Source organism: Trichechus manatus, unplaced genomic scaffold (genome assembly GCF_000243295.1).
Source record: "Trichechus manatus latirostris isolate Lorelei unplaced genomic scaffold, TriManLat1.0 scaffold00146, whole genome shotgun sequence".
Classification (NCBI taxonomy): Eukaryota; Metazoa; Chordata; class Mammalia; order Sirenia; family Trichechidae; genus Trichechus; species Trichechus manatus.
The window spans coordinates 4,857,172-4,919,126 of NW_004444082.1; the positions used below are offsets into that span (position 1 = coordinate 4,857,172).

A 61,955-nucleotide genomic window follows, 5' to 3' on the forward strand; every position below is an offset into this window, starting at 1 on the left:
TTCCAATTTTTTGTCTGTATTTTCCATGAATTTGTCTATTTTTTCCTCATGTTTGTCAGCTTTTTGCCTCAGTTCTTGGAAAATTCCGAGTATTAGAGATTTGAATTCCCTATCAGGTACTTCTAGTGCATTTTCTTCCTCAGGAGAGTCATCTGGTGTTCTAATTTGGACACCTTCTGGAACCATCCTGTCCTGTTTTTGTAAATGTTTTGATATTGTTTGCTGTTTTGGGGGCATTCAGTAGTTATTTTTCTCGTTTATTGATTGTAGATTTGTTAGTTTCATCCCTTTTTAAAAAAAAATTTTTTTTTTTTACTATGTCTGAGCAGGCGGACTGTGTGTTCTTTGTTGTTTGTTCATCTGTGCACTCAATACTTTTTGCCTCCTTCTCCAACTGGCAGGGTCCATCACTCAGATATGGTACAGTAAGGCAGGTCTAGCTGAAGATGAGTTACTCGGGCGGGTTGTTTGTGGCACTTACTACAGCCACCAGGGCGGTTCAGTAATCAGTGCAGGGCAGGTTCCAGTAGGCCGTGCCTGTACTGCTTGGTGGTGTGATGTCAAGTGCACGGTGCAGGTAGGCAGGATGCAGCGGGGAGATTGTTATGTGTGGAGTGGTTGTTTTGTCTCCCACTGGACGCTCCGTGAGGCTGCTTTCTCGTACCTCCATTTGCTGGTCTCCGATAGGAGTCCAACACGGTGGATCCGCACTGCGTTAGCTGGTAGGGGACCTCTGCATGAATCTCTCCTCACTCTCCATTCTCTGTCAGTTTTCTCACTCCATTTGGTGCTTGCCTGAGTTCTTTATCTCTTCATTTGATGTTTTAGGGTTTCAGGATTGTTGTATTCTCTGTTCGGCTTAGTTTTTCGGATTTTTGCTGTGGAGGGACGGCGTGGTGCTTCTGCCTAGAGCGCCATTTTGCCAGAACTCCCAAAAAACTATATTTTGATTCAACCTCAAATGTTTGGTTCTATATAAAGTACACACCTTTTTTCCAAAGATAAATGGCACTCTAATCCTCCGTCTAAAACAATGGTCGGGAGTGCCCATGCTGGGCAAAGTTAACTGTAAGTGCACCTCTGTGCAACAAAGCCAGTGATTGCCTAAGAAACAGAAAAGGAAGCCTGTGCTCAGAGGTAAGAAAAAGAATCTTCTGGCTGGGAAAAGCACATACAAATGGTCCAGGAACAAGGGTGGAGGTGTGAGCATAAAAGGACAGTCTCAGCAGAGGCCACGTTCACAGTAAGGGCTTCTAAAGACAACCTAACTGTGATGGTTAAGGTTGAGTGACACCTTGCTGGGCCATGATTTTCAGTGGTTTGGCATTTATGTAATGATGTAATCAACTCCATGATGACATCTGCTATGAGCAGCCAATTATTTGAAAGAGTTTCATTGGGGGTGTGGTCTCCTCCAGTATATAAATGGATATTCCAGCAAGCCTCTTGCTCTGGATCTTGCATCTGGCTTGTCATCATGTGCCTCCGATTCTTGGCACTTAAGCTAGCAGTTTACCTGCTGATCTTGGGATTCATCAGCCTCTGCAGCCTGTGAGCCAGTGACCTGCCATCTTACCTGCCAATCTTGGGATTCATCAGACTCCACAGGCTGTGAGCCAATGGCCTGCCATCTGGTCTGCCGATCTTGGGTTTGTCAGCCCCCGCAGCTACATGAGTCAGCAGAAGCCTCCAGGCTGATGCCTGACCCACGGACTTGGGACATGCCAGCCTCTACAACTGCGTGAGCCATTTCCTTGATATAAACTCTCTCTCTACATATATATACACATATATATGTGTATGAATACATATATATGTATTAGTATGTGTGTCTGTGCGTGTGTGTGTGTGTGTATATATATATATATATATATGTATACATGTATGGAGCCCTGGTGGCACAGTGGTTAAGAGCTATGGCTGCTAACCAGAAGCCTGGCAGTTTGAATCCACCAGCCGCTCCTTGGAAATGGTATGGGACAACAGGTTATTATTATATACATATATGTGTGTGTGTGTATGTACATATATACATGAACAAATCAAACCCGATGCTGTTGAGTCGATTCCAACTCATACCAACTCTATAGGATAGAGCAGAACTGCCCCACTGGGTTTCCAAGGAGCGGCTGGTGGATTCGAACTGTCGACCTTTTGGTTAGCAGCCACAACTCTTAACCACTGCATCACCAGCGCTCTCTCTCTCTCTCTCTGTATATATATATATATATATATATATATATATATATATATATATATATATATACATACATGCTTCACTGGCTTTCCTTCTCTAGAGAACCCAGCCTAAGACACTAACCAACAAGCTGCTGTCCAGTTGACTCTGACTCATGGTGCCCTCACGTTGTAGAGTAGAACTGTGCTCCACAGGGTTTTCAGCGGCTGGTTTTTCGGAAGTAGATAGCCAGAACTTTCTTTCCAGGTGCCTGTGGGCCAACTCAAACCTCCAACCTTTCAGTTAACAATCTAATGTGTTAACCATTTGCACCACTCAGAGGCTCTAAGAGTCTGGATAAATTGATAAAGGGAAAAGTTAAAGTTGCTAAATTCTGCCATTTTGAGAAATTGGTATTTTTAATAAATAAGATGTAGAAGATTATAATTTGGTAAGAGGGTTGAGTTGAAAGTCTATTTTGAGTATCAAAGTCACACTCTGTGTTTTAAACTGGATGTCACCTGCTGGCGGCAGCATGTTTAAATTATAGGTCCAGTCTTGGACTTAAAAGTCAAAACCATAAAATTGAAGTTCCAAAGTATGACTCTACAGTGAAAGGTTTAGGAGCAATGAGGGGAGATGTATATGTTCAGGCAGATGGCTGTGGTCTCTTCACATGATATCATAGGAATTGGAGCTCTCTGTTCATCTGTAGGATCAACAATGACCCATGGAAATGGATGAAGTTAAATTGTTTTTACTGTAGAAATTTCCTGAAATCGTCCACAAACACAACATTGCTCACCGCAGCCCCGTGTGTCTGTGCAGGCTCCTGATCTGATACATGTAGCCACTAGATTGGAATTTCCATTCACTTGTCTTCTGGCCCAAGAACGATCCTGTGTGGCTGAGCCAACCAAGGGCAGCAGGACACTGCCCAGAGGAGGCCAGCAGGGAGAGCAGGCATGAGCCAGGCTACTGTCTGTGAGGAGAAGGTCCCAGGCCTGTGCACCAACAAAGGAGGCCCAGCCGCCGGTGGAGACACTGCAGGTATGTGCTGTGAATCTGGAAGAGGGACTGAGAGCGTGAGCTGAGTGAGACAGGAGAAACCGGAAACATGGAAAGCAAGTGCAGATGAGGAGCAGCAGGGTTGAGGCTTGGTTTCTAAGTGGGAATGAAGGAGGTGGCCTGGCTCCTTGGGAGTCCCATGAACAAGCTGTCTCCTTAGGGAGGGAGCAGAGGCATCTGGAAGTGTTGGGCCATAACTGAAGTGCCTGGTCACAGCTTTGCAGGGACACTGTAGGTCTTGACCAGTCTCTTCCTCCTCCTTACTTTGTGCTTTTCGGTGTCCTTCTTTGTCCAAACAGTTGCAAAGACTGAGCTGGGAAAGCACATAACCTAGCGTTAGGTGTCCTCGTCCTGGTACCTTTCACTGATCTCGAGATTCCCACATTAGGATCCACAGGTGAGTCGTGAGGAAACGGAGGAAGTCCTTAACCAGAGGACACTCACCTCACATCCAACGGCCTCAGCCCCTGCGTGGCCTGCCTGGCCTCCGTGGGTACTGGCCCAGAGACTCTGGGAGCCGGGCCTCTATTTTCCTATGAGCCCAGGTGCTGCAGGAGTGCGATTCACCACGTCGACCTGAGCTTTGTCGCTTTGACTAATGCTCGCTTGGTTTGGTCCCCAGGTCTCTTCCTCAGCCCCCTACTCCTCCGTGCCTGTGGCTCACCACCACGTCCTCCAGCCTATCTGGGCACACTCTCAAGAACAAGGCCTTTCTAGAACATCCAGGCTGCATGAGGTTGTCCCAGCCCTTTGTGTAGCCCCCATCTTTGATGCATTCAAAATTGATCGATTTGAATTGTGGGGTTAGTGAAGACTATTGAATTCAAGTGGACTGCCAGAAGAATGAACAAATCAGTCTTAGAAGGAATACAACCGGAAGCGAGAATGGCGAGACTTCGGCTCCCTGACCCAGCACACATCATCAGGAAAGACTAATCACTAGAAAAGGAAGTCATGTTCGGTAAAGTAGACAGCGAAAATGAGATGGATTGACACAACAGCCATAACAACGGACTTGAGCATATCACAAGGATCATGAAGATGGTGCAGGACCGGGCAACGTTTCCTTTTGTTACACGTAAGATCTCCACGAGTCACAGCTGACTCAACAGCAACAACAACAACAGTAAATTTTTGCTTATTTTCACAGGTCCTTAACCAGGAACAACTTTTCTACCCCCACCCCATTCATCTCAGTACAAATTCACACACATAAAGCAACTGTACTGACAGACAGCATTCTTCCACTGCCATGAAGATACACGCGCGGAAGGTCCCTGGGTGAGACAACTTTGGGCCCCTGAGTCCAGCAGCTCAAAAATCTCTGAACGTGCTTCCTCTGTGATAACGACCTCCCCCAGAAAATGCTTTAAGGAAATATGTGCAAAACAGCAGTAACCTTCAATATTAGTCTCTTTCCTCCTTTTCAATGCAATTGGCTCTTTCATTTAACCATTTTCCTAATAACTGATACCTATCCTCTGTAGGTACGCCAACCTTGGGTGGAAAATCTAAGATCAGGTTCAAATTTCTGTACCCCTAGCTGGAAAGTAAGGAGCCCTGATGGCACAATGGTTAATCACTTGGCTGCTAACCGAAAGGTTGGTGGTTCAAACCCACCAGCTGCTTCATGGGAGAAAAGACCTGGTGATCTGCTCCCCTAAAAATTACAGCCTAGGAAACCCTATAGAGGCAGTTCTACTCTGTCCTATAGGGTCTCTATGAGTTGGAATCAACTCGACGGCACATAACAATAGATACAAAGTTTTAAAAAGTGTCATTTCACACCTTGAGTTAAAACATCAGTTATGCTCCCAACGTTCAGTCCCACTGTTGCCCTAAGGGGCTAGCCCCTCCGTGGTGGTATTTGCTGCTGCAGGAAACAGGAGACTGCTGTGCCAAATAGTTCTCAGAAAGATTTTCTTTTTTTCTTTCTCCTGCCTGGTCTCTAACCACTGCATGTCCGCCATTGCAACACACTTTACCCCTGCTTGCAAAGCAAGTGTTTATGTAAAATATTTATGGAGTGCCTCTGTGTACCAAACTCTGGCACGAGGGGTGGGGAGTAGTGAGACCCAGCTCTGCCCAGTGTTAAGGTGCTCCAGTGCCAGCTGGGAAGTGTACGTGGTCCCAGCCCGTGACAGGGAGGTAAGTGCGCTTGGTGGTCAGGCTTCCCAGAGGAAGGACTGTCCCAGCTCCGACCTGCAGCCCAGGGCACAGCCAACCACAGAGGGCCAGGGGCAGGCCAGAGCAGCCTCTGGGCACAGATGTGGCCGGAGGTGAGGCTGGAGAAGCCAGCAGGGGGTAGTCTAAAGAGGCTGGAGCTGGTGCCTTTTCTTTAGTCAGTAGGGAACAACTGAAGCCGTTCAAACAGGGAGTGGTGTAAGCAGACAGTGACATTTATGCCTCACAAAGTTGTCTGCAGAGTGGAGGGAGACCAAGTGGTGTGGGAGGACTAATGGATCCAGATGAGAGGAGGTGCCAGTGGCCATGAGTGGAGCAGCTGTGTCTGTGCAGATGCAAGGACCACAACACCCACTGTTTCTTGGGATTCTGTTCCTGACGTTAAGGATGTAATATTTCCTAATATTGCCAGGGTCTTGATGGTCCCAGGAGGTCTACTGTCATCATTGGAAGTGTCCCCTAAATACCTGTGATCAAAAGATCTGGTCACTAGGGGGCAATCGGTGCAGAGGACCCCTGAGGATGGCAGGTGCTTAGGCCGCGCTCAGGCAGTCTGGGGCTCTCTGGTCCTCACTGGGGCCTGGGCAGCAACAGCTGGAGTTCAAGGAGACCTCTGAGGCCACCATGCCTGCTTCAGCCCGATTGTGCTCAGTTGCCTTCTGAGCGTAGGTAGTCAGGTGTAGGTTTACGGGAAGAAAAGAGCCCAGCCTGGACATGCCTGCACGCCTGCGATGTCCTGGAATGCAGGGACGGCACGTCTTGCTCTCATTCCAATCGAGTGCCAGGGTTTAATGGCCATGCTGGAGATGGCTGGGCTTAGGGGCTCTCCTTGCACCTGACTTGCTTCGACTGGCAAGAATTTGGATCCCAAAGCCCATGGACTCAAACGCGAGTCAGCTGTGAGGGATTTCAGCGTCATCTGTGAGCCCTGAGAGGACTCTCTGCCCATGTTTCTAGTGAAGTTCCTTTGGAAAGATGAGAAAAGCAACAACTATTCACTGACAGGTCACTCAGTGTCAGATACAGGATAGGTGCCTTGAAGGCATTATTTGTAAAATTGGCAATACCACCGCAAGATAGGCATTTGGCATAGTTACTTATTCCTGCAAACAAACCACCCCAGAGCTCAGTGGTTTACAACAACAACTTGTTAATACTGTATCTGTGATGGTTAAGGTTGTGTGTCAACTTGGCTAAGCCATGATTCTCAGCAGATATTACGTAATCATCCTCCATTTTGTGAGCAGCCGATCAGTTGAAAGCCAGTCAGTTGGAAGCCAATTAGTTTCCTTGTGAGTGTGGTCTGCATCCGATAAATGGATGTTTTGGGAAAGCTTTCTCTGGCTCCTGCACACCACTCGACATTCTCTGACCTCCAGTTCTTGGAACATGAGCCAGCAGCCTGTCACCTGATCTATAGATCTTGGGATTCACCAGCTCTCACAAACCCGTGAGCCAACAGCCTTCAACCTGCCGATTTTGGGTTCATTGACCCTGCAAAGGTATGAGTCAGGAGAAGCCTCCAGCCTGATGCCTGACCCACTGATTTGGGACTTGCCAGCCTCGACAACTGCGTGAGCCATTTCCTTGAGATGAATACATATATATATATGTGTGTGTATGTATTTATATGCTTCACTGGTTTTGCTCCTCCAAAGAACCCAGCCTAAGACAGTATCTCATGATCTGTGGATCAGGAATCTGGATATGGCACAGTCATCTTTGGTACATGCAGGGATCTCTGCACCTCAGCTGGGATGGCTCCAGTGGCTGGAGCTGGAAGAGCTGGGGCTGGCTGGGCATCTTCTCCCCACACAGACTCTACCTAGTTAGCTTAGGCTTCCTCACATCATGGCGGCCTCAGGGTAGTTGAACTGTTCAGAGCTCCAAGAGTGCATGTTTCAAGTGACAGGAAGTGAGAACTGCCTGCACACTGAGGCTGGGTCCTGAAACTAGCGAGCGTCCGTGTTCTGTTGGTCAGAGCAATCACAAAACTCACAGATTCAAGAGGGGAGGACATAGAGTCCACCTCTCAATGGAAGGAGTGTCAGAGATATGTTGCCATCTTTAACTCATCATGTTATTATTCTTTCTATTTTATAGAAGAGGAAACTGAGGCTCAAAGAGGCCAAATAACCTACATCTCAGAAGAAACACAGCTGAGGTTTGAAAGCACACCTAACTCAAAGCCTTTTCTCTCTCTCCCTGTTCTCCCACCATATAGACACTTGGCATAAAAAGGTGGTGGAGGGCGAACCACTTTTCTGATAGGGTTTAAAATGAAGCATAGCAAATCATTTTGCCTTCTTTTTCTATACTTTGTATCACTAAACTGAAGAGACTCAGTCCAACATACAGCTGGAGAACCTAAAACTTCTTTTCAGACTGCGAGTTTGTTCAAGGCAAAAGAAGAGGAAAAAATATGTGATAAAATTACCAGTTTAAATGACAACTACCTGGCTTAGTGCAGGTTGCTTTCTCCAGAGGCCAGAAACGTATTTATAGTATGAAATTAGCTGGAATCCAATGGGAACCCCTTGTTATTACTAGATTTCTGCTTGAGATGGTTTTATAAATGAAAGCAATTTGCTATTTTAGTATTTTGCTTTTCAGGGAAGAAAAACCCTTTGCAAAACAAATTTAGAAGGAAAAGCTTATACATTTCCAGCATTTGTTTATTTTCTTATTTTCCAGGCTAAAACTGTCTTTTTTCATCTCTGAGTTTGCTGGGGGCTGGAGAGAAGAGGGTTTTTTTCCCTCCAAATCTGGAAGGTCCCTTTTAATATATAATCAAAACCAAACCAAACCCGTTGCCGTTTGAGTCGATGATTCCGACTCCTAGTGACCCTGTAGGACAGAGTAGCACTGCCCCATAGGATTTACGGAGGCTGTAATCTTTAAGAAAGCAGGCTGCCACATCTTTCTCCCCGCGGAGCCCAGCCGCCGGTGAGTTCAACCTGCCAATCTTTCGGTTAGCAGCCAAGCACTTAACCACTGCCCCACCAGGGCTCCCTTTTCATATATAGACAGTGCTCGGTCTTCATTATCTTAGCCGGCATTTTGGAACCCACTCCCCTTCCCCCGGGGCAGAGAGCTCCATGCTGTGGTGGGAGAGGAAAAGGCAGCGGATGGGGACTCCTGGCCTGGGCCGCGGTTTCATCCTATGGTTCAAGCGGACACTAAACAATTAATAATGATTCCTTTATGTAGTTACCAGCCATGTCTCAATGCTTCCGTTCTCATTTTGTATCTTTTTTAGTATGTGTCAGCGTGTTCTGTCCCTCACCTCACTGCACCGTGATCTTCGGGAAGGGTCCTGCAGCTCCCCTTGCGAATTAGTGTGCTTGTGGGCTTGGAAAACTCAGTGTTTGCACGAACTTTACATCAGACTTTATAATGGACTATGGGTGCGTTTTTAGCTTCCTTATTAATATTTATTAATTTCTAATTATACAAGTAGAAGGAAGTTGTATTTAAGCAAGCAAATTTAAGCCTCACTTGCTAATCCCTGGAATATGCCAGGTACACTCTGCCTCACAAACTTGCTGTTATTTTCTATCACGAAAATTCTGTCCTGGTACCGTCTTGGCTCAGTCCATCTCTTCCCTCCAGTCTTGGCTCAGCTGTCATTGCTCAATGAAGTAACTCACCCACCTTCACCCTCTTGCTGTCTCCACCTACTTTGCTGCTTTACCTTTGAATAAAGCAGAACACCCGGCCCAGCTAGCATTCCGGCTCTGCTTACTGCGCCCCGCTGTCCACCACCCTTTGCCACTAGAAGGTAAACTCCATAGGGCGGCAGGAATTTTTGTCTGTTGTGCACAGCTCTATCCCCAGAGCTTAGAACAGTGCCTGCCATGGAGAAGCAGCTCCACAAATAGTCACTGAGTGCCCGCCTAGAGAACAAATTACAGAAACACAGTTTACAACTCTTCAGTCCTGACAGTTCGAAATTGTGCAATTCTTGAGGGGTTTTTTACTTGGAGAATACATGCTATTTCCAAATTTTCGTTAATGAAATTAGGCTTTATTCATATTTTTTGCTGTATTACTTCAAATTTGCAGAATTCACATTTGCACAAAATTTCTTCACATGAATATATTATCCTTGTAAGAAAATTAAATTATTACAATTAAGGCTAAAGTCCTCTTCATAGGAATAACTATGGAATACGTTTTTAAAAAAGAGAACATTTACAGGATGGAACTAGGTTATCTCCAGTTCGTCCAGTAAAATAGTATACGACTCCACTAAGCCAATTCAGTAAATTGGTTTTCTTTTATTAAAAGATAACTAGCAAAGAAAGTTCTATATCTTTCTCTCTCTTCTTAAAATAATGTTCATCAAAATAATTGTGTTGGTTAAAATGGATGTCAAAGAAATGCTTTAGATCTTTCCAGCTTTATTGTACTCTGAATCCTTGAGCAACAATGCTTAAATAAGCGTACAACAACAACAAAAAGAAACTTTTATGTGGAAAGTTTAATTATAAATGCAAAACGTTTCAGAATCTGACTATAATCCAAAGTAGTAAAAAGACTTGTTTAGAAGCCTTGTGGCTTGTAAAAGCACGTGCAAATGTCGCCACCGTGTGTTTGTTAAGAGAACCGCAGGACTGCCGCCAAAGACAAAACCAGAGCAGGAAATGGGCGTTACATCAGGAAGTCTGTCTTCTCAGCATAGTATGCCTATCACATATTCAAGGGATGTCTCTTTTTTTCGGCCCTCTGTAGGTTCACTTCAGTCATACGCAACTGTTTTGGACTGAATTGTGTCTCCCCAAAATACGTGTTGCAAATCTCAATCTCTATGCCTGTGGTTATAATCCTGTTTGGAATGGGTTTATCTTTGTTATGTTAACGAGGTAGGATTAGTGCAGGGTGTATCATGAGTCAACCTCTTTTGAGATATAAAAGGGATTCAACAAGCGAGCCAAAAAGCAGCAACAGGGGAAGTTAGAGCCAAGCCGCATGGAGATCTCCAAGGAACCAGGAAAGAGAAGCTGAAGAGACAAGACCTTCCTCCAGAGCTGACAGAGAGAGAAAGCCTTCCTTAAGCCAGCACCCTGAATCCAGACTTCTAGCCTTCTAAACTGTGAGAAAATAAATTTCTGTTTGCTAAGGCCACCCACTAGCGGTATTTCTGTTATAGCAGCACTGGATAACTAAGACACCAACAAACTCCCAGCTCTAATGTCTCAATAATTAGTAAAATTTCAAGCTAGTGTAAGTACCTAGTAAAGTGTACCGTGATTTCTTTCTTTAAAAACATTTGAAAATCAATGATTGACCCATGCAACCAAGTAGGGGTGTTGTGTGAGTTGTTATCAAATACCATAAAACAGAGCCTACTTTTTATTCTATCATAGTGAGTCAAGTATAGATTTGGAATTCAGATAGTTCTGGGGTCAAGTCCCCACTTTCCCATTTACTGGCTGCATGAGCTTAGGCAAGTTACTTAACCTCAGCCTCCTCATATGTAAAATAGGGATAAGAATAGTACTTATAAGTTCATTGTTGTTAGTTGCTGTCATGAATTGAATTGTGTCCCCCCAAAATATGTGTCAACTTGGCTAGGCCATGATTCCCATTATTGTGTAATTGTCCTCCATTTTGTGGTATTGTATAATTATGTATTGTAAATCCTAAACCTCTGTATGTTAATGAGGCAGGATTAGTATGGTGTATATCTTGAGTCACACCCTTACTCAAGCCACACCCTTACATGAGTCATATCTTTTATCTTACAAGAGATAAAAGGAGAGAGAATCCAGCAGTGAGGAGAGGGACTTCAATACCACCAGGAAAAAAGAGGCAGTAGTGGAGCGTGTCCTGTGGGCTCAGGGTCTCTGCACTGAGAACCTCCTAGACCCAGGGGAAGATTGATACCAAGACACATCGAGATCTCTAAGGAACACTGAGCCCACAGATGTTGAAAGGAGGCCTTCCCCCAGAGCCAACAGAGAAAGTCTTCCCCTAGAGCCAGTGCCCTGAATTCAGACTTCTAACCTCCTAAACCGTGAGAGAATAAATTTCTGTTTGTTAAAGTCATCTACTTGTGGTATTTCTGTTATAGCAGCACTAGATAACTAAGACAGTTGTCATCTAGTCAATTCTGACTCATGGCGACCCCATGCATGTTAGAGCAGAACTGTGCTCCATGCGGTTTTTAAAGCTATGACTTTTTGGAAAAATATCATCAGGACTGTCTTCCAAAGCACCTGTGCATGGGTTCTAACCACCAACCTTTCAGCTAGTAGTCAAACACCTAACCAATTGTGCCACCCGGGGACTCCTACTTGTAAAGTCCAAATAAACCAAACCCATTGCCATCGCGTTGATTCCAGTTCATAGTAAACTGCTCCATAGGGTTTCCATAGCTGTCACCTTTACAGAAGCAGACTGCTAGGTTCAAACTGCTGATCTTTTGGTTAGCAGCTGAGCACTTAACGACTGCACCAGTAGGGCTCCTACTTGTAAGGTAGTACACCTAAAATACTTAGCAGAGTGTCTGCAATTGGTAATTGCTCAGTAACTGTTTGTCTTATGCCTACTAGGGACTCCAAGTCTTAGTTGAGGTCTTGCTGTTGGCCTCCATCAGGAGCTCTGCTATGCTGTTTCTGCTACCTACACTATTACCACCTACTTCTTCTCCAGTTCAAGCAAGAGAAATACCGTGGATTGGTAGTGTTTAAAGTTAAGCTACTGGTTTAAGATTATGCTTGTCAGTGGTGTCCTATGTCCAGATCAAAGGACTAGAACATGTGAGTGTGGTCATCTCTGGCCTTTCTCTGTTTTCACTCACTCTCTCTTGCCATGTTTTTGAAAGTCATTTGGAAGCAAGAAGACATTAAAAATGAAGATTCCGTGAAGGGCAAAGCAGGAGAGACCAGGAGAATTGTAGAGAAAGCTCAGAAAATAGAAGTAGATGACAAGCCAAATAAATCACTTTGAAAAAGAGGCTTCTGAAGAAACATTGTTCCAAATGTCCTAACTCTTCCTTTTCTTGGAGATCTTCCATAATAACATGAGAATCACAGGTAACCACTTATTGAATTCTGTTACCTTCTCGATGCTGTACGAGGTCTGAAGGCAGAAAGGTGGCAAAGACATTGCACCTGCCCTCCAAAGCTCACAGCTTAGTGTGGGGAAGCAGCTGCTGAGGCATTTATGACACGAATCCAGAACTAAACACATCAGCAAGGTGTGAAAAGGCACCACAGGAACATGTACAGGGAGCAAAATATTAATTTATTCAGCACATATACATTGTGTGCTTGTGACGTGAGGCATTGTCCCATACGTTCAGGAGACCCCAGAGGAAAAAACACACAGAGACCGGGCCTGTGGAGCTTAAATTCTAGTGGACAAAAAAGCAACAAACTTAGTTTAAAAAAGTAAATTCTATCATGCTGGGAGATGACAAGCACTATGGAAAAAAGTGGGGTGAGACTGGGGGATTGAAGGCGTCGAAGACAGAGGGGAGCAGGTTGCAGCATTATTAAGTAGGATGGGCGTTATTGAGAACATAAGGTTTGAGCAAAGGCTGGAAGAAGATCAAGCTATGTGGGGAAAGTGTTCCAAGCAGAGGAAACACTGGAGCAAAGACCCTAAGGTGGGAGTGTACCTGCTGTGTCTGGGAAATTGTAGGGGGCTGGAAGGGCAGTGTCCCTGGAGTGGGCATGGAAACAGCAAAGAGGATTGTAGGCCCTAGAGGCCTTTGTCGGGCTTTTGGCTTTTACTCCGCGGGACAATGCAGTCACTGGAGGGGGCGACATGATGTGACTTATGTGTGAAAGGCTCCTGGCTGCTGTGTTGAGAATGACCCGTGAGAGCCAGCAGAGGGGCAGGGTCGTCGGCCAGAAGGCCACTGCAGTAACAAACAATGTGGACTCAGACTGTACTGGGGGCCGTGAGGGAGTGAGAGGTGTCCGTGTGCCGGATTCCTCTGAAGGAGGAGTCAGCAGAATTTCCTGACGGATTGTGTGTGGTGCATGAGAGGAAGAGAGGCGGCAAGGATGACCCCATGGTTGGGGCAATGAGAAGGCTGCAGCTGCGGGGGAGCAGGCTGGGAAAGATCAGAGCTCATATCTGGACAGATCACACTTCAGATTCCAGACTTCCAAGCGGAGCTGGTGAGCAGGCATTGCAATATGAACCTGGGGAAATAATTCTCCGTATTAATCTAGCAGGGATTTAAGGGTGATTTTCACCAATGGATTTTACCAATCACAGCAGTTTCTATCAGTTTTGTTCCAACTAAAACCCAGAACAATTTTCTAAAACCCCAACGCCAAGGAGAAGAAGCCACTAAGTTATGAGGGTTTCTTGTAAAAGTTTCCTCTAAGTTTGTTGTTTGTAATTCAGAACATATTTTCCCCTTGAATGATTTCATGAACTGTGGTAACACTCCTGGGCCAGGTCTCAGAAGCGTATCTAATCTCTAAGGTAGCAGTATATTTGAAGAAGGGAAAAGAAAGGAGAAAATAACACTGCTGCGGTACTAGTAATTAAACAAACAAACACAATAAAAATGACATAAGAGCGCCTATGCCTCCCACATTATGGTTAGTGGTTGGAAATAGTCAGACTTCATCCAGCCATCCAAACCCTTTCCCCAAGCAATGACAAACACCTTTACTTCACTGAATATCCAGCTGAGGGAGGTGGTCCCAGAAATTTACTTCCCAGTAGCAGGCTAAGCAAGAGAAGGGGGACTGTTTTGTGTCTACAAAGAACATGGAGGGACTGTCCAGACTTAGGCCATAACTAGAGAAAGATTTGGGTTAATAAGCTGTTTAAAGCCTCATTCACATTTTGATGGGAATCACTTTAGTTAGATCCAAAACAGGTAAAGTACTTGGCAATGTAAATTTTTATTGAGGTAGGATAAAGAAAAGAAACTTCTAGAACCAGAGTCCTTTCCATTGGCTCAGAAGGAGTCACTTGGGTGAGCAGCAAGCCCAAGGGGCATTGTTGTCATAGTAGACTCCTGCTCAGAGTACAGCTGCCCCATAGGGTTGTCAAGGCTGTGACCTTTTGGAAGCAGATTGCCAGGCTTGTCTTCCGAGGCACCTCTGGGTGAGTTAGCATTGCCAACCTTTCAACCAGTACGTGGGCACTTAACTGTTTATGTCCCCCGGGGACTCCGAAAAGGCCTAGAAGAGGAGGCAGGAGAAGGCTTGTGAAAGGAAGCTAGGAGATGGATCAAAGGCACAAAGACCACCTTTGATCAGGTTCTGGCAGCAGCTGCTGTGATGGCAGAAAGTATTTTCATGGGCCGCTAATGCTGAGTTATGCTATCAGATGACAATGTTGCATTTTACCTGAGCCCAGTCAGCATGAAAAACAGCAAAGGCTAGAAATTCCCCACTCTTTTGTGTTCTGGGAATAAACTTTCTACAAAGAACCACTCTTCTTCACATGACTTAGATAGGACTCAAGGACGCCTCAGACCCTCCAAATTCCCATTCTTTGCCTCATAAATGACTAGTTGAATTGCTTGTCCCCACTGAAAGATTGGAACAAAATGCTTGTTAACCAAACTTTGGCTAAGCTCCTCTCCTGCCCTGAACGTTGGCAGACCCTCGGCCTGAGTCAGCATACAGCCCCTCCTTAAGAGCCCCTCCCGGAGAACAGGCTGGCCTCAGGGAAGAACATTCTCTGATCTGCTGGCTAATCACTTCACCCTTTCATCTCACTCCCCCACACCTGATTCTTTCTAGCCTTGTCTACTCCTTTGTACAAAAGAAAACCTTTTTATTATTAACTCTGGGGAGGCTTGCGGATCTTATGCTCACAGCGTTCTCCCTATTGCGATAGGACTTCCCCTTTTGCAATAATCCTTTTGAATAGTTTTTCCTCTAATGAAGTCCACTTAAGTCTTGATTTTTTTTCTTTTAATTTGACACAAGTTTAGTCTGAACGCTACATAGCTCAGTCTTTTCTCATTCAGTCCAATCTTTCTAATCTCAGCTCATCCAACCCAGCTTGTCAGTTTAAATTTCCTTTACTCAGTCCCTACTTCCATCTTATTATAGGAAGGAAAGAGGAAAAGGAAAAAAATGAGGGTGTTTGTGTCACCCCTTTATTGTCCCCCATCCTCCTTCCTCTCATCCCCTTTATTATGAATGCAAGTTAGAACACACACGGCTTACCTGGTCGAAGTTGCTTTGGGGACACAGAACCCTCAAATGCCAAGGGGCCATTATGCTTATTTTCTCTTTTTCGTTCTTTCTTTGCAGATGCTTAAGTAAAATTAAGTTTCGCATTCATCTTCCCTCCTAGATCACAAATTCCAAGTGGGCAGGCATTATGTCTCTGGCTCAACAATGGTGCCCTTGGGGCCTAGGCACTGTGACTTGTACATGGTAGGGGCTCAGGAAATAATTATTTAATAAATGGATGAACAAATAAGGGAGAATGAGGAGCCTATAGATTTTTGGTATAGACGCCTTAGAAAAACTTGTGGGCACTTTCAGTGGTTTTAGAGGTTTATGGCATGCGTGATTAGTAATCCTAACTTCACTTAAAAATGTAAGGCTCTCCTGCTTCCTGATATAGGCACCGATAAAGAGCTCAGCTGCTAACCAAAAGGTCAGTAGTTCAAATCCACCAGCTGCTCCTTGGAAACCCTATTGGGCAGTTCTACTCTGTCATACAGGGTCGCTATGAGTTGGAATCGACTCGATGGCAACGGGCTTGGTTTATACTTCATCAGTCATCCCAGAGCTGAAAAGGCAGCATGATTGGGGACAGATCAGGTGGATTTCTAGATGTGGCTGTGAGGCCAAACAGAAGAGCTCTTGTAATTGTTATTTTCTATCCAACAAGAAGTGAGAGTTAGCAGGCAGGCAGGCAGGCAGGGAAACTGCATGGGAGTTTTGAGAAGAAGGAGGGTGTGGAATAGCCATCCAAGTGAGGGAGTGAGTGATTTGACCAGGGAAATGAAGCCCAGTTGCTCAGCAGCACTGAGGGTTGACCCAATGTTGACGCTCTGTAAAATGAGTAAGGTTAGCATGCTTGTTTTTCTCCAGCCACATTCACTTACTCAAAAGAAGTTACAGAGTAGGTGGAGAATTGGGATTTTCCCAGGCTAGCAGAAAGGAGAGTGGGCCAAGGAAGCTGAGGGTATATGCAAGACAGCGGCTGACATGATGGACCACAGAACCTACGCTGAGTAAGGAGGGAAGGAGGATAGGAAAAGGACAATGGCTCTGTTCAGTGGTTAGTGTCACCTAGTGCGGTAACTCAGGGTGTCAACCACCCCCCATGGACCTCCTCCTGTACCAGACCATACAGAACCTGGCCGGGCACCCAGGGGGGCCCCAGCACTGCTACCACTAGGTGCTCCTGCACCGCGTGCACCACGGCCTTGGCCCAGCGTGCATGCAGCCTGCGGGCTGCCTCCTCCTGCACCCTGCCTCCTCCTGCACCCTGCCTCCTCCTGCACCAGCACCTGGCCCAGCGTGCGTGCAGCCTGCGGGCTGCCTCCTCCTGCACCAGCACCTGGCCTAGCTATGCCACAGCACCCAGCCCGGGGCCTGCCAGCATCTGCACACCAGTGCCCACAGCACAATATTTTGTAGACAGTCATTCTGGTGTCACCCCGTCTGACAGTGTCACTGGTGTGGTCTGCACCCCCACACCCCTCTAGTGACGCCACTGGCTGTTGAAGGTAAAGAACTATTGATACTAGGAGGATTGAGTTGGAATGACAGAAAGGGGTAGTTAGGGTGGGCTTCTTAAAACTGATACTATGGAGGACAGGCAGTTATTAGTGATTAGTAAGGTCAAGGATGGGGGCGGAGGTGGTTCAGTGGTAGAATTCTCACCATGCGGGAGACTGGGGTTCAATTCCTGTTCAGTGCACCCAAGCACAGCAAACACCCATCCGTCAGTGAAGGCTTGCTTGTTGTTATGATGCTGTACAGGTTTCAGCAGAACTTCCAGACTAAGGCAGACTAGAAAGAAAGGCCTGGCAATCAGCTTCCATTGTGCATGGACTCACCATGGGGCAGGGGCTGACTCAATGCCAGCTAACAACCACAACACCAAGGTCAAAGATAGGATTGTGGGAATGGGTAGCTGAGCTGGGTGTAAGAAAAGACCATTGGAGGTTAGAAACTGAGAGGCTGTATAGGGATTGCAATATGGATATTGAAGTCACCATGGATTATGACAGAGAATTGAGCCAACTATATTAAATAAACCAAAAACCCACTGCCCTTGAGTCTATACCAACTCATACTGACCCTATAGGACAGAGTAGAACTGTCCTATAGAGCTTCCAAGGCTGTAATCTTTACAGAAGCAGACTGCCACATCTTTCTCTTGCTGAGGCTGGTGGGTTTCTACTTCTAATCTTTTGGTTAGCAGCCGAACACTTTAACCATTGCACCACCAGGGCTCCTTGAGCCAACTATATTATCAGCTATTATTTCTACTAGGCTATTGCAAGCGATCATAACACCTTGAACTTTTCATTCAGAGCACTTGCCACAGTTGGTAATATTTGACAATAATCAGAGCTTACTGTCTGTCTGGAAACCCTGGTGGCTAGTGGTTAAGAGCTACCGCTGCTAACCAAAAGGTCAGCGGTTTGAATCCACCAGGAGCTGCTTGGAAACTCTATGGGGCAGTTCTATTCTGTCCTATAGGGTCGCTATGCGTCGGAATCAACCGCACGGCAACAAATTTGGTTTTTGACACTGTCTGTTTTGTTCACCACTGTGTACTTTGTAGGTAGCATAAACCAAAACCAAGCCAGCTGCCCTCTAGTCAGCTGGACTCATAGCGACCCCATGTGCGTCAAAATAAAACTGCGCTCCATAGGGTTTTCAATGGCTGATTTTTTGGAAGTAGATCGCCTGCCCTTTCTTCGCAAGTAGCATACTGACTGACATGTAAGTAGAGCTCAAAATGAATGCTGTTCTAGCTATTATATACAGAAACGTCAGATGTAATGAGTTATAATGTCAATTAACTCTACAAGGAGGGTCCAGATCTTTTTCACTTGAACAAGAAAGCAAGGCTACGTGGGGGCGGGGTTTCTGTATGTTACAAGCCCTGCTGATTCTCTGGCGCCTAGAGCAGTGCCTGATAAATTAGGTACTCAGTAACTATTTGTTGACTGAACGATGAAGTGAATAAGTGAATGAGTGAATGAATGAACAAACGAACGAATCAAACACTAAGTACCCCTACAGAAACATCCTACAGAAAGCCCACACCTGCACCAGAAGCCGCGTCAGCCTGCCGAGCCCTGGCGCTCTGCGCCTGCGCGACGTGTCCACTGCTAGGGCAAAGCCGCCCTTATCACTGCGTTTGCGTTAGCCGGCTTGAGCCCTCCGCGCTGCCGTAGCCCGCTCTTCTGTCGAGACGTCCGTTTCCGTCTCTGCATTCCCATAGGTAGGCGGCCTGGCGCTTTCGGGCCGAGGGGAAGAGGCGCATCTGCGGCCCATGTCAGGCACCGGGCTCTGGAGATGGCAGCTCAAAAAATAAACGAGGGGCTGGAGCACCTCGCTAAAGCAGAGAAATAGTGAGTGAGAGACTCTACGGACGGCCGCTGGGCCCGTGACCTCATGGCCTGGTCTCAAGGCCCTGCGGGGTTGAGGGAGGGGGCAGGGATGTGGGTGGGGCCGCCCTGACGGCCCGGGGAGGCTGCGGGGGACCTCGGAGTCCCCCAGAGCTTGGGATCCCGGGAGCGGGACAGGGCCGCGGCCCCTCGGGCAGCGCCGGCCGCCCTTCTCGCCGGAAGTAGTCCGCTTTCCTGAGCTGGTGTCCCGGTGGGAGGAGGGGCCCGGGCAGCCCTTACGTTTCCTTTAAGCCCTGCGGCTTTTCCTGAGAAACAATTTGTCAACCTCTGCACTCCGGACCGATGGTTCGTTGTGCTGGGGGCTGCCCCGTGCGCGGTAGGATGTTCAGCAGCATCCCTGACCTCTACATACCAGATGCCAGGAGCAGCCTCTTTTCCCACAGCCAAAAATGCCTTCTGCGAGACACAGTCGCCCTGTTGAGAACCACTGCTCTGAAACACTCCCTGTGTCGGGGGAGTGGGCTGCAGATTTACTCAGAAAATGCCTCGATGAATCTTGTCATTTCCCATCGGACTGTCCCTGGGGCAGGAACTCTGTGCTTCCTCAGTGTTTTTCTGTCGACTTCTGGTACGGTGTCTCGTAGGCACCCAACAAATATTTATGGAACTGAACTGATTCTCCTTTCATCATTCCTTTTGTCACAACCCCCCCCCCCCCCCAGTAAACTTATGAATTCATTATTCCAACGAACTATTATCTAGTAATTACGGACAGTGAGGACTCTGCTTTGTGCTCTGTTATAGGTGCTCCATATACGTAATCTGAGATCTTCACAATTTTCTAATTAGACAGTGTTATTTTACCGAAGAGGAAACGAGGCTCAGAAACCTCATAATGACTTTCCCAGGCTGCACAGTGGCAGAGGCAATTTTCGAACAGTAGAAAAACTCAAAACTCTTCCCTTTGTACCCCACTACTTCCGGGCAGTGTGTAAGGTGGTGAGGGGAGGGTCTCTCTTGGTGCAGGAGGTGCCCAGACAGTCTCACTTTCTAGTGGGAGCAAACACAAAAATAGAATAGTGTGTGATAAGGACTGTAATAGAGATGTGTTAAATGTGCTTTGGTAACATAGAGGGAGGAGTTTATTCTGCCTGGGGAAATTTAAGAAGGTTTTATAGAGAGGTGATTTCTGAGCAGGGCCTGAAAAATAAGACTTTTTAGACAGGGAAATCGTGAGAGAGATTCTATGCACAGGGTGCGGTACGGTGCACAAAAAACCAAACCCGCTGCCCTTCAGTCGATTCTGATTGATAACGACCTTGTAGTAGAACTGCCCCATAGGGTTTCCAGTGAGGGGCTGGTGTATTTGAACTGCCAACCTTTTGGTTAGCAGCAGAGCTTTTAACCAGAGAGGGGCACCAAACTCGTTGCCGTTGAGTTGATTTCGACTCATAGTGACCATATAGGACAGAATAGAACTGTCCCGTAGGGTTTCCAAGGAGCAGCTGGTGGTTTCCAACTGCCGACCTTTAGGTTAGTAGCCTGAGCTCTTAACCACTGTGCCACCAGGGCTGAAGAGGTATACAGGGAACAGTAAACATAGTAGGTAGAGTGCCACAAGAAGCACGAGAGCGGAGAAGAGGACGGGACAGACTGTGAAGGGGCTCCTGTTTTAATAGCCTTGAATCTTATCTATTCTAGGCGTTGAATAATCAGTGGATGTGGTTAGATTTGTTTTTGGCAAAATAAATGAGGTGGAAACTTGGAGAATGGACTGGAGCAGGGTGAGAACTTTGGCATATTCAGTAGGCAAACGTTTACAAAGTTGTTGCTGTGTACTGGCCACTGGGGATATAGGGGTGACCTGAAAGTGGTCCCTTTCTCAAAGTTTAAAATTTATAGGAGAATAGACAAACAGATGAGTAAAAATGAGGTGTTAACTATACAGGGGTTATGGTGAAAGTACAAAGAAAGGAAAAGTTAATTTCCCAGGGTGAGGGGAATAGAGAGGAGGACAGAGCAGGAAAGGTGACTCCCACTAAGGTGCTGTAGGCAGGTGAGAAGGCTGTAAGGGTAAAGGGGGCAGGATTGGGCAACCTTTATCAAGTAGAATTGACAAGCTTTAATGACTGGTTCTTTCCATGTATAGTACAATGGATATAATTGAGTGATTGTATCTTGTTTTTGGTGGAGTTTAAAAAAAATATGTTAGTATACAGAATATAATGAGAGCTTTGGAGTTAAATTAGACATATATTGCAATTTAAGGATTTTATTTTTTGAGCAATAAAATTCTTGGTAAGCTTTAAAAGTTGCTTGCAGATTTGGATCTTGTTCACAGTACTTACACAAAACAAGTGTTAAATAAGTTTAATTGGCTAAAAAAGGTTATAAGTTAGGGCCTTTGGGCAGTTCCCACGCTGTCTCACAGTCAAGGATGTACTTCCCCAGTTCCTGATTCCTCTGAAGCTAACAGTGCCATGTGTAAGCAGATGTCTGTTAATTGAATTGAAGTTCAGAATTTAAGATGGTGTTTACTTAGTAATTCTTATATACAGCCAAGTGTGAGAGTCATTGAGCTACGTTAAACTATGAATCTGAAATTATTTTAAAATAAAAAAAGAATATTGCAGAAAAGACAAAAGGACTCAATTGATTGTCCTTTGATTTGGGATCTAAGAAGTCATTATGATCATGGAAAGCATCTTCTCTTGCTTTTGATAACATCCTTCTCTTTCTTAGTCATCCTTCCTTTCCACTGATGGCTGGTTCTCAGCCTTTTACGCTGACTCCCTTTGTTTTCCCCTGAATGTTTGTATTCCTTTGTCTTTCTGTCCTCTCTCTACAGTCTCCCTAGGTGATTTTGTCTATGCCTATTTTCTGATGAGTCCCCAGTTTATATCTAGGCCCCTCCTCTGAACTCCAGGTCCCTGAGTGGTACAAATGGTTAACACACTCGGCTGCTAACCTAAAGGTTGAAGGTTCGAGTCCACCCAGAGGTACCTGGGAAGAAAGACCTGGCAATCTACTTCAAAAACACAGCCATGGAAAACCCTGTGGAGCACAGCTGTACTCTAACATACATGGGGTCACATGAGATGCAATGGACTCGATGGCAGCTGGTCCTCTGAACTCCGGTCTTGTGACTCCTGCTCACTTGATACTGTGCTTAAAGGTTCTCAAGCTTTACTGTGCTTCAGGGCTTGTTAAAACACACATAGCCATACCCCAACACAGAGTTTCTAGATCAGTAGGTCAGGGATGGGGCACAAAAATTTGCCTAACAAGTTCCCATGTATTGCTGATGCTGCTGGTACGGGGACCAGACATAGAGAACCTCTGCTCTCTGTGGCTGTTAGGCTGGCATTTTAAAAGGAGAACACTACTTCCATGACGGGGAGGGCAGGTGGTGTGGGAGTATTTAGTTATAAGTAAGTTTGGATGGAGGTGGGCTGGATGGGGAGTTGGTGCCTGATGGTTTCTTCTTTTTTAAATATCATTATAAGCGAGGTTCTGACTTATAGTTGGCAACTTATGTGAAACGTGTCTTCCTTTTATTTTAGCCTGAAAACTGGTTTTTTAAAATGGAAGCCGGATTATGACAGTGCTGCTTCTGAATATGGAAAAGCAGGTACGTGTGACTGTATCCTTGTCACTCCAGTGTGTAATTTTAGGACAGTCTGATAACTTCATCTGAGCATAATTATTTATTCTGAATACTTCCTGTCAAATTGCAATAGCTATTAAAAAATGCATTAAGCCCTTGCATTTTTTCTCACTGATGTTCAGGTGTGTTGAGGGCTGAGTTGGCGATCCTGCTACCTGTCTTTCATGACAGCAGATAGGGATAGGGTTGGTGGTACACAGATGCAGGTCTTTAGCATTGTTTTATACCTCTTCTGGACACTTTTATAATTGGAGGGGCATCATTTTTACAAGTCTTCTCAATGAAAGCAATTTAACATATTTATTTTGTGTGCATCTGACAACATGAACCTCTTTCAAAAATAAAATATTCCAGGCTAGATTGTCTCCTTAAAGCAGCCTTTGCTTATTTTCTTTAAGTTGTTATGGAAAATAAATAATTAGTACAATTTTAAAAAAAAAAAAAAAAAGAGGAAATCCAGATGACAGTGGTTTCAGTATTTTGTTTCTTTTCGACATTTTAGTAAAGCAAATTTTATATGAGCATGATTTTAAAAAAAAAAGATGTTTTCTCAAGGCAGTATGATTTCCACTTTTGTCTCCTTGTTTACAAGCAACCTTGCTAAGTTTTCCAGAAATTTCTAAGATCATATTTTGGGGCCACTTCCAATTGTTTTGCCCTGATGAAGATACTTCTACAACACTAGCAGTATACACTTAGCTCTTTGGACAGTGAATTGTCGGTTTCACAGACGCCGAAACAGTGTATAAGCTTTGTTTAAAAACAAAAAAACAAAAAAAAATGTGTTGTTAATGCACGTATTTAAAGATTGTATCAACCAGGCGGGTTTGTTGTAAGTATTTAATGTATTTATTGGTTTTCTGTTTCTAAATAACTCAAAAGATGAACTAGCTATAACTGACTTTTTAAAGCACTGTTTTTATTATTAAATGTAAAGCCGATGATGTGAGCTACTGTCTGGTGGCAGAAAGCACCTCCCGGTAATTCGGGAGTGTTAGTTTGATGGATGCTTAGTTTCTCAAAGCTTAGACGTTGGTGTTGGAAACACTTCTGGATTTTGATTGGAAGTAACACTGACTTGTTGCCAAGAGTCAACAGTTTAAAACAAACAAAAAAAAAAGACTCTTGAAAATATTTCTAAATTAATTGATCGTCACAAAAGTTGTGTGAAAATTGCTTTAGATAAAAAGTAGTATTCTATAGTTTTATGAAACTTTCTAAGTATTTGGTTGAAATAAGTATATTTTCTAATACTTTACCCATAATGCACATTTCACTAATGATTCATCTGATATTTTTCAGTAATGGAAATAGAAAGTTATTTTTTTCTGTTCTGTTTCAGCTGTTGCTTTTAAAAATGCCAAACAGTTTGAGCAAGCCAAGGATGCCTGCCTGAGAGAAGCTGTTGCACATGAGAATAACAGGGCGTATCTTTTCCAGCTTTTCAAAAGGAGTTCAACAGTTAGATGATTTTGACAGAAACTAATTGTTTTTTCTTGTTAAATATTTGCTGCATGTGAAGTACAGTGCTTTTAAATTAGAAAAATTATGCAGTTCAAAACTCCAGAGGAGCATGTGTAGTGGGGTTTGATCATCTGGTCCACGTTGGTTTGCAGAGCTGCTTTTGAGAGTCCGGAGTGACTCATTTATTTTCTGTTTCTGGGTTTGATTGATGACGGTTTTATTTGGGCTGAAGTAAGTGAAATCCATATATCACTGCTGAAGACGAAGATGTAGCACAGGTACTGGAAATGTATAAATTGCTATATAAATTTTATTTAAAACATGATCTTTCTCAGGTATCTGAAGTAAGACTTATATGTACTTTTAAACTAAATTTTTTTAATATGTTTGAAAACTTACTGACTAAACTGAGTATTTTATCTCACTTGCAAATTGTAGTCCTAATGACTTTGCATTTTGATGAAACTCTTCAAATCAGCGCATGATGGAAATAGTTTAAAGTCTATGGGGTGTTTTGTCAGTGTTTTTGTGAATTATACATGCAACATCAACAGGCAGTAAATTATTTTTGCTGTATCTGTTTGTAGGGTTTGTCTTTGGGACCAATTGGGCAATGATTTAGTTAATTTTGTCTTTTAGGTAGTAGATCTTTAGAAATTGTTGATTCCCTTTTTTTTTCCTTAATTTTCACTTTGTGACATCCATTCAGTCTTTTTCATGCTGCCAAGTAAGTAAATATTCTCCACGTTTTTATGCATTTGCAGATTATATGTTTTAAATGTTGTTTTCTATAGTTAATTAAATTTTTCCCAAGTTGTAAATTCATAATTACTGAATTATTTTGTATTAACTTAAGTAAAATAGTCATTTCCCTTTAGCTTGGTGTCACTTAAACCATAGAAACAGAGCCACCCCTAGCTAAGAGATGTTTAAATTAAAATTGGTATCGTATTTTTAGGACCATTTGTTTAACAGCCTTTGAAAAATCAAGTGAGCTAGAATCTCTTTTCCCCCCCTCTTTGTTGTTACTTAATAGTGCCTGTGGAAGAGAAACAAGAAGCTTCTTCCAGCTTTTTTAGAGAGTACTTATTTGTTTTAAAACTTGTCTAATAGAAAGTCATTTAACCTTTCTTGACCCTTACTTAATTTTGCATCTGCAAAGTAAAATCCCTTTTAGCTCAAATGTCTGATGTTTCTAAGGAGTAATCACCCACAAAAAATAAAAAGAAAATTACGTTGTGTAGTAATACAAACCTCAAGTAATGTGTTGTGCCTGAGATAACTTTAATTGAGATAACTCCCTGTACAAGTAGTAGGTTTCTCCTTCCTCTTGCATAATGGGAAACCCTGGTGGCGTAGTGGTTAAGAGCTACTACAGCTGCTAATCAAAAGGTCGGCAGTTCAAATCCACCAGGTGCTTCTTGAAAACTGTATGGGCAAGTCTCCTCTGTCCTGTATGGTTGCTATGAGTCAGAATTGACTTGACAGCAGTGGGTTTGGTTTTTTTTTTTTTTTTCCCCTTACCTAATTAAGGTCTAATCGGAGAAATTATATTCTCTTTGCAGAGCCTATGAGCAAGCTGGCATGATGTTGAAGGTCAGTACGGTAGTTCTCCTGTCTTGTCACAGCTGTTCTCTAGGTATAATGAATGAACTGTAAGCCATTAGAGTAAAAGATAAGTTGAGGTTGAAAGCTTCCTTGCTATAAAGGAAGAGATAGCTAAGTTATGATTCCACGTCCTAAGTAATGCTTCCTGGACCCATCAAGTATATTCTGTGTGTCTTAAAATAGGGAGTTTAAAGTGAAATGTAAGAAAATTTAATGAAGGGAACTGGGAACAACACTGTAACCAGGACATCTTAATGTACTAAAGGTTCATATGTATTCTTTACTGTCCATGGGTTATATAGAAAGAAGACATTTTTGCTTGTTTCACAAGTATCAGTTGGCAGCAAAGAGAGCCAAAAGACTTAAGCCTTTTTGCTAGTTTAACTCTCATTCTTTCTGAATGGAGTATTTTGCTAATGAGCCTATGCTGCTTTAAATATTTCTGGTTCTTAAAAGCAAGTTGGGAGTTAATATCCTGTTGTGGTGAGACAGAACATATTACTTCATGACACCGACTCTGAGAGTGTGCCAGATGGCAGTCGAGATAGAAAATGTTCTTTTCCGTTTTTATGTTTGTTCTCTAATATGTTAAAAGCTATTTTGAATTATTTATTATAAAGCTTTGTTTTAAGAACTTATACTTTAGTCAAGTTTGTGTTTTTAATTTCTGTGACTTTTGTAATGTTAAGTTATTTTTTTAAGTGAATGCGTGCTCATTGTAGAACATTTGGAAAATACCGGAAAGATTTAAAAAATTATTAATAAGTATCAACATGTTAATTTTTTCCTTCTAGTCTTTTTTTATACATGGACATTTTCTTACACATTTACAAACTGAGGTTATACTCTATGCACAGTTTTGCATCTTGCTGTCTGCATTTTATCATGTAAATTTTCTTACATCATTTCGAAAAATACTTTCATAATGTATCTCAAGAGCTTTAAGAATTTTCATAGCCTTTGACCCAGGAATTCCAATTCTGTGAGTCTGTCAAAAAGAAATAGATAGCAAAGATTTACACGTAAGAATGTTTATTGCTGCGTTGTTTATGGGAAAAAATGGCAATTGTTTAAGTTTTTAATAATAGGAAAATATTTAAATTATGATACTCCCTAGTAATAAACTATTGTATAGCCATCAAAATAAAGCTTTTCTGACTGAAGTATGCGACTAAATTTATATTTAGTTACATAAGGCAGGTTATCAGCAGCATTTCCTTAGCAACTGGAATTTCTGTTGTGCCAAAGAAGCTGGGGGTCTGCCCTGCACTTCTCCTGTCTCTCAGTTTCCCTTGACAACTAGCAGGTTCCCAGGTGACCGTCATAGTCTCAGTGTACCTGCACCTGTTATTAGGATGTGCTGTTTTCATACAGAAGTACTATAGCACTGTAATCCTCACGCTACACTAGCCAGTTTATGCTCTAAGGGCTGTGCTAAGACTTGAGTCTTCATAAAGAGTTGTTATTATTCAGGCTCTTTTCTGTTGTTCAATAATCTGTTTAATTTGAGGTTTGAAAAGCACCACTTTGAATGAAGGGAAAATAAACTTAATGGATGGGATACAGACTAAGGAAAATGCTTATGGCATGGTCTTGTATTTAAATGTCATGCTTTTGTACAGTCCTGCGCAACATTGTGGGGTTTGAGCTACATGGTCCAAAATTAGTTCTGTGATTAAAATATCCAATTGGTCATACAAACCTTCACGTTCATCCTCCAGAGAGACTTAGGGAATGCCAGTTTGTAGGTGGAAGCTTGAGGGACTCCGTAGGGACTAGTTGGATTAATTTCTGATTCTGTCATTTTATGACATTTTATGTCATTTATCACATTTTATGTGATTTCATATCCTGTTTGCCCCAGAGGAGCAATAAGGTCACTGAGGCACCAAGCCACTGAAAATAGGCATATTTTAATATTCGGCTTCATGATTCTGCCATGCTGGAAGAACATGGTGAAGGGTTAAGTAGGCAGCCTGTCTTTTTCATGGAGCGGTATTAGTACTGTGGTTGGGCCTTTGTTATTCATAATCATGCTTGATTTGATGCAAAAGTAGGGAGATGTAGTTACTATTTTTTAAATATTTGACTTATATGATACCTTTTTCATGCGGCCTTGTAATGTAGTTAATAGCTCTGTATGTCTTATCTACTAGTGTAAAACTTAGAAACAATAGTACCCTGTGTTATGTTTCCTTTTATCCCCTCAAATGCTTTGTATATTGTAGATGTTCAGTATATACTTGTTGAATTAATGGATAGGTGAATTGGGGGAAGAAATACTCTGCAAAAGCCAGAAGCAAGCCTCAGGACTGAAGTGGGTGAAGGAGATTTTGTTTGGTTTGCCTCCCCTTCCTCCTCATGTACTCTAGGCTCTCATTCTTTTCATTGACCTTTGGTTTCTATAGATGTAAAAAAGATTTTTTTCACTGAGATTTGGGGAAGTGATAACTGATATCATTCCCTTTGAGTAAATGATAACATTTATTTCATGTAGTATTGTTCAGTCTGTTGTATAGGACAGAGTAGAACTGCTGCATAGGATTTCCAAGCAGCGGCTGGTGGATTCCAACTGCCAACTTTTTTGGTTAGCAGCCAAGCTCTTAACCACTGCGCCACCCGGGCTCCTAGTCACCATAGTTCAATGATAAAAGAGTTACTACAGATGTAAATCTTGGTAGGATGAGGCCAGCAGTTTTCTTAGGGATATCATAATGAATTTGTCAACTTAGGGATTTAATAGGCATATTTAAAAACAATATGTGAGATGTCATCATGGAGCCTAATTTAAGATATAACTATCTTTTAAATGATTTTTAAAAATTTTTAATATTTGGAGATATTAGATATTAGGACCACAAGATGCTGAGACCTATAGTTTAATAGTAAGAGATGGAATTTATCCTGTAATGGCACAGAAGAGGGTTAAGACTTAGATGAACTCAGGCGCAGGGGAGTAACTGAAAGGAACGAGGCAGGCCGGGTGTGTGCGGCAGCACGGTGGGGAGAAAGGCAGCCAGCTCCAGGAGGTGGTATGCCTTGGCTGAAGGAGACAGCCGCTGCCCAGCCCTGGCGCACTGTTGCCGTGCGGGAATGTAAGCCTACTGCTACCATAGCTTTTCGTATTTTTCCACGGAAGCCATAAAACAGAAATTTGGTGAGGTATCTGATTTTAAAGTACTGTTTGGTTCCAGCAGAATGCACTTGGAAATGAGATGCAGCCCTTGGGCTACCAGTTTGCAGTCTTTGGCGTAGGCTTTGTATAGATTAGGAGCGCTGGTGCTGCAGTGATTAAGCGCCCGGCTGCTAACTGAAAGGTGAGCGGTTCAAACCCACCAGCCACTCCACGGGAGAAAGATGTGGCAGTCTGCTTCTGGAAAGATGACAGCTTTGGAAACCCTATGGGGCAGTTCTGCTCTGTCCTACAGGGTCACTATGAGTCAGAATCTACCTGATGGCAATAGGTTTGTATATATTAGGGACTCAGTAAATGTTTGAAGAATTTTAAATGCTTACAAAACAGTGAAGAGCAAGATTATCTGTGGTTTTTTTTTTTCTTTTTTGTGTAGTTTTCCTGAAACTGAAGTAATTGAGAAATGGGTAGAAATTAACTGATATTTTTTTGATTTGGTTAAGTGAAGCTTGATTGGGAGAGTGATGGTATGAAGGCATCTCATTTTAAATATATTGTTTTATAATATTTGTAGCAGGCAGTGGTGGTTCAGTGGTAGATTTCTTGCCTTCTATGTAGAAGACCCGGGTGTGATTCCTGGCCAGTGCACGTCGTGGGCAGCCACTGCCCATCTGTCAGTGGAGGCTTGCATGTTGCTATAGTGCTGAACAGGTTTCAGCAGAGCTTTCAGCTTTAAGACAGACTAGGAAGAAAGCCCTGGCAATCTGCTTCCAAAAGTCAGCTATTGAAAACCCTGTGTACAGGTCACACCAGTCCAGTCCACAACTGATCATAGAGATGGCTCTAGGCAGTGTTTTGTTCTCTTGTGCCTGGGCTCGCCATGAGTCGGGGGCCTGCTTGACGACAGCTAACACCACCACCACCAACAAAATTTTTGAGTCACTTACTTTCATGAATTAAGGATAAAATAATTGAATTTCAGATTATTTACTCTGTGTTCCTAAGTTATATATTTTCTGATTCATGCTGTATTCTTTGCTAAAAGGAGATGCAGAAACTACCAGAGGCCGTTCAGCTGATTGAGAAAGCTAGCATGATGTACCTGGAAAATGGCACCCCAGACACAGCAGCCATGGCATTGGAGCGAGCGGGGAAGTGAGTGTGTACAACTGTTGTTAGAACCACAATGAATAGAAGTTATCAGTATTTTTGTTTTAATAAAATCCTTTGAAACACAGTTGCTATTTCTCACGTAAGTCGTATTTTTCTAATTCAGGCTTATAGAAAATGTGGATCCAGAAAAGGCTGTACAGTTATATCAGCAGACAGCTAATGTGTTTGAAGTAAGTTTGAATTTTATTTTCTTTCTTCAAGTACTCAGAACGTTTGTGAAATGTGTAATATATAGGAAAACAAAGAGAAATGTGGTGACTATTTTTTAAAACTTTTTTATGCTCACAACCGAACTCTATTCTTAAGAGTTTTCTGCATTAAAGTAGCCAACACTCCCTTTCCTTGCATTCTTTCAGAATGAGGAGCGCTTACGACAGGCAGTTGAATTACTAGGAAAAGCCTCAAGATTGCTAGTACGAGGACGCAGGTACATTGTCTAAAACTGTATTCATGTGTCAGTTTATACTTTGGGAACTGTTAAGTAATTTTGGGGAAAGCTTGTTAATCTTTTTGGTGTAAACCATAACAGACCAGGCTACCCAGTAGAAAAACTGACTTCTTCTAGATAATAAACTAAAACCAAACCAGACCCGTTTCCATCAAGTCGATTCCGACTCATGGCAAACCTTTATGTTAAAGAGTAGAACTGCTGCATAGGGTTTTCTCGGCTATAATCTTTTTATTTTTTTTATTTTTTAATTGTTGTAGTTTAAGTGAAAGTTTACAATTCAAGTTAGTCTCTCATACAGAAATTTGTACATACATTGTTGAGTGACCTTACTTGCTCTCCCTATGCTGTGACAGCACACTCCGCCTTTCCACCCTTGATTTCCTGTGTTCTTGGCTATAATCTTTATGGCAACAGATTGTCAGACCTTTCTTCTGTGGTACTGCTAGGTGGATTTGAACCGCCAGCCTTGAGGTTAGTAGTTAAACCATTTGTGCCACCTAGGCATGTTTAATTAAATCTTAAAAGATACCTGCTATTCTGCTGTAGTCTGATGTCAAAATTTATTGTGCATTGTGCTGTCATCGGTAAAAACATGGCTCAGCAGCATGAGAGCAGTTTTCTTGATCTGTCATTTGATTAGATTATGATGTCTCTCTCTTGAGAGTATCGTATATAGGCATAAATGACAAGGGTATGCTAAATCCTCACCCGTGAAGACTGGACAGGATCTTAACAGCCAAACTGTGTCATTAAACAGGGTGTTTAATTTTTTATCATTTAACGTAAGACCTGAGGCACAAATAGCTGGACCTGGAAAGGTAGAGTCCTATTAGATTTCCCTTTTTTTTTTTTAGCTTTACCTCAATTTAAGCTTAATGAACAATTTCTCTCAGTAATATAAAATTCTGTTTGCCAAGATCTCATTTATTCATTTTTTAACATAAACACTTTTTGGAGACTCTTAAGTCTTCAGTGTGGATTACACCTCAAAATAAAGAAAACAAAAATCCTCACAACTGGGCCAGTAAGCAACATCATGATAAACGGAGAAAAGATTGAAGTTGTCAAGGATTTCATTTTACTTGGATCCACAATCAACACCCATGGAGGCAGCAGTCAGGAAATCAAAAGACGCATTGCATTGGGCAAATCTGCTGCAAAAGACCTCTTTAAAGTATTGAAAAGCAAAGATGTCACCTTGAAGACTAAGGTGCGCCTGACCCAAGCCATGATATTTTCGTTTTTTTTTTTTTTTTTAGTGTATTTTAGATGAAGGTTTACAGAACCTTCATTAAACAGTTAGTACACATACTGTTTTGTGATATTGGTTAACAACCCCACAACATGTGAACACTCCCTTCTCGACCTTGGGTTCCCTGTTATCAGCTTTCCTGTCCTCTCCTGCCCTCTAGTCCTTGCCCCTGGGCTGTTATGCCCCTTTAGTCTCATTTTGTTTTATGGGCCTGTCCAGTCTTTGTCTGAAGGGTGAACTTTGGGAGTGACTTCATTACTGAGCTAAAAGGGTGTCTAGGGGCCATAATCTCGGGGTTTCTCCAGTCTCTGTCAGGCCAGTAAGTGGTCCTTTTTTGTGAGTTAGAATTTTGTTCTACATTTTTCTCCAGTTCTGTCCGGGACCCTCTATTGTGATCGCTGTCAAAACAGTTAGTGGTGGTAGCCAGGCACCATCTACTTGTACTGGAGTCAGTCTGGTGGAGGCCGTGATAGTTGCGATCCGTTAGTCCTTTGGGCTTATCTTTCCCTTGTGTCTTTAGTTTTCTTCATTCTCCCTTGCTCCCAAAGGGGTGAGACCAGAGGAGTATCTTAGATGGCTGCAAGCTATGGTATCTTCAGTCGCATCATATGCATGCGAAAGCTGGACAGTGAATAAGGAAGACGGAAGAAGAATTGACACCTTTGAATTGTAGTGTTGGTGAAGAGTATTGAATATACCATGGACTGCCAAAAAAACGAACAAGTCTGTCTTGGAAGAAGTACAACCAGAATGCTCCTTACAAGCAAGGATGACGAGACTACATCTTACATACTTTGGATGTGTTGTCAGGAGGGATCAGTCCCTGGAGAAGGACATCATGTTTGGTAAAGTACAGCGTCAGCGAAAAAGAGGAAGACCCTCAGTGAGATGGATTGACACAGTGGCTGCAACAATGGGCTCAAGCATAACAAGGATTGTGTGCATGGCGCAGGACTGGGCAGTGTTACCTTCTGTTGTACATAGGGTTGCTATGAGTCAGAGCCAGCTCGACAGCACCTAACAACAACAACAAGTCTGAAAATAGGTATCTTAACTGAAACTTGCCAGTAGCTCTCTAGTGACAGAAGAGACAAAAGATATATTTTACCAATGAATCAAAAACGAATGACTGAAGAAGAATCTGTTGATCCCTTTCTGAGGCTGAATTGATTGTTTTCTTCGTGGATACTACTGTCGTTGTGTGCCGCTGAGTCGATGTCCAACTCATGGTGACGCTATTCAGACAGGTTTAGCACAGCATCAGAATAAATGAGTCTATAATGAATAAAGAGCCCTGGTGGCTCAGTGGTTAAGAGCTCAGCCGCTAACCAAAACGTCAGCAGTTCAAATCCACCAGCCGCTCCTTGGAAACCTTATGGGGCGGTTCTCTGTCCTGTAGTGTCGCTATGAGTCGGAATCAACTCAACGGCAACAGCTTACGTGTAATGAATAACTATTAAACATTCTTGTTTATATATACTACTATATTTGTAGAACCTTCTTTCATCGATTATTTATTTATTTGTTTGGTCTAAATAGAGTAACAGTTTGTTGTGTGTTTAAATTACGACTTCTTTATTAAAGCATGTGACAAAATTTAGTTTATAAATTTTAGTTTATAAAATTTAGGTCATTACCTTTATTCATCTTAATAATCATAGCTTCCCAGAAAACAAAAGGACTGAAATGCTAACTCAAGCAGTTCCCAACTTATAAATGGTGTTCTAAAATGTTTAGTCTCTGAGAGTGTTTCCTGTGGAAAGAAAGCTGTTAATGGTGATGCCTCCCAGGCTGTTGCAGAATTGCTGACCTCTAAGGTGTTAACCTGGATTCTGACTCATACGAGCAGACGCCCTGCAGTATAGAATAGAATAATGCCTTTTACTTTTCTCTCTACCAAGCAGACGAGGCAAGTTTTGGCATACTTTTTCCTGCTTTTCTTATCATTCCCACTTCCTGGTCCTCCCCCACAGTTCCCAATGCCTTTGTAGAGTCCTAGGCCCCTCACTGTAGGACTGCACTCATGATTTAGTAGATGAAGTTGGAGGTAGAGGGCAGAAGGTAAGGACAGCTCTGTGTGGGAATCTGCTCTGCTTCAGCCACACTGAAGTATTTCTGCTTTTCACATCTTTTTTACTTGACTTCTCAAACTGTAGATTACCTAAAACTGTGTGTCTGTCTCATAGGGAAGGTAGCAAAGGAGAGGAGGGCAGCCCAGGTCTTCCCTGGGAGAACTGGAGAACTTTCTCCAACTACGTGTATGTGTTCTTCCTAGAGGTCTGTTAGGGGTCGTGGCCAACGTCATTCTAAAAATGTTACCAGTTGGTTTTGACATGTATAATGAGAACTGTTATTCTAAGACAAGTACTGAGGTTTCTTCAAACTATCATTGAAGCGGAAAGTACTGAATCGAATGAGCACCGGAGTGAGACTGTTGCATGGATATGTTTGAAAGTTGGATATTTATAAATCTGAGTAACAAATGTGATCTTTTATTTATTTTGTGAATTTGTTTTATTGCTTTTTTTTTTCTTTTTTTTAGTAAAATTGCATTTTAAAATGATAATATTTTATGGAGTGTTTGAACAAAATTTTATAGGAATGTATTTTTTGAATTATATAACAGTATAAAAATTGATTTAAGTTTATTTAGAAATATGAAGAAATGGATATATTTTGAAAAGTTTCACTGCATACTTGTGGTATGAAGGAATTAAAAGTCTTGGCTGCTGACCAAAAGGTTGGCAGTTCAAATCCACCAGCTGGTCCTTGGAAACCCTATGGGGCAGTTCTCTGTCCTGTAGGGTTGCTGTGAGTTGGAATCAACTTGACGGCAACGGGTTTGCTTTTGTTTTGTTTTGTTTTTGGCACAGCATTTATATCAGGAATTTAAGTAGTGCAGGGTAAGAAAAAACATGGAAAATTTATACTAATAGAAAGATTATTGATAAAATTTATGTGATATTTGAGTATCTTGAATATATACTTTAGATTGCAATCTGATGGGAGGCCATCAATTGCCTAAAAGAACTAAAACAGAACTAAAACAGGTGGTAGTTTTTTACTTTACACAAATAACATCTACTTACGGAATGTGGCATGAAAATTTACATTTCATGCTTGTTATATTAAGTTAATAATACATTTATATTTTACGTTAATGTGAGACTGTAAGATGTAATCCTTAACGATAGTTTAAGCTATAAAATAGCAAAATTAAATAATCTGTTTGGTGTATTTATATCATCGTTGTTAGGTGCTGTTGAGTTGATTTTCAACTCATAGTGACCCCATGTGACAGTAGAACAGCCCCATAGGGTTTTCTAGGCTGTAATCTTTATGGGAGCACATTACTAGGTCTTTGCCATGTGGAGTGGCTGAGTAGGTTCGAACTGCAAACCTTCCAGTTAGCAGCCAAGCGCTTAACCGTTGCACCACCAGGACTTTTTATATTGATCTCTTGCTTTTCCTTCATTTCTGGAGAACCATAATTCAGAAATGCTTCAGAATTTTATTTAGGAAGCGTCTGAAAAACCAAAGCCAACCCGTTGCCTGTTGAGTCGATTCTGACTGATAGCGACCTTATAGGACAGAGTAGAACTGCCCTATAGAGTTTTCAGGGAGCACCTGGTGGATTCGAACTGCCGACCTCTCAGTTAGCAGCTGAGCTCTTAACCACCGTGCCACGAGGGTTGCCTCTAGGATAGCCTTAAAATTAGTATTGGACCAGCGCTTGTTCACTCTTAGAAAAGGCCTTTTCAACAAGTTGATCATGACTTACAGGTAAAATTTATATCCCTTTCCTTCTAGGGAAGATTTGAAGCAGCTGAGTAGGTTGGGTACCCTGTGAGTAACTCTTAGTGAACCCAAATCCAGAGCACCTTCCCAGAGCTCTGCCGTGTTTCCAACAAGGAGGAGAATCCTACTCCATAACTAATCCCCCGCCCCAGGTTAAGACTCCACTTAGCATTGAAAAGTACTTCTTCCCTGCAGATTGGTTGATACTTCTCTAGATTCTAAATGTAAGGAAGACTGGGTGTGTGTATATGTTCTTTTTTTCTTTTTCTTTTTTTGGTGGCAGGGGGGATGTGTGTGTACTAATTGAAGGTAATCATTAATTTTCCATCTTGTGTCAGTGTATCCTGCTCATTGTAAATCCATTAATAACTGAGGTGAGGAATATAGAAACAGGTTTATCTGTAATAATAATAAGATTACTTGGGAAAGTGATGAAAGGCTGAAATGTTTTATAGAGAGTTGAAAATATATTTTGAAGTTCAAGAGATAGTTGGGACCAGAGGAAGTTTTGCATCATTGTGAGGAAGGTGTCAGTTGAAAGCTGGGAATGAATGAGGTCCTTTTCATAAATGTGCATAATTTCTGTGGAGTTTATATTTTATTTTATTTGGGTCTAATTCTTTTTTGAAATACATGGAGATAAAAGCAGATTATTCTCTTTTCAGCAAAACCAGATACATTTTATTTTGCTAGGAGTATTTAGGAATTACCTGATGGGAAAGTTGAAGTCATCTGTGTTTCATTATAACAAGTAGGGAATCATTTCCTGGAGACATTTGAAAAAGATGGCTTTATATGCCAGTTTCATGGACTTTTAGCAAAGTTAATTAACTTTTTTGACCCTCAAAACTAAAAAAACCAAACCTCTTGCTGTCAAGTTGATTCCAACTCATGACGACGCTGTGTGTTAGAGTAGAACTGCTCCATGGCATTTTCTTGGCTGTAATCTTCACAGAAGCAGATCGCCAAACCCATATAAATGTACAGTACTTCTCTTGGATAACTTTTTGCTAGTTCACTATTAGCACATGAAAATGGTATTTTTATGACAAGGAAATAAATAATGTGCATGAAGAATGTAGCTTTTACAGTTAAATATATTAAAAAGTATATTAAAAAGTACTGAAATTCCTGTTAGAATGATATAATTTGGACGCTACATTCACAGAATGTTCTGGTTTAACTTACGGCACAGGCTCTGTTATAAGCTCATGGTTGCAGTTACAAATGGTACAGATGCATGTAGTCCCCACTGTATTCGTTTGCTATTTTTGCATAACAGATTACCACAAATCTAGCAGCTTAAAACAATACTCATTTATTATCTCACAGTTTCTGTAGGTCAGGAGTCCAGGTATAGCATAGCTGAGGTCATACAGTGCTACAGTCAAGGTGTCGAATGGGGCTGTGATCTCAGCTGAGGTTCAGGGTCATCTCTTACCTCACTGGTGTTGGCAGAATTCATTTCCTTATAACTGTATGACTGAGATCCTGGTTCTCTTGCTAGCTGTTGTCCAAGCACCACTCTAAGCTCCTAAAGGTCTCCTGCAGTTCCTTGTTCTGTGGCCCCTGTAGGCAGTTGACAGCATGATAGTTTGCTTCTTTTTTGAGGCCAACAGTAGCATGTCTCTATAACTTTCAATTTCTCTAACTGTAGCAAGGGCCCAGTCCCTTTTAAAGACTCAACTGATTAGATCAGGCCCATCCAGATAGTCTACTTTGTGATTCACTCAAAGTCACCTAATTCGTATTCAGAGGTTGTGCCCATACTCAAGGGGAGATTATATAGGGAATGTATATGAGGGGTTGGAATCTTGGGGACTGTCTTAGAATTCTGCTACTATACTGTGATGGTTAAAGTTGTGTGCCAGCTTGGCTAGGCCATGATTCTCAGTGGTATGGCAGTTATGTAATGATGTACTTGTAATAATGTAGTTTGGCAGTTATGTGATGATGTGATTTGCCAGTGAGTTGTAAGGGGAGTTTCCCTGTGGTTGTGGCCTGCATCCAATATGGATGTTCTGGCAAAGCTCGCTTGCTTGGTCTGGATCCTGCATCAGGCTTCTCATCATCTGACCTCCAGTTCTTTGGTCATGAGCTAGTGCCATCTGACCTACTGACCTTGGGTTCGTCATCCTCTGCGGCTTCGTGAGTCAGGAGAAGCCTCCATCCTGATGCCTGACCCATAGACTTGGAACTTGCCAGCCTCTACAACTGCATGAGCCATTTTCTTGAGATAAATCTCCCTCTCTATGTTTATACATTTCACTGGTTTTCCTTCTCTGGAAAACGCAGCCTAAGATGTTTCATACCGAGGGTGGTTCTAGAGAAACAGAATCGTAAGGATGAGTTTTCTAAATTGGTTCTCAAGTCTGACTAGTCTTAAAGGTGCTGATGACTTGGCCTTCAGTAATAAAGAGGGCACTGCTAATCCGTGGTGTGAGGTGGTAATATTAATATGTAAAATATCGCCACCAGTAGATCAAGTATTGGTGAGAAGTGAGGCTCTGGGTGATCACGTTTAATCCTTTACAGTTTTGTCAGAATGAGAAGTGTAGGGAAGCTGATTGCTTGGTCCTACTTTCACTAGACAAAGTAGTGAAAGAAAGAAATGAGGTCAGGGCTTCAGAAGCACAGCTCAAGCACCACATAAGCGACCTCAAAGTTGCCACTCGTGCCCTGAAGGAAAGCCTTATTTCTTTTAGTAACAGCTGATATTGCTGAAAACCAAACCCAGAGTCTTACTGTAAGAGTGGCTGAATTACAATGCCAGCTGACTTCCCAACCTTGAATTGTGTCTGAAGTTAAAATAAGGGCATTCGTTGCAAAGAAATGGGATCCAGAAACTTGGGATGGGGAAGTATAGGCAGGTAGTCAGGAAGCTGGGGACATTGAGCCCCTAAATTCTGTTGAATCAGTCCTGCCAACAGAACCAGCCTCTTTCTCCCATCTGAAGATATTACTCCGTCTTTGTCTGTAAGCCACCCTCCCCAGTAAAACCATTAGCTTCTCCACCCCCATCCGATGAGATTAACCCAGCTGTGTCTGAAGAGCCTTTGTCTGAGTCATTGCCTGGGACATTGCCTGGGGTAGATGCCTTACAACCCTTTGCTGAATGTTTCCATGACCTACACCCACCACCCTTTTTTTTTTTCTTCTTTTTCAATTGTACTTTAGATGAAGGTTTACAAAGCAAGTAGTTTCTCAGTAAACAGTATACATATTGTTTTATGACAATGGTTAACAACCCCATGACATGTCAACACTGTCCCTTCTTAGCCTTGGGTTCCCTATTACCAGCTTTCCTGTCCCCCGCTGCCTTCTAGTCGTTATCCCTGGGCTGTTATGCCTGATTAGTCTCGTTTTGTTTTCTGGGGCTGTCTAATCTTTAGCTGAACAGTGAACCTCGGGTGTGACTTCATTACTGAGCTAAAAGGTGTCTGGGGGCCATACACTCGGGGTTTCTTCAGTTTCTGTCAGGCCAGTAAGTCTGCTCTTTTTTTGTGAGTTAGAATTTTGTTCTGCATTTTTCTCCAGCTGTCTGGGGCCCTCTGTTGTGATCCCGGTCAGAGCAGTCAGTGGTGGTAGCCAGGCACTATCTAGTTGTACTGGACTCAGTCTGGTCCCACCACCCATTTGTGCTTGTAGACCTATAACTAGACTTATGTCCTTGCGAGCCCCTAAAGGTGAAGTACAAAGTGTGACCGAGGAGGAGGTATGCTATACTGCAAAAGAACTGCTTGAATTTTCTAATATGTACAAACAGAAACCTGGGGAATATGTGTGGGAATGGCTATTACGGGTATGGGATAATGGTGCAAGGAAAATAAAGTTGGATCAGTCTGAATTTATTGATGTGGGCTCATTAAGCACAGATTCTTCAGTGTCTCAGCCAGAGAAGCAAGAAAAGGGTCTTAACCTTTTATTTGGTTGGTTGGTTTATTTGGTTGGTTTGCGGAAGCATGGATTATGCAGTGCCCTACAGTAAGTCAAGCTGAAGCATCAGACCTGCTTTGGTATATTGTAGAAGAAGGTATCCAAATGCTTAGGGAAATTGGCGTGTTAGAGTGCATTTATCAGGTTAGACCTACAGACCTATACATGGAGTGCCCAGAGGACACACCTTTAACACCACGGTGAGGAACACATTTGTACCGGGGGCCCCAGCATCCTTGAAGACTACTGTGATTGCTATTTTATGTAAGTCAGATTTGACAGGGGGAACTGCCCTAACTGAATTAAGACACCTGACTACAATGTGGAAACCCTGGTGGTGTATGGTTAAGAGTTTGGCTGCTAACCAAAAGGTTGGCAGTACGAGTCCACCAGGTACTCCTTGGAAACCCTGTGGGGCAGTTCTCCTCTGCCCTGTTGGGTTGCTATGAGTTGGAATCAACTCAACTGCAAGGGGTAGCTACAGTGTAGCTGATTGGACCCCGTGGCGGTAAGGGCCAAGTGGCAGCACTCAGTTGACAAAAGACAAGGTGGCATGGTTACTGTAATGGACAGCAAAATCAAAGTAGTAATCAGAATAATTTTACTCATATGGACTTACACCGCATTTGTTACTTAGTCATGGTGTCCCTAGGAGTGCAATAGATGGGAAATCTACTAAATATTTACTTGATCTGCCTTGCTATGAGTCGGAATGGACTGATAGCAAAGGTTTTTTTTGGGGGGGAAGGGATACAAGCTGGAGAATTCTAGGTCAAGTGAACAGCAGTCTAACTCTAATTGCCAGAATAGAGAGACATGGCCCCTCAGTCAGTTCCCAGACTTGAGCGAGTTTACAAACCCACAACCCCTTGAACAAAGGGGAAGCCAGGTACTCTTGAGGAAGGAACCCACTAAACTGCCAAAAATTTATACCGTTATTTTTCTCCCAGCCTTCCGCAAAGGGATCTACAGCGTTTTATAAGAGTAACTGACTATTCACTGGGGAAAAGGAAATAATCAGACTTTTTGGGCATTACTGGATACTGGCTCTGAACTGACACTAATTCCAGGACATCCAAAACATCACTGTGGCCCACCTGTCACAGTAGGGGAGTACAGAGGTCAGGTTACTAATAGTCTTACCCTAGGTTTGTCACACAGTGGTTCCAGTGGGTCACTAAACCCATCCTATAGTGATTTCACCAGTTTGAAAATGCATAATTGGAACAGATATGCTTAGCAACTGGCAGAACACCCACGTTGGATCCCTTACAGGTGGAGTAAGGGCTATTAAGATAGGATAAGCCAAGTGGAAGCCATTATAGCTACCCCTAACTAGGAATATAGTTGACTGAAAGCAATACTGCATTGCTGGAGAGATCGCAGAGATTACTGCCACCACCAGGGACTTTAAAGATGTAGGGTTGGTAATTCCCACCACATCCCCTTTCCATTCACTTATTTGACCTGTGTAAAAAACAAATGGATCTTAGAAAATGACAGTGGATTATTGTAAACTAAACCGGGTCGTGGCTCCAGTTGCAACTGCTGTTTCAGATGTGGTTTTATAGCTTGAGCAAATTAATCCATCTCCTGGTACTTGGTATGCAGCTGTTGATCTGGCCAATGCCTTTTTCTCAATTCTGGTTTTGAAGGAACACCAGAAGCGGTTTACCTTCAGCTGTTATTGTCCTACATCAGGATTATATCAACTCTCCAACTCTATGTCATATTTTAGTCTGCAGTAACTCTGATTGCCTTTCCCTTCCACAAGACAGCACACTGGTCCATTATATCGATGACATTATCCTGGTTGGACCTAGTAAGGAAGAAGCGTCAGTGACTCTGGACTTACTGGTTAAACATTTGCATGCTAACAAAAAAATAAAACAAACCCATTGCAATCCAGTCAATTCCGACTCATAGTGATCCTATAGAACAGAGTAGAACTGTCTCATAAGGTTTCAAGAAGTGGCTAGTGTGTTCGAACTGCCAACCTTTTGATTAGCAGCCATAGCTTTTTTTGTGTGTGTGTGTGTGTGTGTGTGTGTGCGCTTTAGGTGAAAGTTTACAGCTCAAGTTAATTTCTCATACAAAAATTTATACACATACTGTTATGTGATACTAGTTGCAATCCCTATAATGTGAGAGCACAACATGGATGAATCTGGAAGGCATTATGTTGAAGTTAGTCAAGCAGCCATAGCTCTTAACCTCTGTGCCACCAGGGCTCTATTTGCATCCTATAGGATGGGATATTGATCTCACAAAAATTCAGGGGCCTTCTACCTCAGTGAAATTTCTGGGAGCCCAGTGCTGTGGGCCATGTCGAGATATTCCTTTTAAAGTAAAAGATAAGTTGTTAAACCTGGCGTCTCCTACAACTAAAAAGGAGACATAGTCCCTGGTGGGCCTCTTTGGATTTTGGAGGCAACATATCCCTCATTTGGGTGTGCTACTCCAGCGTGTTTATCAAGTGACTCAAAAAACTGCTACTTTTGAGTGGGTCCAGAACATGAGAAGGCTCTGCAACAGATTCAGGCTGCTGTGCAAACAGCTCTGCCACTTGAGCCATATGATCTGGCAGATCCGATGGTGCTTGAAGTGTCAGAGGCATAGATGCTGTTTGGAGTCTTTGGCAGGACCTTAATGGTAAATCACAGCACAGACCCTTAGGATTTTGGAGCAAACCTCTGCCATCCTCTGCAGATAACTACTCTCCTTTTGAAAAAGAGCTTTTGGGTTGTTATTGGGTCTTAGTAGACTGAAGGCTTAACCATGGGCTGCAAAGTCACCATGCAGCTTAAAATGCCTGTCATGAGCTGGGTGTTGTTTGACCCACAGAGCCATAAAGTTGAACCAGTTGCTCTCCATCATTAAATGGAATTGGTATATACAAGATTGGACCCCAGCAGGAACTGAAGGCACAAGTAAGTTGCATGAGGAAGTGGCCCAAATACACATGATCTCCACTCCTGTCACATTACCTACCCTCTCCTGGTCTGCACCTATGGCCTCATGTGGAGTTTGTTATGATCAGTTGACTAAGGAAAACTCATGCCTGGTTTACAGGTGGTTCTGTGTGATATGCAGGCACCGCTTGAAAGTCGACAGTGGCAGCACTACAGGCCCTTTCTGGTACCTCCCTGAAGGACAGTAATGAAGGCAAATCCTCCCAATGGACAGAACTTTGAGCAGTGCACCTGAGTGTCCATTTTGACTGGAAGGAGAAATGGGTAGGTGCACGATTGCCTACTGATTGATGGGCTGTGGCCAGTCGTTTGGATAGTCAGGGACTTGGAATGAACATGATAGGAAAACTGGTGACAAGGTGATATGGGGAAGAGGTATGAGGATAGACCTCCCGTACTGGGCCAAATAAGTGAAGATGTTTGTGTCTTAATGTGAATGCTCACCAAAGGGTAACGTCGGCAGAAGAGGATTTTATCAGTCAAGTGGATAGGATGACACATTTTGTGGAAACCAGTTATCCTCTTTCTCCATCTACTCCTGTCATTGCCCATTGGGCTCTTGAGCATGGTGGCAGGGATGAAGGTTATGCTTGGGCTGAGCAATGTGGACTTCCATTCACAAAGGCAGAGTTGACTACAGCCACTGGTGAGTGCCTAATCTGCCAGCAGCAGAAACCAATACTGAGTCTGGAAATGGCACCATTCCTCGAAGTGAACAGCCAGCAACCTGGTGGGCAGGTTGATTACATTGGACCTCTTTCATCATGGAAAGAACATCTTTTCTTTCTTAATGGGATAGACACTTACTCTGGATATAAACTTGCCTTCTCTGCACTTAATGCTTCTGCCAAAACTGTCATCTATGCACTCACAGAATGTCTTATCCACCATCATAGTATCACACAGCATTGCCCTGGATCAAGGGACTCATTTCACAGCAAGTGAGTGGGCCCATGCTCATGGAATTCACTATTCTTAGCATGTTCCCCATCATCCTGAATCAGCTGGCTTGATAGAACGATGGAATAGCCTCCTAAAGACACAATTACGGCACCTGCTAGGTGCTGGTACTTTGTAGGGTTGGGGCAGTGTTCTCCAGGAGGCTGTATATGCTCTAAACCAGCATCCAGTATATGGTGCTGTTCTCCTGTAGCCAGGATTCACAGTTCCAGGAATCAAGGAGTGGAAATGGGAGTGGCACCACTCTTTATTACCTGTAGTAATCCACTCACAAAATTTTTGCTTCCTGTCCCTGCCACCCTGTGCTCTGTGGGACTGGAGGTATTAGTTCCAAAGGGAGGAATGCTCCCTCCTGGAGACACAACACGGATTCTATCAATCTGAAAGTTAAGAATGCTACCTGGCCAGTTTGCCTATGGATCAACAGGCAAAGAAAAGAGTTGCCATATTGGCTGGTGTGATTGATCCTTACTACCAAGGGGAAATTGGACTGGTGTTGCATAATGGGGGTAAAGAAGATTATGTCTGGAATACAGAAGATCATTTTTTGCATCTGTTAGTACTACCATGCCCTGTGATTAAAGTCAGTGGAAAACTACAGCAACTCAAGTCTAACGTGACTACTAATGGCCCAGGTCCTTCAGGAAGGATGTTTTGGGTCACCCCATCAGGCAAAGAACAACCACGAGCTGTGGTGCTTGCTTTGAAGGTAAAAGGAATGTGGAATGGATGGAGGAAGAAGGTAGTTCTAAATACCAGTTATGACCATGTGACCAGTTGCAGTAACAAGGACTGTAATTGTATTTCTTCCTTGTATGTGTGCATCAAATATTTTTGTTTCCTTCACTTATAAAAGGTAAGATGTAAATGGTGCTAGTGCGTTTTCAGTTTATACACGTTAGTCATATCATGTTAGGTACAAGTATGACCCTGTAAATGTCTTTATTTAGAGATTGTGGTTTAAGGAGATGTGTACAGGTGCCAGGTTGAGAAGAGGTGGACTGTGAGGGTTAACGTTGTGTTGCAGCTTGGCTGGGATGTAATTCTCAGTGGTTTGGCAGTTATGTAATGATGTAGTCATCCTCCATGTTGTAATCTGAAGTGATCAGCCAATCAGTTGTAATGATAATTTTCCTGGGGTTGTGGCCTGCATCCAATATATATATGGACGTTATAGCACAGCCCGCTCGCTTGCTCTGGATCCTGCATCCAGCCCATCATCATCTGACCTCCAGTTCTTGAGATTTGAGCAAGGGGCCTGCTGAAGTTACGCAAGTCAGAAGCCTTCAGCCTGACACCTAACCCATGGACTTGGGACTTGCCAGCCTCTACAACCATGTTAGCCATTTTCTTGAAATAAATATATATGTATATATACACACATACACAAACACATACACAGATGCTTCACTGGTTTTGCTTCTCTAGAGAACCCAGTCTAAGACACATACCAACTTACAAACTGATTTTATTCCAGAAATTTATTGAGTTGATCTTTGGAAATTCAGAATGCATTTCTACAATGAACAGTATTTTATGAGGCACTAGGTTGTCTGGGCAGCCCACAAAAATTCAGTTTAACTTACAGTATGAGTAACAATATTACTATAAACCACACAACTGTGTATTTGTATGTATGCAATTTTTTTTAAAAAAATTACTAATGTACAAAAAAACAGCATATAATACAATATTTTTATATTTTTAATTTGGGTTACAGTGACACCTCTCTTCCCTCTGTATCCCTAACCGCAGACTCCTTGTCCTTTTCAACTTTTGAGTTGTATGAACTTCCCAATATCAAGCCACTGGAGTTGCTAACCATAGCCTCTGACTCTTCATTGGGGTGAAAGAAATGGGTGAAGACTACAAAATTCATCCAGTCAGGAGTTAGATGGTAGTAAGGGAGCCCTGGAATTAAGAAAATAAGAATTTAACAGGGAGATGAAAATCTGATTAGGGTATGATAGAATGAGAACTACAGAACTAAGAAAGGAGTAGGGTTTTGGTGAGTTTCAGGGAAATTTTTTGGTGATGTCTTTCTTCTTCATTCTGTCATCTGGGTGTAATAGAAGAAGGAGAAAATATATGAGAGTGGATAGAAAAATAATGAATGTTGAAGATCAAAGGTGGAAGGAAGGACTTTTTTCTAGCCTTCTAACTTTGCTTCCCTCCATTTTCTAGCCCTTTTAGGCATGGTGGAGCTTGCTAAGCGTAACTGAGGCATCAGTGGAGTAGGTAATGATGAGAGCAAAGGTGGGAGAAATAATTCTTCAGCAGGGGATGAGTGTTCTTGGGGCTTCTGGGTGCCCTTGCAATTGGAGTGAAATAATTAAATCTAGAATTGTCCCTGATATATTTCCCAAGCACCTTGTTGCATCTTGTTAATGAATGACCATTACCAGAGATAAAAATCACCATTTGAAGTAACACATCCTTAAGTTCTTTTGTTTTGTCTATCAGCTTTATGCCTAAAAGAGAGAATTGGATATTTAAAAGACAGGTCTGATAAGCAGAGCATCAGTTACGGAGCAATTGCTAAAATGCCTAATATCTTGTTTCTCTAAAATCTGTAATGTTAAATACAAAGGTGACCACTACCATAAATTGTTTAGGCCTGCCTTGTTTTACATTTCTTTGTTTTGTCTTTAGGTTTGATGAGGCAGCACTCTCTATTCAGAAAGAAAAAACTATTTATAAGGAAATTGAGAATTATCCAACATGTTATAAGGTATTCTTTAAAAGTCTCATTTTCAGCTTTACATTAGATAATTTTTCATATTGGTGTGAATGGGTACCTAAGAGAGAATTCTATGTATATTTGTGTATTTTTGTAAAATAATACTTAATGGGCTTCTGTTTCTGACTGAGATGGAATAAACCCACTACAACTTCTGTCTCTCCTGCTGGTTGTAGCTAAAACTTATGGGCTAAGTATAAAAAGCAACCACCAGTGAACTGTGGAAAGTAATAAAAGCAGGTGAATTGTGGAAGGGAGTGAAAACTTGGAGAAGCATCTGAGAGTGAGGTTCCCAGATTTTTTCCTTCTATTTTCTCAAACGTCATTACCTCTAGAAAAACCTCCAGTTATGGAGCTGGAAAGCAGAGGCTATAGCAGATAAAACTCCTGATGAAATCCCATCTTTCTATGCAGAGGAACTGGGAAAGGAGGCCTTGTTTTTTTTCCTCTTTCTCCCCCCGCCCCCCGCCCCGGCTTATACTCTGAGGATAGGCCCTAGTTGTAGAGCTACAGCAGTAATAGACCCGGGCTGTGGAGCTACAGCAGCTAAAACTCCAAAAGAAGTCTAATCTCTTTAGCCAGAGGAACTGGGAGCTGAGAGAGCAAAGGGAAAATCTCAGAAAGGAGGGAACTGGAAAAGGAGACCCCCTAAGTTTGAATGTGAGTCCACATAGTGTTGGGTTCACTCCCCACTAAAAGCATAGCAGAGGCTCTGGGAACTGAAGTAAGACTTTAAACCACCACCACCAAGTCCCAGACTAACCCCTTAGTGGTGCCTGCATAAGAGACACCCAAATAGGAATGCAGAGGTTTGAGAACTGAAATAAGATTTAAACCACTGCCCAAGTTTCATGTGTGGGACAGACCCAAAGCAGCATAGCAAGGCTTTGAACTTAAGATTAGAACCACCACCCAGCAAACGTAAGACCAAACGTAGTCTGAACATAATTGGGATGAGTGCCAGCTAAAACAAAAACATCAGTATTCTCCTGAGAATTATAGCATAACATTCAGAAATGTCCAGGATATAATCCAGAATTACTTGACATACAAAGAACCAGGAAAATTTGACCAATGTTTAAAAGACAACTGTGAGATGACCCAGATGTTGGAATTATTAAAGATTTCAAAGCATCTATTATAACTGTTCCATGAGGTAAGGTAAACACAGTTGAAATGAATGGAAAGATTGAAACTGTAGAAATTAAGTGGAAATCTTAAAACTGAAAAATACATTTGAAATAAAATACTGTATAGGCTTATTCTCGTGATAGAAATGGTAGAAGAGTCAGTGAACTTGAACATAGATCAATAGAAGTTATCTGAACTATAGAGATAAAAAGGTTGAAAAATAGTTTGTGAAGAGCTGTTTTACTGATAAGATTGTATCAGTAATATCCTTGAAATGGTATCATTATTTCTCTTATTCAAAGTTTTTATTCATACATCTTTTTCTTATTGTCTCTAAGAATTCCAAAGTTTAATTGTAGAGTTATGGCCTCCCCCCGCTTTTTATTCCCTTTTCAAGATGAAATCTAAATATAGCTTTAAAAGAAGTTTTCTTTAAAATGTGTGGTGTATGTTTTCTAAGTCTTCATTACTCAAAGTGTGGTCCTACCAGTGTCAGTACCACCTGGGAACTTGTTAGAAATGGCAGGATCTGAGGCTTCCCTCAGCCCTGCTAAATTGAAGTCTTCATTTCCTGGATGATTTGTATGCACGTTAGAGCTTGAGAAGTACCCTTGTAGGATATTTTCCCTCAAGTGTCCTGTGGAAGTTACTATAGAATTTTTAAATCTCTCAACATATAAACCAAGACTCTGAATGTTAAGTTCCAGATGTTTTTATTACTACCAGGAAATTGGCTTTATTACATCAATATAAATTTGGACCATAATCACCTCTTTTGTTTTAGAAAACAATTGCTCAAGTCCTAGTTCATCTACACAGAAATGACTACGTGGCTGCAGAAAGATGTGTCAGGGAGAGCTATAGGTAAGATAGTTCACCGGTTTATCTTGGCTTGGCAATTAACATTTCTGTTTCTTAAACTAAGATTGCTGGTTAGACAAATGTTTTTGGCTATGAAATTTTTATTTCCCCTAATCTTCATAGCAGTAGAAGCACTTGGTTACCATTTCAGCTTTTACAGCAAAATTTTTACAACTTGTTCTAGTTTTCTGTTTTTCTTGTGGGGACTTCAGTGGGTGAATGACTTTAATGATTTTGTTATATTTACTTCCTACGAAAAAAAGATCTTACCTTGTATGTTGCAGGAAGACCAGAATGAATGATGTTCCTGTTTAAGATGTTTAGCAAGAGCAGTCTCAGTCTCAAGACTGTTGACACTTGGGCTGGTTAACTGTTTGCTGTGGTGGCTGTCCTGTGCTTTTAGGATGTTTAACATTATCCGTAGTCTCTATCCATAGCTGTTAGTAGCACCCCTCACTCGTAACAGTCAAAAACATCTCCAGATGTTGCCAAACGTCCCCTCGGACAAAGATCATCCCTGGTTGAGAACTGTTCTTCTAGGGAAAAGGTGAAAAAGTGTGAACTGTGTTTATTGTAGCATACCAGGGTTCAATGGAAGTGAAGACTGTGCTGCACTGGAACAGCTTCTTGAGGGATATGACCAGCAAGACCAAGATCAAGTGTCGGAGGTCTGCAACTCTCCACTTTTCAAGTACATGGACAATGATGTAAGTTGGCCTTTTTGGTTAGTGTTATTTCCTCTTGAAACAAAGAGGCTTTTAGTAAGATTATTTTTCTCCTTTGTACTTAGGAGATTTTCTGCCTCCTGATTTTCACCTCAAGCTCTACTACTCAGAAAGGAACCACTTCCCATTGCATTTCACCAAAAGTTTAGGTTATTTGGATGTAACCATATGGGTTAACAACCATTTACTTATCCATCTGACTGGGTTGACCATATGCATATATTTAAATGCAGCCCATTTCTCTTTTCTAATTTGTGCTTCCATCTGTTGTCCTCTAGATTCAACAGGTTCTCAACTAACCTGTTGCTTAGGGTATGAAGTTTCTTTTAGGCTCACTGTCTGAAAGAGGTCCATTACATAGTAGCCTTCGTAATTAAGTAGACTTGTTAGAATCCTACGTCTGACAGCTCGCTGTATGAGGCAGGTTATTAATTAAATGTCTCTGAGTCTCAGTTCACTCATCTGTAAAAGTGGAGCTAAAGGTACCTATCTTGAGGGACTGTTGTGAGGACTAGATTAGTCAGTGTGTGAGAAACAGTGTCACACCATGTCGTATACATACTGTGAGCCCTGGGTATGAGTTTTATTCTTTATTTCCTTTTTCTGGTAGATTTGTGAGCGCTTGTTGATTTGGTGTTGCAGGTTTAGTGTCTCCTCATGCAACGGGCCAGTTTAAGACCTTCAGTTTTTTACAGTGACGTCTGTAGAGAAAACAATTTTTTCTGGATAAATTCTTACCTAGGCTTTTGTAAATTTGTATATGTTTTTGAAAAATTTGTCCCTGGCTTACACACAACATTTACTCAGCAGACCTTTGTTCCATAGTACTGCGAGTCTAACGTAGCATGTCCAGATTATCTCAAGTTCCGAGTTGCAGTGTCTGATTGACGTTCTGACTGACTGTTGGCTGTCTCACGTCAGGTCGGTGGATATTCTGACAGCAGAGCAGTGTGGAGTTGTTTGTCTTTAAATGGTAGCGTTTGCTTTCATGAGTGTAGAGGCCTAGGATCTGTATTTTTAGGGATAATTGTTGTTGAGACATCACATAGGGATTCTCATTCTCCAGCTTCTAAGAATATGTTTTATCATTGGCAGTATGCTAAACTGGGCCTGAGTTTGGTGGTTCCAGGAGGGGGCATCAAGAAGAAATCACCAGCTACACCACAGGCCAAGCCTGACGGCACCACGACCACAGCTGCTGAGGAAGAGGAAGACGAGTACTCAGGAGGACTGTGCTAGCATTTTACTGTGCAAGAAAGAACAGGAAGAAGAAGAGAAAAAATTCTGACATGCCATTTCATGGACTTGGAACTTTGGATATTCCATACTTCATTACGGTAGTTATTTGAATGCAAATTAAGACTGTATTTTTCAGTTACCATTTCCCCAAATCACCCATCTGTATCCACTCCCTGTGAAGCATTTTTTTCTGTTCATGATAAGAAGTTTAAGACACCAGCAAGAATTAACGGAAAATGTACTGTCGTGTTTCGATGCAGTAGATTTTAAAATTTATGAGCCAGATTCTAGGCAGATTACGTTCTAAACAAATGAGGCAATAGACGGGGATGTTCTTCCCTTTTGGGATCTTTTAATCTATTGTTGGAGAAGTTCCTTTTCATTTTATTTCATAATTGCTGCTAAAAGTAAGGTTTACTGCTAAAAATAAGCATTTAAAAAATTTGTTTTGAAAGGAAATTTATACTTCATGATATTACATACAGTTAAACTGTTAAATCTTTTCCGAGGTAAGATCAGAACAGGAAGCTATTTTGAGCCTGAAGTATTATTTAGCCCAATAAAAAAATGCATTTAAGATCTTATATGTGAGTTTGTAAAATTTTAAGGTAGCATGTTAAATCATTTTGTAAATGTCTTCAGTTTAGGGCATTTCTTTCACCTAAAAACAAAACAAAACAAAAAACAGTGACTCTCTCCAGACTTACTTGGTTCTTGACTAACTGGAAGCTGTGAAGACCTTTTTTATGCATTCTAAGAAGTAATGTTTCTGTCAATCCTGATATATACATTTCTAGCCACGAAAATAATTTCTAATTTATTTAGAGTCAGAACTATTCTGCTTGACTATAACTTGAACATGGGAAATGCTGTATACTACAAAAATTTATGTGAAAGGGAATAATTGCTTTTGAAAGCCATGTATTTAAAACACTGTGCTGCCAGTGGTTTAATCCTTTAGTAATTTCCAAAAATGTTATTTTTGAAGGATTCCTTTTTCACCCTGCGTGGCTTAGGCCCATCTCATAACCTGTTAATTGGAAAGAGACTGCAGCCAGGGTCAGTGTGCGTTCTGCAGGCAGATGCTGTCCCGGGTCGCTTCCTGCTTAGTCCCCCTCGGGCTGTACTTCTCACACCTTCCTGAGTAGAGTGTGCTGCTTTAGTTTTGCTGGGCTTCCGAGACACACTCGTCTATTTATCCTAAGCGCTTTTAGTCACAGTTGGTTCTGTGGGAGAGCTTAGATAGAATAACAGCCTCATTTTGCAGGTGTGCTTGGGTAGAGAATCTTTATTGAAGGCCTGATACAAAACACTAATTTAATGTTTTAATTCCTTAAATCACTTGCATAGTTCTGCTGGTCGCAGCTCATTTTCAGTAATTGCATCGGGATTAACTATGAACAAATAAAGCTGTGTTCAGGCGTTTGTCCTTAAAGAGCTGTTAATGTTTCAGAGATCCCCTTGTTGCTGCTGTGCCCTTTAGAGTCTCTCAGAAGCTTCTGGAGTCTTACATAAGTGCTGTCTCGAACTAGTTAATCTGTTTAAACAGATTTGGGTAGTGCTTTAAATATGTTTCAGATCATCTGTTCATAGACCATATTATCCATTACCGCTTTGGAGAAGTTTTTTTTAGTTTTAGTCTTTCTTTCTTACATACTGAAAACTTAAAAAAGAAAAAAATAGTGCATTCTGTAGCAGCAGTGTGACTGACCCTTAAACAGCATAAATGGCTGTAGATGGGCGCTGCCTCCCACACACACACCTGGCCCAGATTTAACAGCTAATGTGCGGTACTTGGGTGGTTATTTCTTTGGTAGTAGGGTTAGTCTGTGTGGTGTCTAGCCAACAGCATATGTTACATATTTATTGCATTTTATTTTTTCCCTTAATGTAAATTCTTTATCCTAGAATATAGTCAGCAGTGGAGAGCTTGATGTTTACAACAGGAAAAATTGTTCTTCAGAGCTCTAGCATCATGACCTTGACCAAAGTGGAAGTCTGCATGAATATGCTCAGAATCTAATATTCAATGTTCTATTGTAAGTGAAGTCAGTCTACAAAATATATTTAATATATTGAATTTCTTTGTACATATGCAGAATATGGTATTGATGTATGAAATCTGCTTTATTCCTATTTTTCCCAGCTCTATGATGAGTAGAATATTAAATGTTGTTATAGAAATGCAGATTGTTACTTCTGTATGAAGATAATTATGAAAATAAAATCAAAGTATATAAATAAGATTACTCTTCTCCTAACTATTTTGCTTTGCTCCGTAGTTCCCTTTTTTCCCCAAGGACACGTTTTCTTAATTACTCGTTTGATTCCAGCTGTGTTATGTAAGAATGGTGTTCCGTCTGTCGTTTTCAGTTGTATAATTCTGCCCTTTGGAAGGCAGTTAGGTACTGTTGGGAGTTACTTTAAACTGTTTGGGGAATTCCTGTGTGGCGCAAATAGTCAACACACTTGGCTGCTAACTGAAAAGTTGAGATTCACGTCTGCCCAGAGGTGCCTCAGAAGAAAGGCCTGATGATCTACTTCCAAAAAATCAGCTGCTGAAAACCCTATGGAGGATAGTTCTCTGACACACATGGGGCTGCCATGAGTTGAAATTGACTTGACAGCAACTGGTTTAAACTATTTGGGCTTTTAAAAATACTAGTCATCCAGTTATTAGTCATCCAGTTGACAGCAACAATTGTGAGGACGGCACAGGACCAGGCAGTGTTTCCTTCTGTTGTACATAGAGTCACTAGGAGTTGGAACCGACTCGTCAGCACCTAACAACAACAACAACAACGGTCATCTAGTTACTATAATACTGTGCTGTCTGGTGATCTGGAAGGCTTTAATACATCTTCCAAGAGAGTAATTCTTTCATTGAGTTAAATGAGATAAAAAGCCATAAGATTAGGAGGCTAAGAAAATGTGCATGGCATTGTTTTACAATTACATATAATTTGCATCTTTATTACTAGTTTATTTATAATTAATCAGACATTTATTGACAGCTTACTATGTAATATTGTCCCTGTCTTTTGTGGAATGGAAAGTGGTAATAAAATTTGATGCCTGGATTTCGTAGAAGCTGGAATAAGAAATGCAGCAGAAAGAGTGGTTCTTGGACATAATGCAATTTTGTGTATCTTTAAGAACCCCTTGGTGTATTCTAAGTGTGCTCTGTGATCACTGTGGCATTTGTAGCAAGTAAGATGAGTCAGCCAGAAGCGTAAACAGAACCCATCTCCCCTTAGCCGACAACCCCCAATTGTTTTCATTAGGCTGCTACAAGTAAACAGCTTAATATTGACTTTAATTTGATGAGTTAGTTTTAAGGACATTAAAAATGTTGTGAAAGAATAAAGGACTGAGGCAAACATCAATTTGAAAAAGGAGAGCAAACCTCTTTCATTTGAGTGGCTTTTCTTTTAATGGCCAAGAGACCTTTGTGCATAAAAAGAACTTACCTGGATTTTAATTAATATTTAAGGACAATGAATAAAACACTCCTAAATAAGTAACCCAGCCTACAAACTTTGCTGTCAAGTGGGTTCTGACTCATAGCAACCCTATAGGACAAAGTGAAACTGCCCCATCGGATTTCCAAGACTGTAAATCTTTACGTAAAGCAGCAGACTGACACGTTTCTTCTGCGGAGTGGCTGGTGGAGAGCCCTTGTGGCACAGTGGTTAAAGCGCTCAGCTGCTAACTGAAAGGTCGGCGGTTTGAACCCACCAGCCGTTCTGTGAGAGGAATTTGTGACAGTCTGCTCCCATAAAAGTTACAGCTAGGGCAGTTCTACTCTGTCCTGTAGGGTCACTAATGAGTTGGAATCGCCTTGACTGCATCAGCTTTGGTTTTTTGTTTACAGATGTAGTTCATTGAATCCCTTTAGCATTTAGGGAATGTTTGGAGCTTAAACATTCTAAGTTAAACATAATTTTTTTTTGTATCTGATTCTCCCAAACCTTTCAAGAAGCCTAATTAGGGCAATCTTAAAACGTAACTTTCAGATCTTTGTAAGCACTTAACTAAATCTTGTAAAGCTAATAAATCCAATTTATACATAAATCAAGCTATCAAATTTTCAAATACCATTTATGAACTTAAATTCCCAAATTAATCACAAACATTTGAAATGATGATGAAATGGCTATTATGTCAGATTCTGTTAAATGTTTCGAGAACTTTAAGTATAAATACAGATTATCACAATAATTGTAAAACTTTTTTTTGTTCAGAGTTCATTTTTTTCTAAATTTTATTCATTTTGTTATTAATGAGAGTATACACAGCAAAACATAGACCAATTCAACAGTTTCTACATGCACAGTTTAGTGACATTGATTAATAATCTTCAAGTTATACAACAATTCTCACCCTCCTTTTCTGAGTTGTTCCTCCCTCATTAACATAAACTCACTGCCCCCTAAGGTTCCTACCTAAGCTTTTGAGTTACTGTTTTTAATTTGATCCTATATAGTTGATTTCTTAAAAGAGCATAATGCTCAAGGCAGACTTTTTTTTACCAGTTATGCTAAACTACTGTTCAGTTTTAAGATGACTTATTTTTTGTTTAAAGTGTAAAGATATCAGGGCAACAGTTTCAGGGGTCCACTGGGCCTCCTTGGCTCCAGAACGTCTAGAATCCATGAGAATTTGAAATTATGTTCTGCATTTTCCCCCTTTTGATCAGAATTCTCCTATGGAAACTTTAATCAAAATGTTCAGTAATGGTAGCTGGGCACCATCCAGTTTTTCTGTTCTCATGGCAGTGGAGGCAGTTGTTCATGGAGGCAATTAGCCACACACTCCATATCCTCCTATTCCTGACTCAGCTTGCTCTGTTGCTCCAGGCAAATACAGACAAATTGCTGTGCCTCGGTTGACTGCTTGCAAGCTTTTAAGACCCCAGGCACTATGCCCTGAACTAGGAGATAGAACAGAAGCGCTACAGACATTATTAGGCCAATTAACTGGGATGTCCCATGAAACCATGACCTTAAACTTCCTAAATCTCATGAGGTTTTTGGTTGTACATAAGCAGCCTCAGCAGCAACTTCTTCTTTGTGGTCATTGTTGTAAATATATCTTATCACACAACTTTTTTTGCCAGTTCAACTTTTTACAGGTGTCCAGCTTATTGACGGCAATTACAATAATCAGCTGTGCAACCGTACGATTAATCAACAAGATGTTTCCATCACTGCTATTCCCCCTGTTTTCCACCTCCCTCCTGCCCCTGGTAACCACTAATAAACTTTGGTCTCTATGCATTTGCCTGTTCTTGTCTTTTTATGTAAGTGAGGTCATACAATATTTGTCCTTTTGTGATTGACTTATTTCACTCAGCATAATGTCTTCCAGCTTCATCCATACTGTAGCATTATCAAGACTTCATTTTTCCTACTGGCTGAGTAATACTCCATTGGAGGTATGTACCACATTTTGTTATCCATTCATCTGTTGATGGGCATTTAGGTTTTTTCCCACCTGTTGGCTGTTGTGAGTAGTGCTGCTATGAACATTGGTGTTCATCGTTTGAGTCTCTGCTTTCAAATCTTTTGGGTATATACCTAGGAGTAGAATTGCTAGGTCATATGGTTGTTCTACTTTTAATTTTTTTTATACCTAGGAGTAGAATTGCTAGGTCATATGGTTGTTCTACTTTTAATTTTTTGAGGAATCACCACACTGTTTTCCACAATGGCTGTACCATTTTGCATTCTCACCAGCAATAGATAAGGGTTCCAGTTTCCCCACATCCTTGCCAACATTTGTTCTGTTTCTTTAAGCCATCCTAGTGAGAGTGGAATGCTATCTCATTTTGGTTTTGATTTGCATCTCTGATGGCTAATGATGCTGAGCATCTTTTCATGTGTTTGGTGGCCATTTGAATGTCCTCGTTGATGAAATGTCTATTCAAGTCCTTTGCCCATTTTATGATTGGATTATTTTTCTTTTGTTGTTATATTGTCAAAGTTTTATATATATTTTTGTTACTAGATTCTTGTAGGATATATGGTTTCCGAAGATATTCTCTCAGTAGGTAGCTTCTCTTTTCATCTTTTGGTAAAATCTTTTGATGAACAGAAGTTTTTAATTTTTATGAGATCCCATTTATTTATTTTCTCTTTGGCTCTTTGTGCTTTTATTATTGTATTAAATAATCCATTGTTGAAAGCTAGACTTGAGACAGCATTGCCCCTGTTTGTTCTTCTAAGAATGTTATGGTTTTAGTTTGCACATTTAGGTTAATGCATTTTGGATTTGTTTTAGTGTATACTGTGAGGCCTGGATCCTGTTTCATTTTTCTGCATGTGGAAATCCAATTTTCCCAGCACCACTTACTGAAGAGCCTCTTCTTTCCCCCCATCAAATGGACTTAGCACCTTTGTCAAAAATCAGTTGACCAAAAATGTGTGGGTTTATTTCTGGACTGTAAATTCTATTCCATTGATCTATATAGCTATTGTTATACCAGTACCAGACTGTTTTGATTACTGTAGCTGTATGGTATTTTTTAAAATCAAGAAGTGTGAGTCCTTCTACTTTGTTCTTCTCTTTTTACATTGTTTTAGGTATTCGGGGCCTCTTGCCATTCCATGTAAAGTTGAGGATTGGTTTTTCTATTTCTATAAAGAAGGCTGTTGAAATTTTTATTGGGATTGTGTTGAATCTATAGATCGCTTTGGGTAGTATTGACATCTTAACAATATTAAGTCTTCCAATCCATGAATATGGAACATCTTTTCATTTATTTAAGTCCCTAGTGGTGCAGTGGTTAAGAGCTTGGCTGCTAACCGAAAGATTGGCAGTCTGAATCCACCAGCTGCTCCTTGGAAACCCTGTGGGGCAGTTCTGCTCTGTCCTATAGAGTCGCTATGAGTCAGAATTAACTCAACAGCAATGGGTTTATTTTGTTTTTGTTTTTAATCTCTTTCAGCAGTGTTTTATAGTTTTTATTGTATAAGTCCTTCATATCCCTGGTTAGATTTATTCCTAGGTATTTAATATTCTTAGATGCTATTGTAAATGGAATTGTTCTGCTAATTTCCCTTTTAGATATCTCATTGCTGGTGTATAAAAACCCAACTGATTTTTATTGTTGACCTTGTACCCTGCAACTATCCTAAATTCCTCTATTAGCTCTAGAAGTTTTCTTGTGGACTCTGAGATTTTTTTGTATATAGGATCATATCATCCATGAATAGAGATAATTTTACTTCTTTTCCAATCTGGACAAATGAAACAAACTTAGCAAGGAAGTATCACTGTGGATTTGACTGACTTTATCAATATGAAATGCTTCTATACCTACCCAGAGTGATTCATTTAGCCAATTAAGAGGAATGAATTTACCATTTTAGGAACCTGTACATAGACCAAGAGGCGTTGTTCCAATAGAACAAGGGTTTACTGCATGGTTTAAAATCAGGAAAGAAGTGTGTCAGGGTTGTATCTTTTCATGATACATATTCAATCTGTATGCTTAGCAACTACTACGAGTTATGAGTTGGAACCAACTTGACAGCACTATTGAGTTAGAACTAATCCAACTGATGAGTTGGAGCCAACTTGACAGCATCTAACAACAACAATAAGATGGTAATTTAAAATGTGTGACTACAATACAGTTAATAATAGTTCAGAGACTAGGATAATCTATTCAGAGTCCTGGGTGTTAATTATTTGCAGGGTGATTCTACACTTACTACACATTAGCAAACTCGTGTTTTTGTTTTTGTTTTTTCCATTCTTGTGCTATGTCAGTGGGGGACAATAGGACAACAAGCCTGTAGCTTTCAGCTCAAGGTTTTGGTTCACAAGCCAGTGAACCCATACACCCTTTGGACATTTTAAAGTTTTAATCCTTATGCAGTTAATTTGTCTTGTTTCTTGGATTTTATGGGTAACCTCTTTCAACATTTTACAGTCTGATCTGAGTAGATAGAATTCTGCTGCTACAACTAGGGTGAAGATCATTTCTTTCCCTACTTGAATTCAAGTGTTTATTGCGCAGTTGGTTTCTGCATCTTTACGTATTTCATGGACTATAGGCCATGATTCATAGTCATTATATTGATAAGCTCATAATTCAGTAGTTATACTGATAAATTCAGTGAAACAACTACCAATGCAGTTGTTGTTGTTGTTAGGTGTCCTCAAGTCAGTTCCAACTCACAGCCACCAGCGTACAACGGAAGGAAAGACTGCCCGGTCCAGCACATCCTCACAGTCGTCGTTATGCTTGAGCCCGTTGTTGGACCCACTGTGTCGGTCCATCTCATTGAGGGTCTTCCTCTTTTTCGCTCACCCTCTACTTTACCAAGCACGATGTCCTTCTCCAGGGACTGATCACTCCTGATAACATGTCCAAAGTATGTGAGATGTAGTCTCACCATCCTTGCTTCTAAGGAGCGTCCTAGTTGTACTTCTTCCAAGACAGATTGGTTCCTTCTTTTGCAGTCCATGGTATATTCAATATTCTTCACCAACACAATTCAAAGGCATCAGTTCTTTTTTAGTCTTGTTATTCATTGTCCAGCTTTCAGTTGCATATGAGGTGATTGAAAATATCATGGTTTGAGTCAGTGCATCTTAGTCTTGAAGGTGACTGACATCTTTGCTTTTTAATACTTTAAAGAGGTCTTTTGCAGCAGATTTGCCCAATGCAATGCATCATTTGATTTCTTGACTGCTGCTTCCATGGGTGTTGATTGTGGATCCAAGTAAAATGAAGTCCTTGACAACTTCAATCTTTTCTCCGTTTATCATGGTGTTGCTTATTGGTCCAGTTGTGAGGTTATTTATTTTCTTTATGTTGAGGTGTAATCCATACTGAAGGCTGTGGTGTTTGATCTTTTTCAGTAAGTACTTCAAGTCCTCTTTGCCTTCAGCAAGCAAGGTTGTGTCGTCTGCAGGTTGTTAATGAGTCTTCCTCCAATCCTGATGCACATTCTTCTTACAGTCCAGCTTCTCAGATTATTTGCTCAGCATACAGATTAACTACGGTGAAAGGATACAACTCCGATACACACCTTTCCTGACTTTAAACCACGTAGTATCCCCTTGTTCTGTTTGAATGACTGCCTCTTGGTCTATGTACAGGTTCCTCATGAGCACAATTAAGTGTTCTGAAACTGCCATTCTTTGCAGTGTTATCCGTAATTGGTTATGATCCACACAGTCCAATGCCTTTGCATGGTCCAAAAAACACAGGTAAACATCTTTCTGGTATTTTCTGCTTTCAGCCAGGATCCATCTGACATCAGCAACGATATCCCTGGTTCCACGTCCTCTTCTGAATCTGGCTTGAATTTCTGGCAGTTCCCTGTCAATGTACTGCTGCAGCTGCTTTTGAATGATCTTCAGCAAAATTTTACTTGTATGTGATATTATATTGTTCGATAATTTCTGCATTTGGTTGGATCATCTTTCTTTGGAATAGGCATACATATGAATATCTTCCAGTCAGTTGGCTAGGTAGCTGTCCTCCAAATTTCTTGGCATAGACAAGTGACCTCTCCGCACTGGATCCGTTCGTTGGAACATCTCAATTGGTTTTCTGTCAGTTCCTGGAGACTTGTTTTTTGCTAGTGACTTCAGTGCAACTTGGACCTGTTCTTTCAGTACGATCAGTTCCTGATCATATGCTACTTCCTGAAATGACTGAATGTTGGCCAATTCTTTTTGGTATAGTGCCTCTGTGTATTCCTTCCATCTTCTTTTGATGCTTCCAACTCAACGCTTGAATTTTTTCTTCAGTTCTTTTAGCTTGAGACATGCCAAGCGTGTTCTTGCCTTTTGGTTTTCTATCTCCAGGTCTCTGCACATGTCATTATAATACTGTACATTGTCTTCTTCAGCCACCCTTTGAAATCTTACGTTCAGCTCTTTTACTTCATCATTTCTTCCATTTGCTTTAGCTACTCAACATTCAAGAGCAAGTTTCAGAGTCTCTTCTGACATCCGTTTTGGTCTTTTCTTTCTTTCCTGTCTTTTTAATGACCTCTTGCTTTCTTCATGTATGATGTCCTTGATGTCATTCCACAACTCGTCTGTCTTTGCTCATTAATGTTCAACACATCAAATCTATTCTTGAGATGGTCTCTAAATTAAGGTAGGATATACTGAAGGTTGTGCTTTGGCTCTTGTAGACTTCTTCTCTTTATTTATTTATTTTAATTGTACTTTATATGAAAGTTTACAGAAGAAATAGTTTCTCATTAAACAGTACACATATTGTTTTATGACATTGGATACAACCCCGTGACATGTCAACACTCCCTTCTCAACATTGGAGGACTTTTGTTTTTGGTGAAAGTATACATAGCCAAAGTTACACCATTTTGAAAGTTTCTACATGTACAGTTCAGTGACATCGATTACATTCTTCCAGTTGTGCTGCTATTCTCACTATCCATTACCAAATTATTCCATCACCATTATCTTCAATTCACTGCTCCCTAGGCTTACCATCAAACTTTGAGTTGCTGTTGTCAATTTTATCTCACATAACTTTTTTTTTGTACCTTAGATGAAGATTTGCAGAACAAATAGTTTCTCATTAAACAGTACACATATTGCCCTATGACAATGGTTAACAACTCCATGACATGTCAACACTGTCCCTTCTCAACCTTGGGTTCCCTATCACCAGGTTTCCTGTCCCCTCCTGCCTTCTAGTCCTTGTCCCTGGACTGCTGTGCCTCATTAGTCCTGTTTTGTTTTATGAGGCTGTCCAATCCCCAGCTGAACAGTGAACATCAGGAGTGACTTCACCACTGAGCTAAAAAAGAGTGTCCGAGGGCCATACTCTTGGGTTTTCTCCAGTCAGGCCAGTAAATCTGGTCTTTTTTTGTGAGTTAGAATTCCATTCTACATCCTTTTCCAGCTCTATCCAGGACCCTCTGTTGTGATCCTGGTCAGAGCAGTCAGTGGTGGTAGCTGGGCACCATCTAGCTGTACTGGACTCAGTCTGCTAGAGGCCTTGGTAGCTGTGTTCCATTAGTCCTTCTGACTAATCTTTCCTTGTATCTTGTTCTCTTCATTCTTCCTTGCTCCCAAAGGGGTGAGACCAGTGGAGTATCTTAGATGGCTGCTCATAGGCTTTTAACACCCCAGACGCTACTCACCAAGGTAGAATGTAGAACATTGTATTTATAAACTGTGTTATGCCAGTTGAGCTAGATGTTCCCAGAGACCATGGTCCCCACAGCCCTCCACTCAGCAATTCAGTCCCTCAGGGAGTTTGGATATGTCTTATGGAGTGTCCATGACCTTTCCTTGTACAAGCTGTGCTGGCTTCCCCAGTATTGTGTACTGTCTTACCCTTCACCAAAGTTACCACTTATCTATTGTCTGTTTAGTTCCCCCCCAACCCCTCCCATCCCTCATAACCAACAAAGATTTTTTCTTTTTGTGTGCAAACTTTTACATGATTTTTTACAGTAGAGGTCTCATATAATATTTGTCCTTTTGTGATTGACTTACTTCACTCAGCATAATGTCCTCCAGTTTGATCCATGTTATGAGATGCTTCACAGATTCATCATTGCTCTTTCTCGTTGCATAATACTCCATTGTGTGTATGTAACATAGTTTGTTTATCCATTCATGTTGATGGACATCTAGGTTGTTTCAATCTTTTTGCTATTGTGAACAGTGCTGCAATGAATATGGGTGTGCATATGTCAATTCGTGTGATGGCTCTTATTTCTATAAGATATATTCCTAGGAGTGGGATTGCATTTTGTAGTACTTTTTTTTTTGTGGTGCTGACGTTTTCTTTGTTCCTCTTAACTCTCCTGTGCTGAGTTCTTTTGTTCGTGGATTTTTTTTTTTCATTTCTTTTGTTTTTGTAGGTTTTGTTTT

The 61,955-nt window shown here is 41.6% G+C and overlaps 1 protein-coding gene across 2 annotated transcripts; it reads left to right on the plus strand.

Annotated features, from left to right (window-relative positions):
• Positions 1-18,807: 18,807 nt before the first annotated feature.
• On the plus strand, positions 18,808-52,319 carry NAPG (NSF attachment protein gamma). Of its 2 annotated transcripts, none has more exons than XM_023740057.1 (12): positions 18,808-18,968; positions 22,529-22,596; positions 23,975-24,059; positions 24,806-24,823; positions 25,662-25,692; positions 29,883-29,992; positions 30,114-30,180; positions 30,367-30,437; positions 46,032-46,110; positions 48,035-48,114; positions 48,689-48,818; positions 48,902-49,923. In XM_023740057.1, the coding sequence occupies exons 1-12, from the start codon at positions 18,913-18,915 to the stop codon at positions 48,983-48,985; spliced, it is 879 nt and encodes a 292-aa protein (XP_023595825.1). In that variant the 5' UTR covers positions 18,808-18,912; the 3' UTR covers positions 48,986-49,923. The 2 variants fall into 2 exon arrangements, with proteins under 2 accessions (XP_023595825.1, XP_004385851.1); XM_004385794.2 differs by lacking the exon at positions 48,902-49,923 and adding an exon at positions 49,932-52,319 and having other exon boundaries at positions 18,810-18,968.
• The last annotated feature ends 9,636 nt before the right edge of the window (positions 52,320-61,955 follow it).

Coding starts and splice junctions, on each gene's coding strand:
- NAPG (XM_004385794.2), top strand. CDS start 18,913: ATGGCAGCTCAAAAAATAAACGAGGGGCTGGAGCACCTCGCTAAAGCA. Junction 18,969..22,528: donor CTCGCTAAAGCAGAGAAATA/GTGAGTGAGAGA, acceptor CTTTTATTTTAG/CCTGAAAACTGGTTTTTTAA. Junction 25,693..29,882: donor AAGCTGGCATGATGTTGAAG/GTCAGTACGGTA, acceptor CTTTGCTAAAAG/GAGATGCAGAAACTACCAGA.